The 72,089-nt window shown below is 39.7% G+C and overlaps 2 protein-coding genes across 3 annotated transcripts in view; both read right to left on the bottom strand.

Moving 5' to 3' along the window:
* baiap2l1b (BAR/IMD domain containing adaptor protein 2 like 1b) overlaps window positions 1-12,839 on the bottom strand; it is a 50,114-nt gene extending 37,275 nt beyond the window's left edge. Inside the window, exons 1-4 of one of the 2 annotated variants that reach the window (XM_042504256.1) lie at window positions 12,692-12,839; window positions 12,478-12,595; window positions 8,404-8,479; window positions 6,717-6,803 (exon numbers count right to left, since the gene is read on the bottom strand). In XM_042504256.1, the coding sequence (XP_042360190.1) occupies window positions 6,717-6,803; window positions 8,404-8,479; window positions 12,478-12,528 (214 nt within the window). In that variant the 5' untranslated portion in view covers window positions 12,529-12,595; window positions 12,692-12,839. Of the gene's footprint in view, window positions 1-6,716; window positions 6,804-8,403; window positions 8,480-12,477 lie in introns of both variants that reach the window. The other variant, XM_042504255.1, reaches the window with a different exon arrangement.
* Window positions 12,840-36,557: 23,718 nt separating this feature from the next.
* nptx2a (neuronal pentraxin 2a) lies at window positions 36,558-53,442 on the bottom strand. Its single transcript, XM_042505711.1, has 5 exons — window positions 52,993-53,442; window positions 48,803-49,049; window positions 41,626-41,870; window positions 38,100-38,279; window positions 36,558-36,812 (listed from the first exon to the last, which is right to left on the bottom strand). The coding sequence occupies exons 1-5, from the start codon at window positions 53,440-53,442 to the stop codon at window positions 36,585-36,587; spliced, it is 1,350 nt and encodes a 449-aa protein (XP_042361645.1). The 3' UTR covers window positions 36,558-36,584.
* Window positions 53,443-72,089: the final 18,647 nt, after the last annotated feature.

Below are 72,089 nucleotides of genomic sequence, written 5' to 3'. Positions count from 1 at the left end.
CGTTGCAACCCTAATATAGATATTTTTGAAAATGGATATGTTTCCCCTCCATTTTAAAAAACAATTCTGTCCACATTTGTTTTACAAAACATCTCAATCCACACAAAAACTCAAAAATAACCCCAAAAGCTTGCCAGCATTAGCAGTTATAAAAAGACCAATGCTGACAAACTGTTGGTCTGCCATCATTGTTGTTGTGTCTAGTGCATGCTCATTACAAAAAACAACAATGGGCATGTGCAAATTGAGGAGATGATGTCATCTTCTACCGAACGCTCCATTTTACACATCTACATGGATAAACAGTAATAAGAGTTTTGAAAAATCTGCACCTCAGACGGCATTTTAAAGAACCTTCATTTTAGTGACCTAAAACTCTGTTTGCTTTCGGATGAGAAATATGAAATATCAGTTTATAAGAAAATATCTGTATGTGTGTACACAGTGCCTCAGCCATGTCTTTATAAATGCAGTCTATGAACAATGTTGACTTGATTGCAAGAGATAACACATTTTAAAAAATTCAATTATGCTCCAATCCTGTAGCCATGAGCTCTTCGGCTACTGTGGAGCAGAGAGAAAGAAAAACAAAGTAAAAAATAAAGTCTTAGAGTGAAATGAACAGAGCTGAATATGTGCAAAATATAGAAAACAGAGAAAAAAAAACTCCCACTTTGAGCTGATTTTGTAAACAACATTTTGCTGGTAGCATGCAAAGCGGCCCACAGTTCTTCCACCGTTTTTGACTGTGGGCAAAATAATCCTGGCATGGGAGAGAGCCACCTGACACACCATGCAAACATGCTTGGATTATGTAAAGTGGGCCTGATGCCATTTGAACAGGCCAGGACCATCAAAGGACGGCATGCGTGTGTGCGTGTGTGTGTGTGTGTGTATGTGTGTCCATGAAGCGTCTGCAAAGCCCTCGTTGCTGTAAAAAGGACAAGATTGGATGAGATTCAATTCCCTGCGGATAACAAAATGCTGCACGGTCATGGTGTCTCACAGGCTGTTAAATACACTTCAGATTTTTTTGGCAACAGTTGTAAGGTCCCTGTCAAAAATTCTCTCTGAGGATACCAACAACATATTTTAGGTTCCAGCATCAGTAACACTTAGTTTCACCTCAAATACAGTTAAGATATAAACACTGAACACACCAAGGCCCAAACATCCCGCTGCTTAATTCTTGCTCCTGGTTTGACCAGAGAAGGAAATGAGTCAGATGCCTGAGTGCTTGAGTGAAAGAGCTGTTGACATTTGAACTCTGGCAGAGGAGGAGGAGGAGGAGGAGGAGGAAGAGGAGGAGGGAGACTAAAGGAATTAAAGGAAGAAGGGAGGAGGACGAGGTGCACCGGTCCTCCAATGCCTCTCAAGAGTATCTGGTTTCTGGTTGGCTACGCGTCACCGAAGCTCAGGTTTCTGATGCGGCAGCTTCACTACGTCCACAGAGACGAGATGCAGAGAGCTTTTTATTCTTTGTGAAACACCTCATGTTGCTAGGGAGAAATTCTGCTTCCTTAGAGTTCATATTGTTGTCTTGAAATCCTGCAAACATTTTTTGTCACACGGACATGTAGTGCAGAATCGGGTTATAATGCATTACAGGCGGGCATGTATTTAATCACCCTCTCCTCTACATAATCCCCCATAATGACTCAGACTAAACTGTCCGTCATAAGACCAGAGTGCCTCTGTCTGTCTCTGTCCGTCTCTCTCATACAGGGATTAGTGGGTTGCAGACTGCGTCCACAGGTGAAGGGTGAGTGTGACATCATGACTTCACTCTACATTCAAACTGTTTTGGGACCTATCTTTTCTATTTTTTCTATGTATGCTTTTTTTTTTAGATGAGACTGTATATTTAGTTATTTTGATTAAAACGAGTGATAAGTAGGTAAAAAAAAATACTTTTTTCATTATTTAAATGGACACTGATAACAATCAGCAGTTTGTTTGTGTCCATCCCCTCATTTCCTCTCCTTTTCCTACAACAGGATGTATATTCTTAGCTTTACTCGTCCCAGAGGGACCTGATTTACTGTAAACTGCTCTAAATGATGCACTTTTATAGCAGGAACACTAACAACTTTTGGGTGCATGTGAACATAAAAGGTACAGCACACATTGCAGGAACTGTCGGTTTGTAAACACTAGGGCGGTACCCAACTCAGATTTACGTCAGTTGAACACATTTAGGTGTTTACGAACATTCAACTATTTGTTCCTTTTTTCCATACTGATTTAGAGAATTTGAACAGGGTTCAGTGGGATGTGAGTGACACTCACGTAATACAGTGAACAAGCCAAATACACTAACAATGGACCAGAAATTTTTGCCAACATTAGATTTTACACAAAAGCACAAGACTGTGTGGTATTAATTTGCTGTGAGCTTAAAATTCATCACCTCTAAGCAGAAGGAAGAAGATAAAGTTATCTCAGAGCCTGACGGGGTAGCTGCCTTCATGTCTGCAGCTGCCTCTGCCGAAGAGCAGCATGAAAGTGAGGAGAGCTCAATTTGCAGCTTAATCTAGGGACCAAAACTAGGGCTGTGCCATATCATATCGCTCACGATAATACCGGTATTATTTTTCAAATAATAAAAAAATTCACATCGTGATAACAGCGATATTCAAACTAGTTCACATAATGACATCATACCATTACGCATGGCAACAACAAGCATGGTTGAGAGCAACTTTGCTATTAGTTACTGCTGTTCTCTAAAAAAGGGTTGATCTTTTATATTTATGCTGACACTAAAAACTGTAACACTTATTTTATACATCTATATGTTGCAATTGTATGTTCTTGTAATTAAAAATGAAACATATTTTATATTTTTCAGTATTGATTTCATGTCATGAAGAATATTGTGATCGCAAAAAAAATCCCTAAAGTATGGCGATATTATTTTTGGGCAATATCACCCACCCCTGAACAAAACAACCCCTAAAGTGCACTGCACACTGACTGACTGACTAAAAAAAACATTTGAAGGAATATCAGTCAACTGAGGGGCCACCAACTGATAGACTGAATCTCCGTCTTTCAGCTCTAGTAAACACAATACTCAACCTCTCCTCCCTACACTGACTGCATGTACACTGCAAGCTACTATTGTAGGAAAGGTACATTTGTTGCAATGGAAAAGCCGACACATTAGTTAACTAGCTAAGCTATCCACCTTTACCTGCCTGACAGAAAACAGCCAACTCTGAATCACTCTTCATCCTTTCCTTCAACGCTCTCCAGTTAAAGTGAAAGCCCACCCAACATCCACTCATTCTGTAACAAGCATCGTCCATTTGGTGTTTCACCTCCTTATATTTGCTTTCTTCCTCCTGGATGAGTGCGGCCACTACCTGACTGCTACCGACCTCATCTTTGCACTGTGCATAAGGCATCCTGAACATAGCAAAATAGGAAAAAAATGAAGAGAATACAGGCAGAGAGCACTTCTAGTGGGTCATAATGATATAATCATCAATAATGATGATTGAGAGGGATTACTTTTGACTGAGCCTTCACAGTGTGTTTAGGAAAAGCCTGCATAGTATATCTTTACATACAGATGTTATTTCCTTTAGCAATTTGGGTATTTTGGGGTAAAAATCCAACAGTGTCAAGCCTTTGTCATTCCCAAAATAAATGTAAAGGTGTCATGACATGCCTTTTTGTTATTTAGAGACTAAGGGTGGGGGAAAAAAAATCGATATTTATATCACAAATACAAATTAAACTTTTGGTAGCCTACAAGAATAATGTAATCAATAGCTTTTTCAGTCCACTGGATACATTTTGATGTAATAAAAATGACTGAAGTGAGGTGAACAGGCTGAAAACTTTATCTTATTAGATTCTATAGATGCTGAAATTTTTCTTTGGGGACATAGTCTGCAGTTGAAAAAGGTCACATATCACAGTATGTTGCATTATAATTTACTGTGAAACTTAGCATTTCTAACAAGTATAAATTTGCAATAATATCGTATTGTGATTTATGTTTTGTGATATTAACATATCAATAGGCCTCTATTGACTCCCACCCCAAAGGCTGAAAGCAAATCTGCATTATCTGTATTCTTATGAACCAAAGATGACAAACCCAAGTGTTTCTGCCATGTGATTATATTCATGTATTGGAGAAAATATGTCAGTCTATAGAATCTTAATATCAATTACCTGTAGATTTAGACAAAGCTGATTATTATACATTTAATAGTGGCTGAAAACACAAAATAATCCACTGAAACTTCCCAAGCTTATCCAGCAGAATAATTCATTTCTCAGTTGACCATCTTCTCATATGGTGCAAACACTCAAGTCCTTGCAACAAAAACAATGACTGCTTCCAACATGCTGAACAGATGGAGGAATGGAGAGCTGAGATCTGGATTTATAATCACACTGTTTTGCACAATAACAACGTGTCACCATTAGAATCCATAGCAGCTTAAATGTATTAAATCTAACCAGCCACAGATCTGCATTTAAAAGAAAATTACAAACTCTTATTATTCAAGTCTGCATGGGGTCAATGTTTAATTTTTTTGGGTGGAGTACCACTTTAAGAGTGCCAGAATATTGACACCAGAGCAACACCAGGTGGCACTTCCATTGTGCTGCTGAATTTAATTAGCAGTTTTGCAGCTAATCAGCAGGGGAGTTGAGAGACATACTGAGGTTATATCAAAGTGTGCCACTAGTGACAGTGAGTTAGGGGACCAGACATCTTTGGACTGCAAATGAGCTTATGGGAACCGAAGCCTGGGGAGTTGGTTAGAAACAAACAGAGAACCAAATAAACTTGAAGCCACAGTGTTTTTCTGAGCGCACCACACGCGCATCCATCACAAGCATCCGGCTGGTATTAATTAAAGAATAACTGCTGCTGTGCTCAAACTACAGTGCTTGTTTGTCACAGTGATAACAAAAAGGTACCATGTGATGAAAATTCAGCAGAAAATTAACTAAAGCACCACACCATGAATACACCTGCAAAAATGATTGCCGTACTTTGTAGATTACATTTAAAGGTCAAGTGTGTAGGATATAGGGGAATGTACTGGCAGAAATAGAATATATTATAATAAGTGGAGCCCAGCCGATATACTGGTCAGCCAATTTTATCAGCAAATATTGGCCCATTACAGATATATCTGTGTCGGCTTCTATATTGTCTGATATGCACAATATCAAAAGCTAAAACAGATTATGATGTAAAAAAATGCTTAGAGTAATTTAAAAATGATCAAATTCCCACAGTTAAGTTTATTTTTTCAGTGCACTGACGTCATTTTTGACAATTAAGTTCAATGTTAAACTGTGAACTATCATTGTCGTGAGTATTTGATAACTATATGTGAGGGATAACTGCATTTGTAAAATAATATAATATAATGTTGGCCAATATCTCAATATCAGAATTTTTTACTCCCGAATATTGGTTACTCCGCAATGTTGGTATCGGCATCAGCTCCAAAAATCCATCATCTGTCAGGCTTTAATTATAAGTATGTTTACTTCAGTGTATATACACATGAAAACAAGAATTGGGGGTCTTCCTCCATGGAGTCTGCGTTGTTGCACCGTTATGTTTCTACAGTAGCCCAGAACAGACAAACCAAAGACTGGCCATTTGCGTTTTTGCGTCAGGCACCGCAGTTGGCAGCCTCTCCGTGATAAGCCAAATAGCCTCTGAAAAACACAGACTTTTAACGTGAAACTTCTTTAATCCATAGTTTTAATGTTTTTAATCACTGGGTCCATTTGTTGGAGACGAAAAGACCTCCACTGATATTTCGGCTCCCGGTAAAAACCTCCTGAACGTCTGAGTCTTAAGTTATCAGAGAAAAAAAGATGAGCGCACTATAGCAGGTGCTGAGAAAGAGGCCCCTTTGAGGAGTCAAACAGCATCAGAAAAACACTGACTTTTAATAGTAAATTGCTTTATTCAGTGTTTTTATTATGGAGTCCATTTGTTTTGGAGAGGTAGAGACCTCCGAGTAAAAACCTCCTGAACAATAAACACTGAAGGCATCAGAACCAGGAGAAGTTTCGGCTGGTTGCAATCTGCAGTTCTCACTGCTACAAGACACTAAATCCTACACGCTGCTCCTTTACGGCTTTGCATGGATTTCCCATTGTATATCAAAAAATATATATTATTTATGGTGACTGAGTGTAGCCTGAGATGCTCACTACAGATTTTTCTGTCCAGGCAAAAGAAAAACTTTTTGGAAATGGACTGACTTGCATGAGTAACTAAAGCTGGCAGACTTTCAAAATAATGACTGGGGCTATTTATGTTACCTTGCTTTATATTACGTCTATTACTGTTTGCCTCATTGATTTTTTTGCTTCAATAAATGTGCAATTTGTGACTCTTGTTTATATTGATTGATTCTTTCATTTCTATTGATTGTGAGGAACTGCTATAAAAACACTACAATTAAAATTGCATTTATATAAAAGGTAAAATGAGAAACTGTTGATGTAGAAGAAATTATCCAGAAAAGCTTCATTAATTTCTTCAGCACATATAGATTAACTGCAGACATATACTGTATAAACGCATCCCTGGAAAAACAATAATGCTTCTGAGAATCAAGTGAGATAAACAACTGTGTCAGGAAAGTAGGAACTAGTGTCTCCACAGTCTGTAGAGTTTTTTGCAGAGAGCCAGAGGACAGGGCAACATGGAAACTTACCTAATTCTCTGGAGACAGGAGACACTGCAGCATTCTCCCCAATCTTAGACATTGCATCAAAATACAACTTTCCCGCCAGGATCATTGCTGGGAAAATGATAAAATTATCATTAATGTTTGTCAGAATAGCTCCCTAATGCTTGTTAAAAACCACTGAGCAATATTCTGTATAACAAGGTATTAAAATGTGGCCTGGTGTACCTGGACCCAAGCAAAGCCCTAAACTCTCCCAGCCACTATCAACCTTTTAGTTATAAGCATTTGTTTTTCTAAACTCTAAGTTACGGTGTATGTTTATTAAAAGGGACAGTTCACAACAAAATCAAAAACACAATTTTCTTCTTATATTTAGTGCGATTAATCACAGATTGTTTTGGTGTGAGTTGCCGAATGTTGGAGATATCGGCCGTAGAGATGTCTGCCTTCTCTCAAATATAATAGAGCAAGATGGCACTCAGGCTTGTGGTGCTCAATGCAACAAATAAAAACATTTGAAAAACTCAACAGCAATGTCAAGAATCATGACCCAATTACTCAAGATAATCCACAGACATTGTTGTCATCAGTTAAAAGTAGACACTATTTTCTTTTTACCAAACTACATCCGCCATCTCTGTCACCATGCAGAAAGAAACATGCATCTACTCAGAGACAAGTCGGGCTAGTGCTCATGAAAGCACAAGATGTAAACATTAAAGAGCTGTAACCATAGATTGTAAATAAAGATGGACGACGCGCCCCCACTTTCCCCCACAATGCTGAAATGAGGTAAAATATCCCGGATATGAGCATTGCCATCTTGCAAGTGTGATGTCATTGGGAGCGTCCAACCAATCGCAAGCAGCTGCATTGAATGCGAGTGCACGGATTGGCTGTCACGGCTGTCAATCTTGAAGGAAAAGCCTGCTTTTGCATAATTTAATAACTCATTAAAACCAAACTTATCATGAAAACAAACACTTGAACAAACATCAGGGTGATGAGAACTACCTTCAGTGACAGAGAACATCTTTGGGAAAAATTTATTTGACGTGTACTTCGACTTTTTAGTTCAGCCTATGACCGTTCACTAACATGGAGGGGCGGGTCTTACGACCTGTACTGCAGTCAGACACCAGGGGGCGATCGAGACTGAATAACCTCACTTTGGGGGAGCTGTCATGTCGTCCATCTTTATATACAGTCTACAGCTGTAACATTAGCCATCTCAGTGGTGCTAGGTGAACTAATAGAAGATGCATACTTCTTTCTGTGCTTTGATACTGCTGTTGGGTGTAGTTTGATAGAAGGAAAATAGTTCCCACATGAAACTGCTCACAACAGGATCTGTGGATGATTTTGAGTAACGTTACAGCACAGCTGAGGAGGAAGACATTAATGTTTACATCTTGTGCTGCCACGAGCACAAGCCAGTCATCCATGAGAAGATGCACACTAACTTTTGTACGGTGATATGGTTGGTGGGTATAGTTTGGTAGAAAGAAAATAGTTCCTACATAAAACTTTTTCCAAGAGCCATCTGTTACACTGGAGAGAAGGCAGACATCTCTAAAGCTGATATCACCAACAACTCACAACTCACATCAAACCAATCTAGATAGATTAATAGCTCTACAGTTAAGAGGAAAATATGTTTTTGATTTTAGAGTGAAGTGTTCCTTTAATGTAGTAAATAAAAAATGCTCACCAGCCACTGATTTCTCATAGTTCTTGCCCAGGTTGACCAGATTCCTGAGTCCTGGGTTGAACTGGTCCATCACACTCTGGGCGGGTGGAGACAGAAGGAGAGACATTGAGTCACAACTTCATTCAAGGTTTCAATTGTTGAAACAGTATTGACTCAACAGGTGGGTGACTGTCCACCTCACTGTTTGACATTAGACGTCCGGAAGAATGAAATATCTTTAGTCACAGTTCACACGCAGGCAGTCTTGATTTATCTGACGCATGATGTCACAGAAGACAAAAAAGTGTTTCATGGAAAATGACAAAGAGACTGAAGACTGAAACACAATACTGCAACACAAAAAAGAATGAGGAAGAATAAAAAGTACGAGAATAAAAGGAAACAAAACCACCTAAACAATGAAGACATTAGAAGAAAAGAAGATTTTTTTTCTAATACTATTTTGGGTTTTTACATAGCAGCGGGAGCGGAGTCTCCATTCTTAACATTCCTTGATCCATGTCACAAAGTGGCACTCACATTTGTAATCATGTCTTGGACTCTGAATTTATTTCTGATAATTTTACACGATTCATTTTCCGTGTCCTATCTTAACTTAGGCTCACACCCAAGATGAGAACGCAGGGACTGATTAAACTTTGGGAAAGCCACCTTAAGACACACATGGCAAACAGTGTTTCATGAGCCTAGCAGTGCTCCTCCTCCTCTGATTCAAACCTTTGTCAATAAGTGACACATAAGCTGCAGACACTACGAATCTGATGACTGTATTCATAAGAAATGACACCTTGGATACTCTCATTCCAGACTTCATAAAATATACACAAAAATCTTTGGGGGGCACAAAGAAAACACAGCTTGGCCCTAATTTGCTGCACTGCCACTCATGTAAACATACAGCTGCTGTTGATTATAGCAGAGAGCCAGAGGTGACGGCTGCCGAGGAGCTCACTGTATAATCTTACCGCACAGCACACACGGCCAGCTAAATTATTAAACCTGGAGTCTTTTTCCTGCATTTCATCACACCAAGGAGCTGTGGGGGCTGTCCCGGGAGGAGGCCGGCAGATAAAAGCTGTTCGAGACGGCTAAATGCTTGTGAGAAAAGGAATTAAGTCTCTCTTTTCTTGTTTTACCTCCAGCCTCTTTATATGGGTGATAGCACCTGTCACCTTCACTTACCCACCTGTGGAGTATACAGACTGAGGCGGCAACTAGTGATTATTTCCATCGATTATTTAATGCATAGGTGTAGATTTTGGGGGGAATGGGGGAGACCCAGTGGCACACGCCCCCCTCATATTTGAAACCTATAAATTTGTCATGCCCAATAAAATATGGAAGTAGCAGAGGACTTCTGTTTTGATGAAATTAAACATATCTCCACTATACATTGATGCAGAAAGGGCAGAAAATGGGGCAGAAAAATTCACCAAAATACAAAACGAAAACTGATGCTGAGTGAGAACGCCCAAACCTCATCTGTGCTCCCCCTTAATGTCGAAACAAAACACAGTCCCTTATTGTGTATGGCAAAGCATCTTATTTTCACATTTGAGAAGCATGAAACCAGCAAATGTTGGGCTTTTTTGCTTAAAATATTACTAAAACGATTATTGATGATCGAAATAGTAGCCAATTTTTCGTGGATTGACTAATCAATTAATAATTGCCACTCTAATACAGACCTGGCTACACACATAAGTTAAAACTCAGGGTGAGATTCAGGGCTCACATCCATGTATGTATAATTTAATAACTTATAACTTAACTAACTCATAACTTCTTCTGTGTGGCCAGCATGAACTCCAGGTCAGGATTCCTTTTAGTGTTTAATGTTTAGGAAGTTTTTACCGGGAGCCAAATTATTTGCAGAGGTCGCTTCATCCCTAAACAAACAGACTGGTAAAAACACTGAATAAAGCAGTTACACATTAAAATTTTGCTTGTCGCAGACTGGCTGCTAGCCCAGCACCTGCAAAAGTATGCTTTTTTTTTTTTCTGATAACTCAAAATCCAGACGGTCAGAAGGTTTTTACTGGCAGCCATATTATCTGCAGGGGTCTCTTCTTTAAATCAAACTGACCCGGTGATTTAAACCTTTAGAGACACTGAATAAAGCAGTTTTATGTTAAAAAAAAATTTGACACTGCTCATTGCGGAGGGGCTTCTGACTAAAGTGGCAGACGAGAAAACGCCAATCGCCTTATCTAGAACCAGTGTTTGGTTTGTACGTTCTGGGCTACTGTAGAAACTTGGCGGTGCAACATGGCGGACTCCGTGGGCGAGGACCCTCTCCCTATGTAGATATAAACAGCTTAGTCTAAGGTAACGAAAACACGATAATCCTCATTTTAAGGTGATTATAGACTAAAAAAAACAAACTTATTATACAATATTCCTTTTCTGCCAAAATACCCCCCAATATCCATCAGGCTGAACCTTTAACACCAATGACGTCAAACTGAAAATATGAAACACTATGAAACAACACTTTGCCTGCTATCAAACATTGCAGCACTTCATTTTCACAGCACCCACTTAACTTTAGAAAATAAACTTAAGTTAATAACAGGATGGCACAGATGCCAGAGTACACTAAAGAGCACTCCAAATGATGCTGATCAACCACGGCGGCACGTTAATGAGGAAATGGCACACCTAGGGTGGGACTATTTTCTTCAAACCTTTGATCCAAACTCACTGACAGTCAGTTAAAGCCTCTGCAGCACTCTGACTAAAATCTGTTGATAAACTGTTTCAGCACTGCAGTCAGTCTCTAATGATGCAGAGCTAAATCGAGACGCGTTTGTTCTAATAACTCAGCTCAGGGATCATTAAGAGCACAAGAAATTAAATGTGAAAAATAACTTGGTCACAGTATTGACACTTATTTAAGACACATACTATCTCATCATAATATATCTTAGCCTGCATTCAGCTACATTATCAGCCCTAAAAAACGAGGGTTAGCTGATTCTAGGTTGAGTTTACTCTTCTAATATGAACTATTAGTGAACGGTTTTATATATAACTCAGCCCAGGGACCATAAGGACATTAATGTTAAATGTTAAAAATAACCAGTTTAAAGCACTGACACTTATTCATGACAATATGCTACTTTATCATAATATATATTAACCACTTATTGGCTATATAATCAGAAAAGACTAAGAAGTTAAACTGATTCCAGGTAGAGTTTATCCTCCTAATGTGTATTAGTGAATAGTTTTGTATGTAACTCAGCCCAGTGACTCAGTGACAGCACGAGACATTAAAAGTTAAATGTTTAAAATGACTTGAAAACAGCTCTGACACTTAGTTACAACACATACTATGTTATCATAATATATATTAACTCCTGTTCAGCTATATTATTAACCAAAAATAAAGTTAACCTGATTCCAGGTTGAGTTTACCGTTCTAATCCACACTATTAGTGAAAAGTTTTATATTTAGCTCAAGCCAGGGATGATTAAAAGCCCAAGACATTACTGTTTAATGTCAAAAAAAGTATTGACAATTATTTAAGACAAATACAGTTTTATGATGATATATTTTAGCCTGTATTCGGCTACATTATCAGCCCCCAAAAAGAAGGTAGATTGATTCTAGGTTGAGTTTACACTTCTAGTCTGAACAAACAATGACCTTTTTTTAACATATAAATCAGCCCAGGGATCACTGAGAGCTCAAGATATTAAATGTTAAATATAAAACATGTTTAAAGTATTGACACTTACTTATAACACAATCTATATTATCATAATATATATTAGCCTGTATTCGGCTTTATTATCAGCCAAAAAATAACATGTTAAAGCAATTCTTGGCTGAGTTTAGCCGTCACTCCATCTCTGCTTGTATTATTAGTTTAATATTCAACTAGCGTGGCTAATTAAAAACACCTGTTAGACGGTCAGCTGCTAAACGTCACCGGAAAGTTGAAGCGCAGCGCGTGAAGCTGTCTCGGCAGTGCTCGCGTGGATGTATGGAGGTATTTTTCTCTCGTGTGTGTGTGTGTGTGTGTGTGTCGTGGTCGCACCTGTTGTTTCCACACTAACGTTACCCACCTTGTATGTACTTTCGGTGAGCTTGTTCACCTCCTCCGCGCTCCTCGACATGGTTAACTTCTCTTTTGGCGCCCGATAATGGAAAAAAAAAAACAAGAAAAAAACCACCGCCGCTAACCTGAAATAAAACAAAGGTCCAACAGGGAAAAGTGACCAAACCTACGGACACATGAAATTCCTCATAGCCAGCAGGAGCCGCAAGACGCACACATACCAGCAAAAAATGATAAAAACTGAGAGGAAGACAGAGATAAAAGTCCAGTGAGCGAGAGTCCGGCTGCTGCTGCTTCTCTGCGTGTGAGCACAAAAAAGCTGAGCTGTCAAACTTGTTGTAGGTGGTGAGTTGAGGAGGGGAGGAGGCCTGTGGAGGTAGGAAAAGGTGGACAGGTGTCAAGCCAACCGGAATAAAGGAATAAAAGAGTATCCGGTTGGCTACTTTCAAATTAAACCTTTGGTTCTCATGATTTTGACCGGAACATGTTGCAGAATAGTTTTTTTTCAGTGGTGGAAAAGTATTTAAATCAATAAATAAAAGTGGCGAAAGCACAGTATAGAAAAATATTCAAAATTTCACGTAAAAGTTAAAGAATATTATCAGGAAAATCTACTTTACCCCTTTGAAACCTGTACCTCAGTTTTCTTGTGCTGTTTTCATGCCTCCCATAAGCTATTTGACCCTTTAAATCCTGATCAAATTGGTTTGATTTGTTTCTAAAACTTAAAATTAAAAAACTATCCCAAACAACTGGGAACAATGTCCAGAAATCTACATGTATAATTATAATAACTATGTGCAAAATTATGCTATAGAACAATATAACAATAATAATAATGCCAATATTATTATTGCCAATAATAAAACCCCAATATATCAAATAAATACACTATTTTTCTTTCATTGCACTTTTTAGGTTATTTTCTCATCGTTTTTTAGGTCTACTTTTCTTTGGCTCATTTGCAAATTTTTTCTTGTAACTTAAAAAAATAATAATTTTGTTGTTATTTTTTCCAGCCATGTCTTCTTAAAATGCTTATTGCCTTTATCCCATGTTTTTGAAAAAATCAAACCAATATGTAACACATGAAGCGGTGGGTTTAGGGGTCCTTTGCCGGTAAATTTGAACATTGAAAACATTTTTTTTTTAACCAATTTCCGCCTTTTCTGCATTCATGTATGGTTAAAATGACTTAAATAAAATGAAAATAAAAACTCTCTCCTATTTTAATGTTTTTATTTTAAAATATTGAGGGGGACGTCCCCACACCTTGGGCTCTCAACATCTTGTTACGCTTTTATTTTGAAGGCCTTGTTCCAGTGTTGTTCTAAATGCTTCTCTCTGGCTCGACACTTCCTGTAAGCAGGTAGCAAAGGTGGACAGAGTAAATACTGAAGACGGGCGCTCCCTGGAGGCAACTAATCCATAATACAATGAAAAAACACATCACTGTACTGCACACACCTATATGTGCATTTGGATAAAGTTAAATATAAGATATGAGGAAAGCTGTAACTTTTTGTAGTGACTGATATGGACGCATTTTTTTCTCTTTTTTTGAAGCATCTTTCTTGTGATCCATCCATTTTCTTTCTTGTTTTTGTATTCTGGTTTAACCTAATGGAGAAGTGTGTTTATATAAGTTTGATTTCGTTTTCAGTGTTACAGATAACAGCTTTAAATAGCACAAATAGATTGTATTACTTAAAGTGTATTACTAAGATACTGTATCACAAAAATGCAGTGATAAATTTGAAAAAATTAAGATAGAGATTTGGATGCAGGATTCATTCCCATTTTAAGTTTCATCATGCAAAACAGCTGCTGAATTTCTAACACTGGAGGTAACAAGTGGGAGATCCTTTTTTTTAATGATACACAATGGTATTGAGGATGTTTCATGATTTACCACTAGATGTCCCCCATGGTCAGTTAAATTTCTCTCATGCTAAGAGAAGTTTCATAACATTTCAGATTAAAAAAAAAAAAAAACATATGTGCATAACATGCATGTATTTATGAGTGTAAATCCCTTATAAGTTTTTCTTTTAATTATGTTTCATTGTTTTCTTTTTCACTTTTATATTTCATGACAAGCTGACATGATCAGTAGGCTACTAACAAATAATTCAAAATCACATATAGGCTCCCCACTTTCTGCCCATTTTTTCTTGACGTCCTACAAATCAAACAAAGCGATGGCAAACATCACGAGCATCAATTGTGAGAGCAAATATGCAGAGCCTTTGCTTTGTAAATGTCATTTGATGGTAAGACTGTGGAAAGCTTCCCTGCAGCCATGGGGAGCTACAAAAGGAGCTGAATGTAAAATGAGATTGTGCCCTCAGGCTCTGAACACATACCACTGCTATCAGCCCTCAAAACGCTATAAGGTGACACGTACAACGTAATTAGTCTCCAAAGCTGCTGTGTGAGTGGTATTCTATTTTTTTCTCTCTTGCTGTTATCTCCTGCATCACGGCCGTCCTGACAACCTCCCACTGAGTTATGTTCCTGTAGGCAGGAATCAATACTTAAAGAATATAATGCTAAATAAAGAAATACGAGGGTCAATTATAACAAGTCACTCAGATTTCTGAAAGGCTGAAAAGTAACTTCAGGCTGCCACTAACTTTTTGTGTGCTCAAGGACAGACGTGTGGTAATAATAATGTTTCCTATGTAGTTTTAAGGAACGTCTTACATAAAGCACCCTATATTTCAAAGAAAAGATTAGATTTTGAAGCTTTAAAGGGCCACTTCAACCCAAAAACAAACAATACATGTGTTTCTTCTTACCTGTAGTCAACCCAGTCAACAGGAAAAAAAAAAGAAAGAAAAATTTTTTATTGTTTTTGTTTGAATTTGCAAACCATGGATATGTTACATTTGTGCATTATTTTATAGTGGATATGTTGACACTTATCAACAGTGCTGTAATGAAGGTGTGGATAAGTTTAGGCACAAAATTCATTTGGTTATAGCTGGGAAAAGATTGTGTTTGGCTTAAAACACTCATATTTGGGGGTGTAAAGGCAGCTGTTAAAAAAGGGATACATTGGGGGGAAAAACTCAGGTTTGGCAGCTGAAATAGCCCTGTGAAATGCTGCAATGTGATGGTAATAAACCCCAAGATTCAATGCCAGACACCAGTGGAAACGCAGTGAAGGGGCTCAGGAAAAAAAAACAATGTTAGTTTTGATCAGTGGTCTGCAGCATGGCAGGTGTCTCAGTAAGGTGATAAAAGTCAGCTTCTGTATTTATGGAATTTTTAGAAACATTGATATGATAAATATGAAACATGCAAATGTAACATATTTGTGGTTTCCAGAAACGTATAAGCAAGAGCCTCATGCTCATGACAGCATGAGATGTAAACATTAATGTTGTGCTGTTTAGCTAAGCTGTAATGTTAAATAATTCAGTGGTTTTAGGTAAACTAGCAGTAGATGCATGCTTTCATCTGCACAATGATTCAGCTGACTGGTGTAGTTTGGAAGACACAAAACAGTTCCTACATGAAACTGATCTGTGGTTTATCTTCAGTTACCAGCTCATGATTTCTGGAAAGAGACATTGCTGTTGAGTTTTTCAAATGTATGTTTTTTGGCACTTTGAGCACCACAAGCCGAGTGCCATCAAATTCCATTATATCAAAGATAGACATCTCTGTGGCTGATATCTCCAACACTCAGCAACTCACACCAAAACAATCTAGACTGATAAATAACACTAACAGTAAGAGGAAAAATATGTGGTTTTGATTTTGGGGTGAATTGTCCCTTTAAATGAAAACAACTGGATGACACATAAGGAGAGTGAAAGTTAGAATTTGCATAATAATAGGATTCTGATTTCAGATGAAAGGGCTCTTATTTTTTTAGAGCACACAAAATCTTCAAATTCAGTAGACTCTGCCTCAGTTAGTCAGCTGTCAGTAGTCGTATCCTGACCGAGACTCTTTTGGACTTTGGATATCTGCTTTAATCGAAGTTGAACACTTCCAATCCATTTGGAAAAATTGCATGGCAAAGTTGAACGCAGACACCGGAGTGCGCTGCTATGAAACAGACTTAAATAACATCCCAGTCTCCAGACATTGCCACTTTTACCTCATGAGTGATTGAGTAGACCAGTCAGCCAATCATGATGCCTGTCAAACTGTCAACTGCTGTGAAGAAAGTGATGTTTTTAGCACCAGCTGGGGGGCAAGAAGAAGAGAAGGAAGAAAGCAACATGTTGACGCACAAAATAAAGCACCGCACTGCATGTTACAATCCCTTTGAACAGCACAGTTTGTGTGAATTGATGAAATCTTATTGTGCCAAATCAATAAAATTACAAAGAAACGTTAAAACTAAAGGATGTGGATCTGCTGAGGTTCTGCATGTACTGTACTCACTGCCACTGTCGCACAAGCTCTCTGTGACCTCTCTCTCATTGTCTCTGTCGTGCATGTCTTCTCAAGGACAGCCACTGTGACGGAATAGATAAGTGCACCAAGGCATTCAAAAAAGACAGCCTGCTTATGCTGTGCCAGCAAGGCCACCTCCTTTTCAGGCATGCCATGTTTTTCCCGGCAGAGCTTCACAGAGGCGATGCAGTAGACAATGAAGACAGCTTAAGAATTTGGTTTTCGCCCTTGAAGATAGTACATGATTTTGTCGTTTACAACCTAGCAAGCAGTAGCTGTGTTAAAGAATAGTCTGCAAATATGTTATTAGGTTAAAGCTCAATCTATGAAAGTTTTTATTTATTTTTTCATTGACGTCAATGCTGTGCCTAAAATACTGCAAGGATGGAATAAGGAAGATAAAGATACAAAACTCCTCATTATACTTATCCATTTCAACCAACACTGTGTGCAAGAACGCTATTATTTCCTGTCTGAGCTGCAATTCTGGAGCTCATTACTTTCACCGAGCAAGATCATAAATCTAGTCTTAATCTATTGGGCAAACTGAAGGCCTAAAGCCAAACAACTAATTCTCGTATGCAACATTGTTTTCAAGTAACAGCTTGACCAGAAAGCTAAAAAAGCACAACTGGCTCTTGTTGTGCAAATCTGTGGTTTAATAGAACAACTGCATCATGAGTAAAGCGGATATCCAATGCCATGGTGCATTTAGCAGAAAAACAACATATATCCGAAAGCTTTAGTGATGCGCCAGCTTTAAAATATCCATTACATGAGCTGTCTTCTCCAGCGTCACAGTATTCATGGTACAAATCATCAGTAAACACCAGGCGCCCAGCTTTGACAGTCTCATCGTGATGGTTACAGAAACTGGGATTTTAGCAGCTTTCGGGGTTACACTGTAGCAAATTATCTCCAGAAACATTTTCCAAGTCAAGGCAGACATAAATCTCAGTCTAAAATAAAACTTGAATAGATGATGTGCTGGTGCCTGGAGGAGGCTGGAAGTACTTGAGTAGGAGAAAAACTTCCTATATGAAAAAAGATTTTTAAATGAATAGATTTAAGAGGGTCAAAAGTATTTCACCCTGATTCAAAACTTCATTTTTAAATGGATAGGTTGGATTTTTTGAAGTGGGGTTGTAAACGTGACCAGTGTTACGTCACCCATTGGTTTGTGGACTATTCTGTTGAAGCAAAATTGGCCCTTTGACCTCCGCCATCTTTTTTTTTTTTTGGATCCAGAAATGACCATTTTTGAATAAGACGGTGGAGCTGTGGGGGAGCGAGGCGTGGACCTTACTCTCGACAGACTGTAGCAACACCTTGCAGACAGCCTGTCACTCAAAACGGCCCCACCCCTTAATTATGTTAATGTAAATGGGTGAGATACCTTAAACTTCGCCCCCTTACAGTTGTTATAAGTGTTGAATTTAGCTATAGAGACCAAAACCATTGTTTTTTTGTACTGGGCTATAAACATGTTTATTTCTGCTATTAAGTTGATTTTAATATGGGTGTCTCTGGGCATTGACTGGCCAGCCTGTTCAAGAGACATCAAATACTGCTGTTTTGACAGTACTACAAAAGCCACCTTGTACATCCACATGACATGCCCCTGGATGGCGTCACTTGAGAAGATGGGCAGACTGAATGTTGCGAGTGCACGATACGCCACAAAACAGCGTCAGGTTGAAACATTGCTGGAGCACAGGGGCGCCTATAGAGCAGGTGAAAAGGGATGACAGATGGATCCAACAAACCCTGGACTTTCATGCAGGAGTTCCATTCATTTTTGTTTTTTTCTACACCTTTGCATGTGCCTCCTTCCCCTAATCCTCACCATCATTGCCCTTGTGGCCTAATCCTACCCATGTGTGGCAGCATGTGCATTTATTGACATCCCGGCGTTAGCTGTTGTGTGCTTTTGTTGCCTAAACAACCTCATGCTGCATCATCCCACCATGTGCTTGTGTAGACATCACAGTGGCGACATCCTGGAATGTAAATAGAAAACGCGGAAGAATACAACTAAACTACAAACAATCAATATCAGTTTAGAATACACTCAAACTGATACTGACTTTTTAAAAATACATTATGTTGCTGCCCCGTCCACAGCAACATTGCTCTTTCTGTAATACACTGACTATGAGTGAGCACCTCATACAATTTCACTTCAAAAGATCCAAACTGTCCCTTTAAGAGTGGTGCGGATAGACAAAATGTTCATTTTGTCATTCCTCAGTTGTCGAGGCATACTTCTTAACTCATTCTTATTCAAAAGTGATATGGACAAAGTTCTGGATTTTTTATTCTTATGAGGAGAAACTGCAGAGTCATCTTTTCAGGTATTCTTCAACATTATATTGAGGAGAGGCAGAGGCTGATTTGATATACAGCATGCCTACATAGAGCAAATAACTAACAGTTGCAAATCACACGTCACTTTTTTGCCATTTTATTTTCCACTCATGCCCAACACCACACTTGTTTAAAGGTGAGCTAGACATTAATAACTAATCATTCTCAGGGCTGAGAGCCAGTCTGTGTTGACCTTGTAAATGGGTGAAATAAATCACCTTATAGCAAGGAAAGTTTGAGGTGGAAGCAGTTTTACTGGACTTCTGAAATGACTGCATTTCTCAACACAGCACATGCAAACAGTCACCAGCGCACACATACATACACATACACACACACACACAAGTAAACAGACCCAAGCACACAAGGGTACACAGCAGTGAGTATTTGCTCCTGATGATATTGCGGTCAGCAGCGTGTGAAAATTTAATAACACAGTTGATGTCAGGCACCACATCTGACTGGATCAAGCGTGTCGGGTAGAGCTGAAGTCCCCTGCCATGTATGAGCTCGCCCCGCTTCACTGACACCACCAAACATTTAGAAACGGGAAACAGAGCAGCCATGATCCCTGTATCAACAATGATAGTTGGTCTTATTAACCGTCAGAGAGCTGTTTTATATGCTATCGTTAAAGGCCACTGCCAGAAGTTGATTTTTTCAACTGGAATCCGGACTTACGTGAGTGTCATCCTGTTCGTATCAGTAAATGTCACATAGAAAACGTACCCATTAGTGATGAATGATATTAAACAACATGATAACAAACAGGCCATGCAGTCATGACTGACGCAGCCCTATTTGTCACCTTCTGTTGACCTGCAGCTGCAGCAGCATTATGGGGCTAATCATTGTAATTTCTAAAATGCCACAGATCACAAATTAACTTCTTCACTTGGGAGAAACAAGTGGAGAACGAGCCTGAATGTAGCGCTGCCTGGAGCCTTTTGCAGGGTGTTGATTCACATTTAAATTTGCAAATAGTTGCTATTTTGAAACTCACCTCCATGCCTGTTGGCAGCAGGCATTAATACCAACATTGATCCCATAATTGTGTTTATGCAGAACTCCTTTTGGAATCCAGACATTTTTGATCACACCAAAGTCACATCTCAACACTGCAAAAGCTTGTAATGCGGCACTGAGACATCTCGCCCACGAATCTTGTCTGAATGAGACAAGAGCTGTCATTTTTTGCTACAAAGCTCCGCGCTCGGGGACCTTAACTCTGTGTGTTTGAAGGCTCTTTGCACACAAACACACGAACACGAGCACATGCACTAATTGCTGTCTATCATCACGATGCCTTCCCTAAATACTCAAGGTTTGTATCTGGGTTAATTACACCTTTTTAATCCTTCAGAATCTGTACATTACCGTCTGAATCTGCATTATGACAGACAAGAGGAGCTTTGCACTGTTTTTTTTTCATCAAATATATTGCATTTTTTTCTCTGCAGGCACAAGTCATATGGGAATAGGCAGTGTTTATAATTTATATGGGAACATGAGACAGTTTCCACCGCAAGCAACTCAGGCCTTTTTTAAAAAATATATATTAGCTAGATAGATGGATGGATGGATGGATAGATAGATAGATAGATAGATAGATAGATAGATAGATAGATAGATACATACATAGACAGATAGATAGATATAACTGCCTCTCATCGTCAGCTCAATTTTTAGGTGTTTATTCTGGTATTTTCGCTTCCTATGTGTAATAATAGTAATGTGGGAGGCGGAACTAACACTGCGCTAGTGGTCCGCCCGGAATTAATTAAACAAACACCTGGTGCCTGTCGCGCCAAAATACAGCAGAAAACGGGAATAGCGCCAACTAAGCTCAATAATAAACATGTAAGCAGATAAACCTAGAAGAGAGGAGACAAGGACAAGGACAAACAAGGAAGATTCAGCCCCTCTTAAGAGATAAGCAGCCTACAAGGTAAGTTTGACTGTCATTCACGTTTATTTAGTCAAAGGTTTGAAATAATTAAGAGGTTAATATTACAGTTGTGTTTGCCTGAATGTATTTGCTTGATGTATTTTGAGCAATTTTACAAGTTATGTGTGTGTGTGTAATCTTAAAATGCAGAAAAAAAAGTTTTCTGAGTGAATTAATAACTTGAAGGCAGGTTAATATGTATGCTAGTTTATACTGTGTGATATCCTGACTGCAGTATGGCTATCTATTGGCATTGATGGCATATATGGCATTAAGTGTTAACACAAGATTTTCATACACGCATTTCATATATTGCATTCTTTATTATTTTTCTCTCTTTAACTCAGTTCTCTCGGGTTGGTTTGGATGGATAAACCCAGTTTTTTTTTTTTATCATGACCTCCTGCCTATCCTTGGAGGAGGCTACAGGATAAATGGATAAATAGATGGATGATATTTATTGGTGTGAGTTGGTACAGCCAGTGCTGTTTTGGTCTTATGTAGTTTGTTTTATTGTGACTATAAAGGCATATCTGGGTGCAGCATTTGAGTCAAAGACACATTTAACCCATGTTCACAAGGAGGATAGGAAGAATACTACCAATTCCCTCCCCTGTTTGTTTTATCAATAAATTTAATATTAAACATGAATAAAGTGGCACATTCTGCCAAAAACAGCAGGGACCCACTGACTTTTAACAGTAATATGTCACTCAAATTAACATGTACCAACAATGAAATGAATCAAAATGCCTTCTAGAAATATGTTCATTTGTTATTGAACTGCTTTTGTAGTTATGTTGTTGGGGTAAAGTTATCACTGCCTGGATTATGCAGGCCCACTGGAAGTGCCCCGGGCTCTGAAGCCAGTTTTCGTAGTGGCCAAAAGGTGGTGTTGCAATTTCCAGGGTCTGTCACATGATGTCATTGGGCCCAAAAAGACTGTCTGTTTTGCTCCTGTGTAGGAGAGGTGGTGGGGCCTTTTTCATATCTGTGCCCAAGGGCCCATTGTCTCATAATCCCCCCATGCTGTGGTCCTTACTATAATGACATCATTGGTGTAGGGATGAAATAACCATGTGTCTTGGTGTGGTGTAACCACCACTGCTCGACTTTATGGTTCAGCAGCATCATCCTATGGACAGAATAAAGATTCTGAGACAGCAGAGTAATAAATTATTCTCTCCTTCATTATAAACAAAAGGTGTGTTTGTGTGCGTGTCTGTGCATTTTTCTATAGCTGATTAAACATGAATAGATAACTCACCCTTGAGTGGGTACATATTTACACAGCGCTCCTCAAAGGGCACCGGTTAGCACTGTGAAAGGCAGTGGAAATAATGCAATGTCCTCCAACCCTGTGAGCCTCACACCATGTGGCTCCTGTCCATAAATCCCATAGGAGGATGAGAGAAATGTCACAGGGATGTGATGGTTTATAGCATAAGCTTTATTTGGGAAAACTGGAAATGGGCTTTAAAGCAACAGATGCATAACAGAAATTAAAATACCACTTTGGACTCGCTGTGTCACAGCCATAAAACCACATCCAAAACAACTTTTTGTGCAAACTTCTTAAGTTCATAAACCACATGTCCATATCCATATCCAGCTGGATTATATCCGGAGCTGAAGGTGCTATTAGTGAGGAAAAGAATGGCTTTCGTTGTCTACAGCCTCAAGAGGAATGGCTTGTGTTGTACGAGCCTGCTATCAATTATGCAAAATTTACTGCTGTTAATGTGAACAACCTTGAAACTCTTGTGGAGCTTTTGGCACAACGAGTCACTCTAAACTCTTGTTGTGATCAATCACGGCCACTGTAACTCAGGTGAATGACGGCCTGCTTGGCACAAACCAGTGCCATCCTGCCTCTAAATCTCCTCCGCCTGCTCATATCGATAGCATTTCACTGCCTCCCCTCAGGAATATATTACAGCTTGATTATTTAATGGTTTCATCTGCTATTCATGATGCATCAAGATTTGAATTGGGGCAAATGTAACAAGGCTAAAACATAATCAAATTATGCAATTCTTCTCTGCTGATCCAGTATATTGCCTCATCGACCTGCTGTATGTGTCTTATTTTGCGATGCATGCTTGTTCGCAGGAAACTCTCATTAGCTGTACATCTGTGCAGGGCTAAAAGTTTAGTTTGAACAGTCCCAGCAATTCTGAAAATCCCAGAGTGACAAATATCTCAGAGCAGGAACACAAATCACCCACTAATCCAATCCATCCAACCACTAACAAGGTACGCTGTGTTAAAGCGGCATGAATGCATACACTATCACATGATAAACTGTCTAAAAAACGTAAGCATTTTTCAACCTGAACTCAATTTACTCAGTTTTTGAGTCTAAGTGACGAATGGGAACAACAATTTCTGAAACTGGTCCAGCAGAGGAGAAATGACTGTGACGTTGCGCTAACAACAACCGCATCCTAGTAATTGTTTTGAACTAGGGATGTCAACATCTACACGTGTAAACGGGTACACGGATAACGAATCATAACCGTTCAGAAAAATCCATAACCGTTTACACGTCATTTTTTCCTCTCCTCCTCCTCGTTCATTTCTCACCAATAGTATTTTTAGGGGTGATAATGTTGCCTGAAAGCTTAAGATAATAACATTAACTAACTATACACTTAAATGTTCCCACTAATGCAGTTATCCGCATACATAATAGATACACAGGTGGCAATGTTACGTTGATATTAAAAAAAAAAACCCAGCCACAGCCAGTGTCGCGTCACTTCAAGTTGACCCGGGGCCGCCTGGACAACAAGCAACAAGCGATGAACAAGCGGAGCTTAAAAAAATATATTGTACAAAAGTGAGCAATAGTTAAAACAATGATTAAAAAAGAAGGTTAAACCTTTTCCAGCTTTCACTTGTACGTTTTCTTGTCTGTCAAAATTGATGATTTTATTTTCAACTCATTTTACTTTCTGTCATAAGTAGGTCTAAGCCTTAAATGGTGAGATGGATTGCCTACTTTTTAAGTTCTGTTCGCTGAATAAACGTTTTTGTGCCATAACTAACTACTGGAATGGCTTTGATTTAATGAGATTAGGAGGTATTTGAATGGAGACAGAACCATCTAGTGGTTATATAGCGCAACTGCGATAGAAAAAGATCATAAATCGTGTAACCGGGTACACGTCGGTTAGAAGTCCCGTTTACACGTGTAGAAAAAATTGTAAACGTTGACACCCCTATTTTGAACTGTGATGATATGTGAAATTGGCAAACTTGTTTATTTAGTTATTATTTTCTGCCCTAAGGGGAACCTTTAAAGATGTACTTTGAATCACTGTGGTCAAACCTATCTGATGTTTCTACTGTGCTTACCTTATGTGCTGCATTGCTTTGCTGCCGAATGTGTTGCTAAGCAATGTACTGCTACATATTTTACCCACTTAAAAAAAAACTGTACAATATATATGGAATATTTTAACTACTTGACTTTACACACTACTTGCATACTTTGACTCTGAACACTATTGCCCCAAACATTAGCGGCCCGTTCTCCCAACAAACTCGTCAAATACCATCGATTTGTCATTAATTTTGTCCTAAGATACCAATGCCAAAAGACACCTTTCACAGTGGTATGATGCTGTGGCAGTTTGTTATCTATCTATCTATCTATCTATCTATCTATCTATATATATATATAAAGTGCAAGGGGCAATAGACGTGTCCAACAAACCCTGGAGCCCAACCATGGTGTTTTTTCCTAACCTTAAACATGTGCTTTTGCTGACATCCCAGCATTGGTTGCCACATGTGTTGTTGTCTAAACCTAACCATGCACTTTTGTTGATGTTTTGGCGTTGGTTACCACGTGCTTTTGTAGCCTAAACCTAACGGTGTCCTTTTGTTGTCATTTGGTCGTCGTAACGTAAACAGCACACGCAGGAGGATACCTAGAGCGTAATATGTAGACGCAAACGTCTACTGACAAAGTGGGGATATGTGACAGTTTAGGATGAAAATGTGTTGAGATTACGTTGCAGCCTATTATGCAGCTGCCTGTATAAACTTGACCGATTTCGTAAATTGTTGTCTCCATTAGTCATTTGACACAAGACGTGGGCAAATAGGCCCCAAAATACCAAAGTTTCCCTAATATCACACACAGAGACATGGCACATCTGCTTAAACTTCACCCGAAATCCTCTCAGCTACGTGGAGTCCACAGCAGGACGGACATATGGCTAACCTGATGATACTGACCTTGGCACTGAGGCTGTTGATCTCAGCCGCCTCGCTCTTATCGTATCATAACCATTCCTCTCACACTACTCTTAGACACACACATGCTCACTCTTCATGCTCTCAGTTACTCTGTTGATCCCGTTTCCCACCTCAGAGTCAAAACCTCAAACATCAAACCGTCGGTTTTCTAAAGACCATTCACTGAAACATGCTCGGCCATGTTTCCCCATCTGTCTCGCCAACCTGTAGCCTCTTGTCTGTCAGAGTAATAAAATAGAGTTGGTTTATCCAAAGCAGGATGGGCTTACTTTCAGCCAGTGGGAACAGGAAGTACATATTCAAAAATAGTATACTCTATAAATAGAGCCTGCATGGATTTATGTCCACAAATAAATGGTTTCATGTCCCTAGATCCCTTTTCCTGATGAAAGTCACATGACCTGCTAATGTTAGCAGAGTGCAGCGGCTTAATCACACTAGGAGGAGTGCGTGTGTGCGCACACATGCTCCGTGAGCTGGTTGAAGGGAGGGTGGGTTCATCTCTTGGGTAGGAAACGTTGGCTGGTGGTGATTTTGTTAGGAGCGGTGGAATGATCTAGATAATACATTTATCCGCAGTCCCTCTGGGGGAAGGCGAGCCACCGGCATCTGATTAGATTCCACAAAGATAAAAGGATCATGAAGAGTCACATGTCTAGTTTATTACTCGGTGACTTTGAGAGTCTATCCTATGAATCAACATCAGATAATAAAGTGATGACTTTCTATGTTTAATCTCCAGTCATGAAAGCACTGATTTGTTTATCGCAATTGCAATTTTTTATCCTGAGCAGCTGGGAATGAGGTGAGTTTCATTTTCACACCTGCTCAACTCAAATCATGCTCTTCATACATATATATATGTATTTATTTATTTTTTCTGTTGGTGGTTAGAGTATTGAGGGATGTGGCTTTGTGAATTAGACCAAAAGTTCCCATGTGAATGAAATACATTACATATTATCATATCAGTGAATTCAACTTGTGAACTTTTAGTCTAATTCACTTTTCTTATTACATACTTTAGAAAAAACCCAAATAATTCATCCTTTTGAGAAAGACTTATCTTTTTTTCTAAGGGTTAGTGAATAATAAACTTAATTTGTAAAGCACTTTTTATAACACAGCAGGGACACGACATGAATAGATGAGAAGATTGATGCCACTCTCATGTTTGCTCTGTTAAAATAGAAAATCTCAGGAACGAGTCCTAAAACATGGATGTGAGCTCGCTTTTAAGCACTCGTGGTTCTCTCATCTTGAAGTCAATGGGTTTTTGAATGGTATCTTGGTTAAATGCCTGAAACAAGGGCTGTGGTTAACACAAGCTTAAGAGACTTTCATGTTTTTTCTATGACATAAAAAAGTGTCAGTAGATACCCCACTCATGAACTTTGAGACTACAGAACATCATCCCATCGAGCCGCGCCAAACAAAACTCTACAGCCTTGTTGTGGAGGCAACTTGAACGCAGTGTAGTTTGTTCATAGCCTAATGATAACTTTTTACTTCTGGCATTTACATTAAGGCTTAAAAAAATCTAAGGGTTGTGTTCATTTGTGAAGATTATCTTGCTGAACATAATGTTAGTATCATAAATTTGTTTGCCACAGAGCTTATTTTCTACAATAATCCAAAATCCAATGGAAAAGTCATAAAGGACTTTTGACAAGAAAACAGGATGAGGCTTACTTCCATGTTCACAAACAAAAAAACTTCATCCCTGGAGCACTTTATGAAGCCAGCAGCTTAGCACAAAGACTGGAAACAACTGGCCTAGCTCTGTCTAAAGATATTAAAATTACACCTCACTAACTAACATGTTTTATCGCATTTGTTTAATTCATACAAAAAACAAATTGTAAAAACGATACATTATGGTTTTAGTTTCTAGACAGATGCAGTCACCTCCTGGAATCTTGTTGTCACAGTGTGGTTGCCAGGCAACCGGCAAAGATGCGGTATAGGTCAGTGTGCCAGGCCAAGATACAGTCTGCACACTGAACCCCATACAAGCACAATGTGTTATGATATTTTATGGTAAATAGTCACCTTGTTTACCTTTGGTAGATCTGGATTTCTCTGGACAGAACCAGGCTTGCTGTTTCCACTTGTTGCAGGGGTGTTGGACTTGAGTCACAAGACTTACTTAAAACAGATTTTTGTGGCAAGTTTTAGGACTTTAGACTTGTTTGACTAACAATATTATAGGTGTTGACTTCGGACTTGGATTTTATGACTTTAGACATAACTTTGACTTGAGACAGATGACTTGAAATCTTTAAATTAAATATTTGCATTTTTCTAGATATGGAGATGTTACATTATGTTTTTGGAACATGTTTGGGTGATTTGTAGCGCAATGCATGCAAACCTGGCAACCTGCTAGGACGCAGCAGACCAACAAATGCCAACGCACAAGGCAGCTCTCATGGAGGGAGTTATCTGTAGCTATGCTAACTTTATGTACACTGGTATACAGGGTAGACAATGGGGCAGTGAAATGTGCTGTTAAAATGGGGTTCAGACACTGATCATAAGCATAGACATTTTTTGACCAAATTCAAACTTAAGATGATGACGATGTTTGTCGAGATGCTTTGTGGCAAGTACCAAACACACACAAGCCTTTGATAACTAAACTACATTAACAAGCCTTTGAGCAACAATTCAACGGCGACTCTGCGATATTGTAGCGAGTCACTCGTAGTGTGAATACAGCATGGGACGACCGCGACACGCAACATGTTCTCCCGCCCAATAAATCATCATATATTGCCGCTTTGTCAGTGGACTTAAACGTCTGCATATTACATGCTAGGTATCCTCCTGTGTTACGTTATGAGAAGCTGCAACCACTGCTTGGATGTCAACAAAAGCAAATGGTCAGGTTTAGGCAACAAAAGCACATGGTTAGGCTGTACATTCATATTGGAAGAGACCACCGGCCTCCCAGGTAAAAGTCGGGGGTTTGTTGGATCCATTTACCACCTCTCCTGTCTGCCCTAGGGACTTGTTAGTGCTTCATATTACATTGTTACTGGCAGTGTTTCAAACTGGCGCCATTCAGCAGTATATCATACAGCAACAACAGGTGCCGTTCATTGTATTATAACACCACAAAAAGTTCAAACGTTGGCTAGAAAGCTAATGTTTGACAAGACGGACTTGCTTGACTTATAGCAGGGACTTGACTTGACTTGCTTTATTCTGACTATGGTAATTTGGCACTTTTTCGAGACTTGCATGTGTGTGACTTACTCCCACCTGTTGTCTGCAGTCTTTGTGCTAAGCTAACCTGCGGGGGGAAGTAGCTTCGTGTTTATCATAGAGTTAAGAGAGTGGCTTCTTATCCAACTTTAGGCAAAAATTCCTTACAAATACATGTGAAAAACACGATGGTACAACTCTTTATTTTGCAAAAGACAATACTGAAGGATCTTTAATTGCCTTGAAACTGAGACAAGAGGCTCACACATTTCCCTGTAAATGGAAAAGTAACAGGCAGATTTTCACTTAGTGTCTTTATTTGTTGCTGTGGAATACAGGTTTTTTGAAGAAAACAATAGAGCACATTCAGTGATGCACAATGAGAGATTTGTAGCTGCAGAGCTTCAATGCTTGTTGCAAAACGGATAGGAGAGGGCTGTTTTGAATTTGCAGTCTACACAGGTGCTACAGAGCATGATTTAAAGAGATTGTGGGAGAGATCTAAGCTCCCGTCCTTGCAGACAGAAAATTATATATTACAGCCTATCTTCCAGATTTATTATTAAAGTTTCTTCTGCAGAAATCCCTAGATATTGTTATAAATGTAAATGGCCTCTGTAAGAATACATTATATCATCCTTGGAAATGGAGAACAAAGTATGGCAGTGAATCCGTGGAGCTTTGTAATCTGTGCATGAAGAGGTGTCAGATTTACGATTTTCTAGTATGCTTGAAGATACTGTGTATTGCTTAACAGAATAAAGATGAATGAATATCTTCATCGAGCATCCACGGGCTCTTTGATCTTGAGAGAGGTGGCATTACAAACTGTCATACAGCAGCTGTTTCCTCTTCTGTGCTGATTAATTTGTTCATCCCTCCCTCACGTCATCCCTTTTTTTAAAAAAAATTCTCATTCCTCCCAAAACAACATTTTAGTTTGCTCCCCTGCCTGCCAAGCATCAATAAGTAAAACGGTGTGAAAAAGGTAGAGCACAGATGTTTAACCTCCGCTCCTGGAGGAAAAATGTGTGCTGTCAATCCCCCTAAAATGAGTGAATAATATATGTTAATAATAATAAACAATGTATTTTTAGAGAACATATTGTCTTGAATAATCAAAAAGGCGAAAAGTGAAAACTTGTGTGTCTAATTTAAAAGTGGCTGGCAGACAGAGCCAGAAATGGGAACAGAATATAACATTTTTGATGCATACTTTTATAAAGGCAGTGATACAGGCTGAAGGGGGTTTGTGGGTCTCACTAATAGTCTGTGACATCCAAGAAAACAGCAGTTTTCAAATGCCTCGGAGAGCTTCGCCTTCTGCACGGGCTTTTCTTCCATCAGTCTTTAATTACTAAGCCAAAGGACTTCTCTAGTCTCAATTCTGAAACTTGTTTTTCTCTCAGTCTTTACAGCGCTCCCTCTTTGGGGCTCCGTGGGGACTTCCGGAGAGAGGGTGCTGGGAGCAGAATGGCTCTTTAATTCTGCCTCCCTTCCCCACACCCATCTCCTCCACCCCCCCGCAGATCATTGCGTGTATCCAATGGCAATCCAATTGTGATTTGATTTTAATTATGGGCTTTTCACACACTTTAACCAACAACCTTAGGCAATGTTAGAAAAGCCAGAATATCTCAAGGACTCAAAGATGCGCACATGGACTTGAAAGAAAGCTTTAATAAAAGTGTGCCAGATAATTATTCACTGTCACTCGCTCCAGTCATGTGTAATGGATAAACGGACAAGCTGGCAATGCCACTGAATTGGTAATTTGTTTTTAGTGATGTACTGTTATCATTACATCTGCAGCAGCAGCTGCTGAGATCATTTTTTTTACAAAACCCTCCAGGAATTTGCCTGTTTGGAAACCTCCCTTTCAGACTCCACCGTAGTGGGAGAAAAACTCAATAACTGGAACAAATCTACTCTTCAGACCCAATATACCGACAAAGTGTTGCTTTCCGTCACACACCCACATATGGTGACACACAAACACACACACACTGTTTATCCTGCTGAATCATAGACTGTCAGAGACAGATGATATCTATAACACTCAAAGATGATGCTTTTCAGTTCAGTCCCCCTCTCGGTTAGGTTTCATTAGTTCCCTGCAACACCTTCTGAAAGATAATTTGTCTTATGCAGAATATTCAACAAACCTGAGGGAAGATTGCTGCAATTAAGGCAGGAGGTTTAATGTGACAGCAACAATCAGTTTGTCATAAACACCTGAATATTTTTTTGTTTGGTGCCACAAGCAGGCACACACCCTCCTCTTCCTCTGACACGCAGGCTTAGGTTTTTTTTCTTATTAATTATATGATGGAAGTTAAAGAGGTTTAGAGCTCAAACGGGGCTTGTGTCATGCCACACCAGTCACTAACTTGGGACTCACTAAAAACGTATTTTTCTCAGGATTAGTTCCTTACCTCTTTCATCACAGTTTGTGTGCCTAATGCGTGTTCTCGTTGTTACGTAATCTGGTTACTTTTTGGGATAAAACTGTAACCTGACAAGCCGTTTACTGACCTAATCTTTGCCTGAACCCCAAAATTAAACCTATAATAGAGCTCAAAACTAACTGTAACTTCAAACAGATTTTTTTTTCTTTTATCTTTTTTTTGCGGTGATCATCGATTTTTAAAAATACTCCTTGAACCACTGGCATGGCTGCAACCATGACCAGACTTCCACTTTTTAAAATAACTTTTGCCTGACCCCGTATAAATAATTAAACTGACCATCATAATCTTACACTGGAAAATATCTATATCTATGTAGTGCCAAAATATATTGACATTTGGATGGACTACATTATGTCAAGCAACCAAAATCTACACAGATGGGGGATCTATATTCTGAAATTAATTAAGTATCTGGCATGAATAGATGTCCAAACGGGCCAAAGGCAGACTGTCAGATTCAGTGTATATAAGCTGTAAGACCAACTGTACAAATTATAGGAGAGCATAGATGGTATATTCTGTATGCCTTTATGTATGATATCAAATAAATTGATCTCATATTGTATGCGTGTATTATTCGGTCAAGTTTGCCTTATTTTCCGAGCTCTAGAAATAAAACTAGCCCATATTTGACGCTAAGTCAGACTTCTAATTTTCATCAAACCAAAATAATTTAGGAATTTTGTTCTGCGTTCCTACACAGGTGCACACAGGTTATCATCAGAAAACTCATGAATGTGCACTCAGAGAACTGGCAGGTGGTCACGAAAGTGTGCCCTGTTGCATCCTACAAAAAAAAAAAAAGCAAAAACAACGCCCAACTGAGTGAAAAAATGTTTTTCTTGCTCAGAGTGTGGCCCACGGACAAATGGTGGCCCTCAGAAACATTTTGCATGGCCTCCTGAACGTGACATGAAATGCATGCTTTATATTTTAATCATTTGCGGTCCATTTCAGTACTTTCACTTTCAGTAGCTTACATTCATTACACTACTACAAGACTGCATAAAACGTCTTCCTCCAGTCAAGTTAGGAACAACAAATAGTAGGAAGCTAATAGTAACAACTAGTGGCACCATGAGTGTTACCCTCCATCATCAATGCTAGTGCTGTTAGCTAGCCAATTAGTGATTTCATCTTGCAACTGCACTTTTCCTGTGTGGCTCCTGATCATTTGCTGGCCTCCTAAATTGGGATTCAGTCATTAAAACTTTGAGCACTAACTCAGCAGCAGCTTGAGTGTGGAGCGTTTGTCTCCCCCCTCTGGCAGTGACACTGACATCAAACATTGTCAACGCGTGCTGATGACGTACGACTGCTGGTGAGCTCGCTGCATCTCCATCGCACCCCTGCAGTGCTCTCTTCAAAGGTTTTCCTGACTTAAATCCTTCTTCTTCTTCTTCTTTGGATTTTCCCAATTGCTTCGGCCAAAGTCCTAGCTGCTGCTCTGTTGCCATGGTCTCTCCCCCCATGGCTGCTCTCTTTAGCTTTGGCTGGTTGATGTAAAATGCATCAATTCTGGTGCGCCAGCACCGTAAAGCCTCTGGTATACCAGAAAATACCAGCATGCTCTGATCCCAACTCATGACATGCTTAGTCAGTGGCCTTACACATCCAAATATGCTGCGTTAGGTACCCTCCTGTCTCAGTTTTACCCAGGATTGTTGTTGTTCCACGCCGTTTCTTTTCTATGGTTGTCCTAATGAAAAGGATGTGTGGTGTCATAAATAATTTTGTGGTTTTCCACTTCCATAATTAGCTTCTCGTTGTCCGTGTTGTCGGTAGTGACCTCTGAAAACCTCTGACCTGTTGAACACAGGCGTCGTTCAGCTCATTGTGACGTTTTGTTGATGTAGTTAAGTGAAATACAATCAGACGTAAACACGGAGTGTTTTATTCTGAAAATTAACCGGATGTTTTAAGGTGTCGCTGTCTGATTTCCTGTCTGCTCTGTGTTAAATGCGGCTGAATTTATGCGAAGTGCTCTGGTGTCTGGCAAAAATAGGAGCCTTGCGCATCGGATCAGCAAGTGTCTGGACTCCCGGAGCTAAGACGGAGTCGATCCACAGCGCAGCTGTGTCAGTGGAAATAAACACAGACTAGAGTGTAATCTATTTGCTCCGTTTGCCGTGACGGAGCAGAGCCGGACCGCACACGGATCTGGTGGAAATTAGGGGTCAGACATCCAGGGACAGCGTGTCAGTTGATGCTCGTTACATGCATTGTCTTTTCATAATAAACTCCAGTTTTTGTACAGTTTCTGCTCATTAAATGCATACAGCCTTTTCAGAATACTGCGTCTCGTACTGCTGCTAAGGGTGCCTCTGTGTGTTGGTGTCCGCCGCTGAGGGCCATCGAGCAGGCGTCGTGAGTGAGAATGAGCTGGAAATACAGAGAATTTTCTCTGCTGGTGATGGGCTTAATCAGCATTCTGTGAAATTATTTCACAAGAGCTTGAATGTAACATCCTTCATTTATATGCAAAACTCTCCGGCTTTAAGGGCTGTCTAGTTGTAGCAAAAATGAAATTCAGAAATTCTTCAGATGTTTAATTTTATCTCTTTTTTTTTTTCTGGCGTCTGAGCGTAGAGATTTAATGAGTAACCTCATGCTGTATTGTCATAATATCTGCAGTTGCTTTTTGTTCTTTAGACTTCTGAGAAGAATCTACAGTACGTTTTACACAAACAAATGTATTTATCATTTATTTAAATGCAAACTGAAATGTTTTTCTTCAATAATTAATGTGTACTTTGAGAACATTGGGATGTGCAGTGAATGTTACAGTAGCAATGCAATGAAAATTAGAAGTACAGAATATGCTGGAAAAAAAAAACCCATCACACACACGCACACACATTTCACATTGTTGCTTGTCTATCGGAGGCCTCGGATTGTTATTCTATTAAAAAACAGGAGCCCCCGGTGTGCCACCAACACACTGGCAGTGGCATCAACACAAAGCATGGAGGAGAATGAAGATGGCTCACAGCGTCCTACATTGTAGCAGCTCCCATAATCCCCATGGGCAGATTTTTTCATTTCCACCTGGACATCTGCCAGTCCAAAGGATTTCTCCACTGCTGACAACATTACATTGCCCAGATGAGAGGACGTATCCTTGCATGTGTGTTACGGCTAGTCCTACAAGTGATACAGCTAAACCAACCAGACAAACATCTCTGTCAGACTCAGTGCGACCGGAAATGTCAAAATTAATGAGATATGCTCATCGCTATCAAAGATTAATTATTAAGAAACATCAGTGACCTTGACAGGGTAACACTCCACTCTGACTTCATCACTAATGCAGTGCGATGATATTTTAATCAAACACACTTCAACTGTTCAAACAGCTGCTCAGCTATTCCGTCGCGTTATTGAGTCGCTGCTTTAATCGCCACGCCTCTGGAATTTGTTCACTCTTTTATTGGGTGCAAAAGGACATTCAATCACATGTCAGAAAGGTGCAAAACTTAAACGGTTACCGCACATGAAGGTGACTTGAAAACAATGATAGCAAACACATTTTTTTTTCTTTTTCTTGTGTCCCTCATTGTCTGCGCTGCCACTGAGCTGTTAAAAGACGACAAACAAATCGCCCAACAAGCGAAAGCACATATGGTTCTCACAGAAAAGGCCATTCACCATATAAACAAAGCATTTTTATAAGTACTTCTACATTTTTTGGATTTTTTTTTTTGCATAATGTGCTGCTAATGGACAAAAATCATGAGCAGAAAAAGCAAGAGAAATACAGTTTCTACAGGAAAGACTTGTTTTACAATGAAACATTAACAAAGACATTCAAAAGAGGAACAATCACAGCGTGTTGGTGACATATCCAACAAGTGCACCCTCACTATTAGAACATTCTGTGCTGTCCAGGAACCAACTGCATTTTTTTTCTCTATTAAACTGCATTTTTTAAAATGTGAATAGAAGCTTTTTAATGGCTTTTTGTGCTAGTGTATTTTTGTACTTAGTGAGGAAATTCCACAAGAAGAAAAAAAACAAAGTTTTTGTGCCTCTTTTGCATCGTCTCCTTATGGGGCTGCAGCATTAGGCTTGATATCAATATTTTATTGACGAACAGCGAGACAAATGTCCACCACGACGTTAAGGACGAAGATAAATCAAGCTGCAAAAAGCGTCAATTTTGTTCACTAAGTGGTGCCAAAATCCATTGATTTCCTACATTCTGTTAAAAAAAGATATCACATCCTTGGATCAAACTTTTTGTTCAGTGAGAGGCAATGAAGACATTCATAATGTCCACGGAGTGCCGTTCTTGTTTGACATCCTTTCTACATCTTCAGATTTGATCGATTATGATGCGCTTAGCTTTGAGAAACAGCAGCGGACCGGTGGCTGCTCCCCGCCTCACTCATTCATGAACACAGATAATTACTACCCAGATGAGGAATTAAGGATCGTCCTTGAGGGTCAAGCCCAGTCCCTGCCCTCGCAGGGCACTCGGCAGGCGTCCACAGCTCTGTCGATACGCCAGTCCTGGGCAGCTGTCCGACATCGCTATTAACCTGAGCAGAGCCAGCCCATCCATAAAGCTGTTTGGGATATGGCAGCTGCTCAAGGGGCAGAGAGGTATTAAGCATAGATTTACAAGAATGAAAATGTCCTCCCTCCCTCATAATCTCTGGTCATTTTACACGCAAGACAAGCCATACGCGCAGGAACACACACACACAGACACACACACTCTCTTACATAACGCTGCCAGTAGCTGCGTCGGCTTGTTTGGACGCACTGCTCGCACAAGCCGTCTATTGACAGAAAGCATGCACTGTCACTTCTTTCATTCACTGCTGGGGCTCATGCATAATATTTAGACATTCTGCCATGTTTTCCAAAATAATCAACAGCGAGGGTTGTCCACTTTGAACTTGCGAGCATCCACCTCATTTCTCTGCGCTTTCTGGTTCAGCGCCTCATCTCTCTTCAAACAGTGAGGAATCTCGCAGCATGTAGCGCACTATCATGTAACTCAGGAATAGTGCTCCGCAGCACATCAAAGCCTGTTTGAGCTCACAATCACTACGAATACAGTGCAGCATTGTCAGTATAAGGAATGCACCCGAAAAGAGCTGTTTTCAAAGAGGAGTCAAATGAAAGCTGATCTACTGAAGAGAAAGCACAGAGTGACAGTAGGTCATATCATTACAGTGGACTGATGCAACGGCATATCTTCTTCAGATGAGAACACTAATTTGAAGTCTCCTGTAATGTCCTCGCATTGTGATGGACACATCAACAGGTGTTGAGTCTTGGAGACTGCGCAGTCATACCATATAAATATGTAAAAATGTTGCACTGGTACCCTTTTCTTATGGATTTGACTGAAGCAACAAACAGTCAGAATACTTGGCTCCTCGAATCCCTTCAGCGGTAATGAATCTCCTCACATCAGATCCTTTAGGAATCAAAAGCGCGATCTTCACAGATCTCCAGAGCGGCTTTACTCGCACCACCAAACACTTCCACATTCGCATCAATCCAAGGGACCACGTTGCCTGGCATGTATGCTGAGCAGTTGGCCAGACCCATGATGTCCACGGGCCGCAGTACTCGGTCCCACATGTTGAACTGGCTCAGCTCGCCCACAAAGGCCTGGGTGGCGTCGAAACGGCCTCCGACTATGTCCTTTACAGGAAAAACAGGAGATGAGAGTTTAACTTCTGAGGGAAATGTAAACAGACTTCAATTAAAATGAATCAATTCTCTTTGATTTTCATCAAACTGCCAAACAGCTGTGAATATTTTTCTGTGCACTGCCACTTTAAATATCTAAGTGTTGCGCAATCTCCAGCACGGTGCAATATGCAGCAATCTCACCTTGTGTGAAAGACAGCACTCCCCCGGCTTCACAGTAATGCAATATGAGCTAACAGCTCTCTGAGGATATTATTCAGACGTCACTGTACCTTTCTCAAGTATATACATGCTGCAGTCAAGAAGCCAACTGCCAGAATTGGCAAAGTATTCTGATCCTTTATTTAAGTAATAGTACTAATGCCACCCTGTGAAGATACTGTTAAGTAACAGTCCTGCATTGAAAATGGTAAGTATAATCAAGAAAATATACCTTTAAGTGTTAAAAATAAAAGTACCCTATGCAGAAACATTTTTAAAAACAAATAATACAACCAATAAACTCAAATTTATTTAAAAAAAAACTACGAAAAAAACCCACAAAATTGTATATAAAAATCATCCAGACCCTCAAAATTGTTTAAAAAATGACAAAAAATATAAAAAAAACTCAAAATTATTTTAAAAAAACTCAAATAAAAAACACCCAAAAAACTTGACAACCCAAAGCCCCAAAATTTATCAAAATAGTTGGCAAACAGTTTTCTGTCGATCAACTGATTGATTAATGAACATATTGTTGCAGCTGTACTTGTATAAACTGTTTAATAATTTAATAACAAAAATAAAAAAAAACATATTTTATAAACTGCCATTATGTTTTTATGCAAAAATCTTAATTTGTAAAGTAACTAAAGTGTAGTGAAGTAAAAAAAATACAACATTCCCCTCTGAAATGTAGTAAAAGCATTAAGTGGCATGAAAAGAAAATACTCAGGTAAAGTACAAGTACCTCAAATCAATACATAGTAAAGTACTTGTATGAATTTACTTAATTACATTCCACCAGTGCCCGCTAATGTAGCTCCCAAGGGTGTTAAGGTGCAGTTTAAAGGTAGACGAATGAGGTAATACTGAAAGGGCCGTGATAGCGTGAGAAGAGCCTCCCTGCCTTCCCTCTCCTGCTCCCTGCGCTGCACCTCCGGCATTGAACTCGGGGGGAGAATACACTCAGGGATCTTACCGACACAAGGAAGAACACACACACACACACACACACACACACATGCATGCGCACACACCTGTTCTTTACCACCTAAGCTTCCCTACTGCTCTCACCTGCTCCTGGCCCAGGATGATCACCCCTCCAGGTTTAATTGGGTGCCAGGGGGCCAGGTTGTCCCCGGTGCCTAGACGCTCGCCATCCTGGTAAGCCTCCCAGAAGCCGTCTCTGGTCGTCCAGGTGATGCAGATGTGGTGCCAGCGCCCATCGCTCACTGACAGAGGGAGCTGGGCTACCTGGTTTAGGGCGAAAGGTGAGCCAGCAAGGACGGTTAAAGAGCAGGGAAGATAGGCTGAGAGAGATTGGAGATTAATTGCAGCACGTTAGAAACAAGGACAGCAATTAGAAGGGTTAAGGCTTCAAAGAGACATCCCTCTGCAGAGAATTCTCCTGATGAGTCGGTGCGACATACAAAATTTAGATTACCTAGGTGACATCAAGGGATTGAGCATCCTTCAAAGCAGTCGGGTAGCTAACAGCAAAACAGTGTCCTCTTATGCTTTCGCGCTTTGTTCGTAGATCAAAGAAAAACAACTGGTTATTTTACCAACCTATGACATCATAGCCCTCTGAGGATACAGCACAACACATGAGATTATGAATGTGTAACTCATTAGGCTTTTTCTCAAGAGCCTACAGAATGACTTCATGCTCGTATCTGATTGCAGGATGTACACCTGGAGAGATGGAAAGAGCCACTGAAAATATTATAGAGTCAATTGACCTGGTAAAGAATACCAGGTGGCATCTTAATGCTACTGGGACTACAGTATACACAAGCTGTATTATTATAAAGTCTCATAGTCTGAGCCTCGCTGACTGTTAAAGGATTATGAAATGAAAAATTAATTCTTGTCAAATATTCTGCCATACTTCAAATGTGACAGCCGTGATGTTTAGTACACAAAGAGCTTAATATTAAAACACCCTGCCCACAGGGCATTCATTATGAATACATGACTCATTCATCTTCATTTGAATGACTACAAATGATCTCATTCTCAAAACATAAAAGGGGCAATTTTACAGTTAGAAGAAATTATTATTTTCCTATAAGCCTTTTCAGAGTTAGACTGTTTAATTTGTCATAGCAGGAAAAGCACAGGCAGGTGTAACTTTGGTTTTGTATGCCAACATGTACAATATCTGGTGCCTGAATGTCATGCAGATTTGGAAAGTACATCTATGAATCTCCTGCTGTAAAATGTCAAAATGTCTGCTGTGTTTTACTCCTGTTTCAAGGGATGTTTTCCTTATTCAGCTCCAAAAAGCTGTAAATAACTGCCAATAAATGTAAAATGTTTTAGAAGGTTAAATCTGCTTTTAGCCGAAAGAGTAAATGGTGTTGTAAAAAATGGTGTAACAGAAAAGCACATTGACCACCTGAATGCTGAATGTTAAGAAAATTCTGTATAATCCAAAATACTTCGCTCCGAGAGGCAAGGTTCCTCTCCTAGGTCAAAGATATTAACTCCTATAAGATACTATCTCATGTATGCGATGTACTTTTAGAGTGATAAGGCTATGGAAGTCCTGAGAAACAAGGTGATTTTATTTTTGGCAGCGGTAGCCAATACCTAAGTTTATCTCCTGCATACAAGATATAGCATTCATACTAAATCAAATTCAAAGCTTAATTAGGGTTGTTTTGAGAATAAGAAGTCTATGGAAGCCCTGAGAAGTAAGTCGATTTTGTTTTTATTCTATTTATTTTTTTTTTGTTTTTTGGGCAATGGTGGCCAAGTTTATTTCCTATATAAAGAAATTATCTCCTACATGCAAGATATTATCCTAGACATGTGAGAAACCATAAGGCTTGATAGGGGCTTTTGTATATGGTAGCCCTGCTTTTTTTTTAGGGCAATGCTGGCCAAAACCTATGATTATTACAAGACGTACAAGATATCTCATACATATGAGCAAAACTTGAGGCTTCATTGAGCTGGTTTGAGAGTGGGAAGGCCATGGAAGCAAGGTTAAAAAAACAGGGTGGGCAATGTTGGCCAAAAACTAAGTTCATCTCCTACATACAAGACAGTGTTGGCCAAAGTTTAAAATAAATAATCACCTTGCCTTTAGTTTGAAAACCCTCCTCCAGATAACAGCAGATTTATACAGTAAGCATCAGATTACACATGCACACTTGCCAAAAGAACTTAGTTTTAATGTTGTACAAGACCAGCTGAATCCATTACAGATTAAACTCCTGGCAGCCGCATTTGACTGGAAAACAGATACGCCACAAGCATGTTTTGCTTGATTTGAATGTTAGAGAAAAAAAATCACGAGATATTGACAATCTCTCTGAATAAAGAGACTGACTATGATGAAGATCTTTTTTTTTTTAATTAATAGTTAAGACTCCCTCTCTGCATAGCCACCCACAAATACAAAATACAGACAACGTTGCACTTTTTAATACTGTCGAGGAGGCAGCTTTCTACTTCCCTCTCAGTATGCAGCCAAATGAACGGCATAAACAATGTGCCCCAGTGGACCCTGTTATCACTGCGAACAAGTTCAACACATGGATGTGCTGCTGCACATACGGTAATCATATTCACTAGTCTTGTCTCACTCTCCTCCATCTTGCTCTCTTTTGCTTTCTCGCTCGGTTACATTAAAACTTCCTTTTTTTCTTGCATCTTCTGATCTTTCACCCCCCCCCCCCCCCCTCTCCTCAGCACTCATGTCGCCTCCAAAGCTCTGCAGCTTTTCTATTTCCTACCCCTCTTTTTTTCTCCCATACTCTCATCCCTTTCTCCCACCATCTTTCTCTCATCTGTCTGACTTGAACACATGTATAATGCATGGTGAAGGGAAAGCTGTGAGGAGACCTGCCTGTGCCAATAACGCCCAACGTAAACAAGGCAGTGGGGTGAAAAAAAAAAAAAAATCCTCTCCATTGTGGGAACCTTTAACAAAAAAATCTCCCAAAATCCAACACAGCATTGCTGCAGAAGCAGCTATACCACAAGGAAACTCCGTTATCACAGCGTCAACATGACAATTACATTTTTTTTCCCTCTCAAGGCTAAACACCATCAAATATTCATGTATGTTTCTAACACTTTTTCCATGGTGTTAATTGAAATCCCATTTGTTGGCTGAACTTTCACAGTATGTGACTGTGTACCAACACTATAGCGTCTCCAGAGAGTAAAGAAGACGGGGCCTTCAAATGAGCACACATGGCAGCATAAAGTTCTCTAATGAATTTCTGTTATTCTTGGGTGTGTGTTGAATGTGGGTCAATGATATGAAATGTTTATAAGGTGCAGAATTAAATATTCAGTGCTGATGGTCAGTGAATCTCCTCTCAGCTGATTGCGCACACATGTGCATACAGTAGCTAACTGCCTGTTTCACACCTCAGAGCGGGCCCACATGCGTTCTTTGCATTTAATTAGTGTCATTGCTGATCTACTTTTACGACCATCGTTACAGCGCTGCCAGGCGAGTAATGAATGAAGCTGAGCTTCTGAATACATCTTCAGAAAATCAGGGCAGAGTGGAAACATCATTGGTCTCCTTTCCATCAAAAAATACTATAAAGAAATAGTTTGCGATTATGGACCTTACCTTATCATTAACTAGCAGCTCAATGGGGTTGTTCCCCCATTCGATGAGGACTATCTCATTGGCTTGGCCCGGCACGCCGTAAGAGAACGGAGTTCCGATGCCGGGACTGGCGCTGGACTTGAGCCACATGCACACGGTGAAGGCGTACATCTCTGGGAGACTCTTCTTTATGCGTCCATACAGGTAGTTAGTGCGGAGAGGGAGGGACACCTTGAAATCCTCAGGTGACTTGAAGGCGTTGTTACCTGTTGATGGACAATGGTTACATGTGGTTATATGTTTAAAGTTAACTTTGGCGCCGAGTCTTCTTCTACTGATGATGCTGAAGACTGTAACAGGAAGTGTCTGCAGATATTGACACCAATAAAGATGTAAAAGGGCGATTAAATTTGACACGAGAAAGACAAGACTGAAGATGGAGATCACATGACACATGCACACAGACAAAAATGTAAGCTCCTTAGCACTTCTTTGGCGCTTTGTGGTGCTACACAGCACCGCTGCCACACAAAGAACTTTTTAGGCCCCTGTATGGTTCTTTAGAGGTTCTTGACTAGTTCTTTCCCCAGTAAACTAAAGTGAACTAAGTTGGAGAACCAGTAGACAACCTTTCAATTTTCAAGGTTTTCCAGTGTGTCTGATTTAGGGGCACCTGGGGGCAGAAAGGGTATCCAGTATTCATAACTATGTTTACATTGATTTACGATCTCTTGAAAATAAGAATGGTTTTGTTTTTTGTTACCTTAGAAAGAGTTGTTTCTATCCACACATGAAGAGGATACTCCTGCATGGAGTCCGATAAGTTGTTTCTATTGTAGCTCTGAATGGGCAAATCAAATCTGCCTCTTGTGAGGGTCATTTTCATTTTCGCGTTTTTTGCCACTGTGGTTCTCATGTACGCTTGGCACATAGTTCTGCAGCCTCACCATCCTCACCACTAGATAAATCATACAGACTGAGCTGTTTAGCCTCTCTACTGTTCTTTTTTCATCTTAGTTTCATTTAATTTAGAAGGTAAAGAATACAAATATTGAAATACCCTGTAATTCCAGAGTATAACACATTAAAGCAGTGGTTCTTAACCTTTTCACCCCCCTGCACGCAGAAAAATTCCAAGTTTGAAACGGTAAAATATTGTGTTTCTCACTAAGTATTAAGTACAGGATTCTGAATCTTTTAAGCCAATTTTTCATAAGAAATTATTAACAGTCACTCATTTTATAAGTACAAGTTTAATTTAGAAATATGCTGACTCATTTATTAAATTATTATCTGACATCATTCATGGGCCTCCAGGCTCAAAAATTAAAAAAATAATATAATGCTATAAGTCCCTCTATGACTGCGAAAGAACCACTATTGGGTTCTTTTTTGCACCATTTTCCTGTGCAATGTAAACATATAAAGCAAATTAAATAGGGTGATGGTAAAGATCGACCAGCTGCTTCTCACATCAGCGAGAAAACTGATTTTTTTTAACTGCATGCTGGTTTATGTGAGAAATTCTGTCAACTGGTCTACCATCTGCGAGATAAAAAAACAATATGCCAAACGTGGTCCCAGGACACACCAAGACTGGAGTCAGCCAAACTTCTGCAAGACTTTGTTCTGGCACAGCACTGATTTCAGCTAAATGCTGACATATTCACAATGCCAGCATGTCGATGTTTAGCAGGTATAATGTTTAATGCTCACCATCTTAGTTGCTAATAGGCCAAAACACAAAGTACAGTTTACAGTTGATGGGAATGTCAATAGTTTTGCAGGTATAGAGTGCCCCAGTAATGAGTCCTAAACCCAGAAACCTGTTGGCATTTCAGCACCTCCGGTTCCCTCAAGTCAATGGTTTTTATAATGGGTTTTTGGTTAGAAGCCCAAAATAAGGTCTGTGGTTAACACAAGCTAAAGAGCCTTTCATGTTGTGTTTGATGACATAAAATACATTGGTAAATACCCGACTTGTGAACTTTTAGGCTTTTATGTATAAAGGAAGTTGTTAACAAGTGGCTAAATGAAACTACAGATTGTCATCACATTGAGCCGCTCCGAACACGGCTTTACAGCTTTGTTGTGGTGACGATGTTAAATCATGTGACCATGATGTAGTTTGTTTGTAGCCTAACAGTAGCTTTTTGGTTCTGGTGATTGCATTTAGGCTCCTGAAAGTGGTGAAGATTTTCTTACTGAACAAAATGTGTATGAATTATAAACATTTGTTTGCCACAGAGTATATTTTCTGCAAAAAGTCCAATTGAAAATCCCATAAACCATTGCATTTTTTCCTCTGGGGAACTTGAGTATCTCTAGCTGATGCCATATTGATCCATTCAATAGATAGTTAGATAGACAGATAGTTCAATGTGGATCAAAAATGGTGGACTGACTAATGAATGGGCAGACAGATAGTGCCATTCCTGGAGTCAAACTGCTAGCATTGCTAAAAATTCAAAACTTTCTATGATTATTATTTTCTGGCTTCCATTTTAGTACTTCAGTTTAGTCTCATACTGGGTCAGTTGAGGCCAAATGCATCACAGCTTATGAATGATGTGGCTGTTGGTCAGTTAAGGAAAGATTACAAGAGTTGTAATATTCAAAAGACACTGAATAAAAGAAAAGAACAAGAAATGGAGTAAACATGGATCATGCATGATTAAGAAAGACAGACTGACAGAGAGAGAGAGGACCGTACTGAATATTTAAAGAGAAAATGATAATAAAGCAAGAGGAAAGGAGTTGTGAAAACCACACACACACACACACACACACACACACACACACACACACACACACACACACTCTACTTTGCAGTGGGTTTGCACCAAGGAAACATGTTGCATATTTCAAAGAGATTGAACCACAGTTTTATCTGTGATGAGGAGAGCATTTAAGGCTTAGCTACTGTTTAAACCACCATTTTTCTGTCTATATAATCCAACTGTAACTGAATAAAACGTTCACAAAATGGCCAGGCTTTGTCCATACAGTACCCGTCGAAACACTTCGACCCTCAAAGAAGAGAAACAAAGAATATCAGAAGTGCAGCATCAAGTGGGAGCTCTTGAGATCTTAAGGGCATATTGATTGTTAGTGCAAACATGTTCTCATCCCAAGTTGTCACATATTGCAGCTTTGTCAGTGGATGTAATAACGAACACCAGGACATCAAATAAAAGCATAAAAAAAAGGAATCCAGTCGTTTACAGATGTGTCTTTCATAATGTTAGTCAATGGGAAAAAGTCTTTTTGGGCTACATTGACCTATTGCTAAGCCGCCCTCGAACTCCACGAGCCAGTCACATTTTGTGCAGCTATACAATGCATTTGGACATACTGCTCATAAACCTTCATGAAAAGCATCACAAACTTGATTTTCCTGTGGTTTTATTTAAATGTATGCAGTTATAACTTAAAGAAATGGTCAAACAATGTGCATGGGGTAAATGCAACATTTATACAAGGTGTCCTGAGAGGCTGAAGTGTACTTTTATCCCGTTCTCTATGTAACAGTGATTAAATAGTATGTAATTCCACTTGCTATAACTGCCATGATATGATGTTTATTTTTTTTGATTTGTTGGCACAATCACGCTATTAGAGATAGTTGATGTATGGCTGTGTTTAAATGTTGCCAATTAACGGGGACGTGCCCGAGGTGACTTACAGAGCGCAGCACTATGTACAAATATTGTGTCTTAATGCCTGTATGTCCACTGTATGGACATTATGTGCACTGTCATTTAGGGAAATGTTCATGAGGAGAGTTACGAGTGGGTCGCTGTGCTTTTTAAGTGCTAAAATATTCAAACAACACCACAATGCACTTGCTAAGCTAGGGAGTTAGCCTCTATGCTAAATAAACCTGTTATTTACTCAGAGTCTGTGTGTGACTGACGAATATATCCTGTTTCTGTTCAGAAATAAATGGCGGCTTTACGAAGAGAGCTTCCTGTTCATCATTTTCAACACAACGTGGAGTCGAAGGAGTTATTTGGACCAGCCAGCCGCGGTGAAGTGCAACAGAGTGTGGCTACACCTAAACCTCACATTAGTGTCTCCTTTGGATTAATCGGATCGTGTGGCAGCTCAAAGAAAAGAAGAAAAGCAAACAAGGATGTCTACGTTTGTTTTAAGGTAAGGCAACATGGTGTTAGGAACATTTGCTGAAAAGTGACAAGTATATATGACTTCATATTAAATCGGAAACATCGTGTATAGCGTCACCTTGCAGCAAACTTTGCTCGTGACGTTAGCTTAAGTTAACTAATAGCTGCTAACGTTATGGCCAACTTCAGCTTCGTAGCTGATCACGTCATCTATTTAACGTTGTCTTAGTATTTTTGTTCTTTGACGATCAGACATCATTGTTAACTTTAGTAAAAAGTTGTAGTTAAAGTCCACCATACTGAAAACCATTAACTTAGCTGTAACGTTACAGAGAAAGCAAAGGCTGGCTAATGCTAACACCAAGGAGACCCTTTTAATGGCTTCTGTGTGAAATAAGGAGCTTTTGTCCCCAAAAGCTCTGTAAAGCATCTTTGGATATGTCTTTGACACTGACAAACACCATTGTTAGTTTAGATAGTGTGTCGATTGTTTGTCTAAGCGAGCAAAGGAGGCGAGTCTCAGAGATAGGTCAGTTCCATCACTTGACCGTGGATGTATTATGGGAAGTCTGGAAACAGCCATGGGGGCGGGGCGCCATTAATTCCTATGAGCGCTGCTCATTGGCACGTAAAGCAAAAAAAAATCTCTTTTCCTGAGTGTAGAATCAGTGTTGAATACCTGGATCTACTGCGCACTAGAGACTGAAGGCAGTTGAGCGCCGCCAAGTGTGCTCAAGCGGGTAACTTCTGCCAGCAGAGCGGCTGACTTTCGGTTTAGCACTTCACTTGCTTGGATGGCGGTCTAAAAAATTTAATCTTGTGGCTCTTTTAGACTTTCCAAATGTAATCAACACTGGATGGCTTAAATCTTAATAGTGAAATGAAGTGTCTCATGGGGGTTTGACACTCACAAAAAATGATTTACTGATTTACAGATGTCTCTTTCCCAATGTAAGTCAACAGGGAAAAGTGTTTAGGGGCCAGTGGGCATCACGTGATCAACCCAGATGGTGTAATTCCAATTTTGGCCCCTATGTAACATTTTTATCAGAGCCTTTTGCACTTCCTTGGGGCTTTCACATAACAGAAGTTGTACTTACATGGTTTGGCCACGATATCAAAGTGGCTTAAAAGCCCGGTGCACTTCCTGAGGGCTTGTAATGTAACTTAAGAAATTAATGCTTTTGTTTCCAGATAAAACCTAGTCCCAAATAGCTAGCTAATAGCTAAATGCCACTTATACTCTAGCATTACTAGAGGAAGCAAATTTGGCAGAGGTCGTGCAAGATCCGTTCCGAACAGGCACATTTTGAACAGGCATTGCACTTGTAAATAAAAAATGTGTCTCTGCCACTACCTGTGAGCTCCTCATTCATACTGCGTCTCTACAAGCTCAAACTTCTCAGGATCACGGGGTGCTGGAGCTTCTCCCTGTATTCTACACTGTAATCCCAGAGCAGGGAGACAACCATAGCATACAAATTCATTGTATGGCTCACGCCAGTAGAAAAAGATTCACATTTCCAGCTGACAAAACAACACCACAAAGCATCGAACATCACTGTAGAACTGAATCAACACTTTTCTGGCACCGTCTTGATGTAAATTGTAGTTAATAAGGCTCACAAAAGTAGTATTTATCATTGGGCTATTGTATTGGCTCATTGCACTATACAGGTGGGTGTGCTTTCATGCCCACCTCCTTTAACCCTTTGAAACCTGGATCAATAGATCAGTTTTCTTGTGCTGCATTCAGATGTCTTTCACAAACAAACTGATTTGGTTTCTTTTGAAAACATGGAAAAAAGATAGTGAGCGACTTGGCAAGAAATGTCCTGCAAATTGAAGAAAAAAGAAAGAAAAAACGTAAAAGGTGACAAGAAAATGACATGAACAAGAAGAGTGAATTACTAGAAAATTAAAAATGAACCAAAAAAAAATAAAAAATAAATAAAAAAGGAAAAGTATCCGGAACTGATTATTAGGGCTGTCAGTGCTAACACGTTAAATGAATTAATATTATTAAATAAAGAGATTTTCATCTTTAAAAGGCTATACCTGAGTTTTAAAGCTAAAGCACTGATACTGATATTATGTGAAACTAGAAGACCGGAGTTTTCCAGTGTCACCACCAATGTCATGTTTCCCTCTCAGGAAGGGGGCTAAATAATGCCCAAAGTTGGGATCCTTTTTGGCAATGGAAAGACAGCATGGCCATTTTACAGGGGTCCCTTGAACTCTGACCTTTAAGATATCTGAATGAAAATGGGTTTTATGTGTACCCAAGAGTCTCCCCTTTGCAGACATGCCCACTTAATGCTATTCCCATGCAGCTTTTTGCCATTAATCATGATTAACTATTAAAATTCTGCGATTAATCCTTATTTTAAGAATGAATTGTTTGACAACCCTACTTATTATTGTAATAATTATAATTATATATGTATTTCATTATTTATTTGAGCTTTTTTTCAGGTAATTGCATTTTTTTAAATGGATTTTTCTACTTTTTTGGTGTGTTAATTCTCCAGATATTTTACTAATTTCATGCAAATTTTTGGGGTAATTTTATTTTAAGTTCAATGTTTAGAAATCAGACCAATTTGCTCAGGTTTCAAGGGGTTAAATGTGAGCAATTAACTTTGGTTAAAAACCTCTATCCTCCAACAGCCACTGACTGAATCGACTTGTCTCCGGGGACATCGGCCTGAAGGAAATGTCCAGTGAACGGTGAGATAATCTTCTGAAATAATTTTCCTTTCAGCAAAGATATGCTGTGTTATTCTGACGTCTACCATCAAAGTGATACCCCGGAGTGAGGACATCTCTCCAATATTTCTTAAACTAATTAAACATTCAGTGTTGCTTTCCAAGCCTTATTTTTCAAGACTAGGAGCTACTCCGAGAATGGCTCTGAGAAAAAAAACAGCTATGTTGTGAGGTTTTTACTTGCATCATCAGAAATTTGCACAGGGATTGACTAATTAGTGCTAAATCTGGCAGACAAAAACAAAAAAAAAGTCTGGCCTTAAATCTGGCCAACAATTCACAGCACCCATTGTATCGCTTACTTTTCTCCAGCTCGGTGATCCTCTCCAGGAGGGAATTCAGAGCGCTTTCAGTGCGTTGGCGGTGGGCCGCTGTTTCATTGTAGAGCTGGCTCTTCTCCTCCTCCAGCTCGGCCACCTTCCGGAGGAGCTGGGTCTCCAGCTCCCCCAGACGCTGCCGCAACAGCTCCCGCAGCTCTGGTGGCAGGGGAGTCAGGGCCGAGACGCCTCCTGCTGACACATTTGTGCTGGGGAGACGCAAACTCTGCTGCTGGGAGGCCGAGTGGGACAGGATGCAGGGAATAGCAGCAGAAAAGAGGATGAAAGGATGGAGGATACATAGATAGATAGACAGATAATGTGTGGGGGGAGAGGGAAGTGACGAACGATGACACAGACATTTAATCCAGTTAATCTGGTGTACTCAAACAAGCGTTCAGTCTCCAGAAAGACCTGGATTTGCAGTACTGATTTTATACACTCTAGGCCTGGTATGGTTTTTAGCACCATTGGATTTTGATCAGTGGTGTAATGTAACAAAATCAGTACTCACGTAGTTTTTAAGAATATTTATACTTTACCTGAGTATTTATATTTCTGTCAGCTTTCACTTCTTCTCTACTACATTCAGTGGTGTGTCCAGACTTTTTTTTTTTTTTTTAACTGGGGAGGCCCATTTGGGCACTGATTTATTCAGGGGTAGCATTAAGTACGAGTGCTGCTGCAGGTGCACGCGACGGCATAGCTTTAATTTACCATTTTTGTCTCCACTACTCATACCTAATTTAATTACGAACATTTCAGTGTCTTATATTCCTGTTTATAGTTTAGTTTAAAAGATAAATACACCTACCGATCATAACACAACAGGGTAACACCACACAAGTGTAAAATAAAGCCTCCTTACTTTATTAAAGTAACTGTTCCTAAAAAAGTGAATAGTACAGTAGCAAGTATAGAGAGCCAACAGAATTAAAATAAATAAACCTGTGTGAACAAACTAAACAGCTGTATTAAATATATTTGTATTTAGGCTTGACATTACTCTTGCACATTACTGCCTCTCAGGTTTAAGACCTAACTGCACCCATAAAAGTAAATGTACTTTAGGCCACTCCCTAGACACGCCCCTGACTACATGCCAATTAAAACGTTTACTTTTACTCTGCCAAATTTCCCCAAAGAATCTTAGTCACTTGATACAAAATAGGGAAGGAACTGATGACGTACGGACTAATGTAGGAATGAGAGGGAAGAAAAAAATAGATTCTGTTCTCTAAATCCTTTAAATTATGAAAAAAAGACCTGGTTTATCTTAAAATGTGATGTACACTCTGTCTTAAGATGGTATATGTTACGAAGAAATTAACTTAATACTCTGCTCGCCCTTTTTTCTAAATTACAAACATTTACTTATACTTTTAGTTTCAATGTTTAAGTGCATTTAATATCATGAAATTACATTTACGTACAGCTTTAAGGTACTTCATCCGCCACAATTTTTGTTAGAGCAATATCAAAATGAAGACAGCATGTCCCTGCAGCGGACTTTGATTGGTGACCTGCCAAACACCCATGGCTGGGCCGGGTATTTAAGGTAGGCGCCACATGTGACGTCTCAGTTTACACCAGGCGCAATGGCAGATGGTTTTCAAAAAACGGGGACAACAACTGCACGAGCCCACGCTCACAGTCGGTGCTTTGACCGTGCAGAAAAATGCCCTCAGATGATCTGTTCTATCAGCTTGTGTTCAGGCTGTCCTGCTGCCTGGGATCCACACACTTTGTAACCCACTCACAGAGTTTGATTACTCTTCCCTGACACAATGGAAACATCTGAACTGCTCAAATGAGCGATTCTTTATTAATCTGCTGCTACAGGCTGAAACCAGCAGTCCTTATATGCAACTGTTGAGATATGCAGATGTGATTAGTGAGAAAGATCCTGCTCCAGGGAGCCATATGCTACACTGTAAAATCTAACAAGTTGATCTTGTTCTGTGGCTCAGAGGTAAAGCGGGTCATCCTCTCATTGTGATGTTAGCGGTTCAATCCCCGGCTACTTCAGTCAACATGTCGAAGTAAGGTACTGAACCCCAAATTGCTCCTGATGACTGTTCCATCAGTGTGTGAGTGTGTGTGAATGGTCAAAGAAGTGAGTCGCAGATGGCACCTTGTGTGGTAGCCTTGGCCACCGTTGTATGAATGTGTGTGTGAATGGGTGAATGTGACTCGTAGTATAAAAAGCACTTTGAGTGGTCAAAAATGACTAGAAAAGAGCTACACTAGTGCATTTCCATAAATTTTAAAATAATCCTGGATACAGATTGCCCTGAAAAAGGAAAGTAAATATAACTACAAATCTTAATTTATGTTTCCACTATATCAGAGTGTTCAGCTTAATTGAAATGTAGCTACATTTACCTAATTTTTTGAAGTTGTTGCAACTTAAAAATGACAAGTGAAATTACCTTGTTGTTGGTATTAGCAACTCCAGTAAAGCAAGTTAGTCTAATTTTACTTGATCATGTCAAAGAGGAATTGGCCAATGATGAAGTTAGGAGATCTGTAAGTTTGCTTTTCTGAACATGTTTAAGAAATAAAAGTATGATATATAGATATATATATAGCATAACTTGGTCTACTGAAGTTGCTAAAATGCAGAAAGATTGATTTAATTAAACTTGTCATTTTTAAGTTGCAACAGCTTCACAATATTCTGTAAATATAACTACATTTAAAGCCTTCAGAGATAACCTCTTTGTTTAAACGTTTATTCTGAATTGAATGTTGGTTGCACAATGTAACGGCTACAGAACAATGAAAGAAACTGTGGCAAAATTGGTTTGCTATTAGTGTAGCTTTCAGTTCTGCCTGCCTCTGTACGATCTCCCGGGAAAAATTAAGGATGGATTTATGGCACAAAAGGAAGTGCGTCAGCCATCACAAAACAAGATCAGGAAGAGGACTGTGCTGCTTGTTTTATAGGTCGATCTGTTCATGACATTACTGTTACAGTTAATGAGGGGAATCTGAAAAGTTGAAAACTTACTGCTTTCCACTTTAAGTAAGTAACAATTAGATACAAAGTAAACATCAGTAGATTAAAAGTCATATTTAGGCTACTTACATTTCTCAAAGCAATCAGTTTCTTCGATTTTTTAAAAGTAAATTCAACTTGTCAGATTTTACAGTGTATCAGCAACACCACTCTTGCAATAATCATGATGTTAATGCAGATGCAGATCGATAAAAAAGTGATTAAAATGCAATATAATATGTATCCTCTTAGCTGCAGTATATTCTTGATTTGATCAGAGTATTAAAGCTTCCAATCAAGGAGAGAGGGGAGATTGGGGGAAGGGAGATGGCTCGGCAATGCAGCACATTGTATAAATAACCTTGAATTTAAATAAACAGCATTGTGATTGTTTATTGCATCAGGGCTGTCAGATGATGAAAAATGCTCTACACAGTTAATATGACATAAGAGATAAAGCCAGGGTTTACAACAACCCTCCTGCTCTATGCAAAGCGCTTCACTATAGGTGACCTCGATATCAGTTGTGATCTCTGAGCCTTGTGGTGTGAATGCACACAGCAGAAGAAAGGTCTCCTGGGACTGAAAAAGGGGGGCTGTGTTGAGATAAAGCTCCCAGGGCAACGGGAATATGAACACCATTTAGCATGTAATGCAGGTGAAATCTGCGGGAATTAATTTCATCAGCTGCTGTGAATTACTCGTCACATGACTGCAAATAAAACATTATGTGGCGCGCGCACACACACAGTAGTCATAAATTATTCAGGGTTGCGTTGCAAATCCCTGCACCACATGCGTGATTACACCTTTGACAAGATTTTTTGTTGCTCATATCTTATTGATGACTCTTCTGCAGCGGGTTTCGCCATCAGAGTTATCTTTTAATGATTAAAAACGTATTGATATGACATGCCTATTACGTGACCCTTTGATCTCACGATCCCCCATGAGAGGTCTCCTGCAGCGCGGAGTATTATCAGACGTGTGTGCAATGCTTTATTACTGGTGAAAGGGCTTAAGGATGTTGCTGAGGCGCGCGTGGCTCTGATAACAGCAACATACACTGCAGATGGCTTTGTTGATCATTAACAGAAGTAATTAATAATGTTGGTTCGGAAAACAAAAGTGATTTTCTGGCACTTTTACGCACGAGCTGCTTGTGTCATCTTACCTCCAAGTTCTCCAGCCGTCCCTTGAGACTCTGCATGGTCTTGCCCAGCTGGTCTATGGTCTCGCCGGGGTCCCGGGGCAGGTCTCCCATGGTGTTCTTCCCGTACTCCTTCCGTCTGGAGCCCTGACCCCGGGACTTGCCCTGCGGCGACTCGTCGGCTGCCGCTTCGCAGCGCGCCAGTTTGGAGTTGAGCTCCTTGATGGTCCCCTGCTGGCTCACGATGGTCTCCTTCTGCTGCAGGATGGTCTCCCGTAGCTGGATGATCGTGTTGCGCAGCTCGTCCTCTACGGGGCTGCTGCTCTGGACGCGGTTCCCCGTGGGACCGTAACCGCAGCCCGGCTCTGCGCCCGGGGGGATGGCGTTACAAACGAAGCGGCTACCTGTAGCATCCTGGCTTCGCACCGTGCGTCCACTGACCAGGTACAAAAGTCCAACTACTAAAGTCAGCATCCCGACTGTTTGACGCGCCAAATCCACGTATTAAAGAAAAACAAAGGCTCCTAAATTACTGAGCGGAAAATAATCAAATTAACTTATTTCAACACGTTAATTCAAGTGGTTGCGTACATTTTTCTATACCTCCGAAGTGCCACGAAAAGACCAAACTTAGTTTATAATACAACCATGGCCAAAAATAAATCACAATCCGCAGTGAAAAATTATAAAATCATACATCCACTACCCACATGGTCGCTCCTGTTTGAAAAACACACCAACAAATCTGAATTCTTACTTTCAGCAACTCGGCAGATTAAAATCAGGATTTGATAGCTCCTTAACTGGAAAAAAAAGTTGTACTGATAAAAGAAAATCCACAAAAGGTTGCAGAGAAGTGAGTTGAGCCTGTCTTTCCTCTCCGGTTGGTTGGATTGTCAGTGAGTGGTGCTGAAAAGACAGCGACGCTGCTCAGCCAGATTATTATGGCGAGGTGCGCACTGGCGCTTCCGCTCATCATCTGTGCGCTCCGGTTATTCAGCTTCAGCCTACGTCATCACTCAATCCCAGTGGATCCAAGTCATGCAATGGCTCTGTCTCATTGACTTTTTATGACCTGTTTAAATATGCTGAGGCTTAAAGGTGTCAAACAAGAGGCACATCAAGAGTTCGCTCTCTAAAAGAGTTTGCAGTTGTTGCCTTTGTTAGCAGCCTCCTAATGACTGGAGGCTCTGTTTGGCGTTTCTAATGATGTGAAAAGGCATCAAACAAACAAAGATTTAACAGTGTGATATTCAGAGTAATGACTGATAACTTAACATCTGTCCTGCATTAGGGGATTGTTGCCCTCTCTGTGCCCCTCAGAGTCTGAATTTGGTTGAATTACGTGTATTTTTTCTCTCTTCCCATAAGGCACATTTGGTCTAAGGTCAAACTTTAAGGATTAGTAAATCCAATTGAAGTCCACAGTTCAAATGGGAAGTCTGATGTTGTGACTTGAATTAAAACCGGCTCCCTATTGCCTTCTCCCATTCACACACACACACACACACACACACACACACACACACACACACACACACTGATTTGCGCATGAGAAAAGGACATTTATTTTCCATACAGCTTTGTGACTTCTTATACTTGACTTTTGAGATGACAGTGTTTGTGCCTCATCTTTGATGGAATATGACTTTGGGTCATGCTGCTGTACAAATTCGTGTATTCAAGTTAAAGACACATTTTAGACTGGTGACGGACGAACATGTCTTGCTGTAAAAATATGACGGTTGATGTTGAATGGCACCAAGGTCGTGCTGAAAGCAGTTGCAGGTTGGCTCCTTTTTGGTGAAAAAGTTAATGCTGATAAAAAAACATAAAATAGATGTGTCAAGCATATGGCCCGCACGCCCGAACTGGTCCATGAAGAGTCCAATCCAGCACACTGGATGATTTTGCACACATAATATGGATTAATTTGTGAGTGTCCAAATTGATGGATAGCTGTCTGTCAATGTTGAGCCATGGGTCCGCAACAGTCGACCTAGATTTTGTAATGTGTCTTGCACCCTTGGCAATAGTCTGCCTTTGTTGGCTTTTGTTTTGGTCGATTCAGCATGTTGAATCAGTGTCGGAGACCATGGAGACCGTCGGAGACCGCTGGAGTCTGCCGGAGCCCGTTGAATGTAAAATGCTGTCTGAGAGGCTTTTCCATCCTGACAAGATAACAGTTCTCTGAAAAAAACAAACAAGATATATTAAATATTGTGTTAATATTGTCAATCAGCTTTAGTAAAAAAATAATCTGTATCAGACTTCTACCTTAAACAACATGAGTGGAGCTCTGTTGCTAAGGCACTACCAAAACTTTTGATTTGTAAACAGTCTGTAAGGCAGGAAATAACAGAACCTTCTTCGTTAATAGCTTCCACTTTAGTTGGTGTGGTGGTGCCATTAACACAGGAATGGAAATGTATGGAGATATGCAGCTGTAATGACAGTGTGTAATGGACTGACTGAATGTGGAAAAACAGGCATATTGTTAGAAGAGCATTTATTTTTCTAAAGACGTCTCAGGCTTTTCATCATCTGTTTTGTAAATGGATGACCATTTTCACAGTGTACTTACATTTTTAAAAGTTATGAAATTGTTTCATGATCATGTGACATTAGGTCATTGGGCCCCCACCCCCTCATTTACACAGGAGCAAGACACACAGACTTTGTGGTGGTTTTGCATGTCTTTGTAGTTTTTATGCATCTTTTTGTAATTTTTGTGTCTCCTTGTGATGTGTCTCTTTGAATGATTTTTTTTGTCTTTTAGTAGTCATTTGGGTCACTTTATAGTCAATATGTGTCTTACAGAGACAATTTTGAGGCCTTTTTGTTAATCTTTGGGTCTCTGAGGTAATTACATGTCTTATTGAGATAATTTTGTGTATCTTTGAGGCAAGTTTGTGTCATTTTTTGGTCATTTTGTTTCTCCTTGTAGTTGTCGTAAGGATCTTTTTGAGGTAATTTTGCATCACTGTGAGGTAATTTTGTGTCTTATGAGATAATATTGTGTCTCTGAGGTAATTCTGTGTGTTTTTTGGTCATTTTGTGACTTTTTACAGTTGTTTTGTGGCTCTTTGTGGCTGTTTTTCCCCATTTTTGTGGTTACTTTGTGTGTGTGTCTTTTACAGTTGCCATGCATTTCTTCAGGGTCTTTTTCTGTCTTTTTGCGGTCACTGTGAGTCTCTTCCTAGTCAGTAAGTGTTAGTTTGATTGATTTGCAGCAGAAGGCCAGGGGCGCTCCTGACACTTTGTTGACTGTATGTGCCCCATGATCTAAAATGAGTTTGACACCCCTGTTATAAAGCATATAACAGGGGTGTCATATATTTATGTCTCTTAAGTTTTATTTAGTGCCCTTTGCATTATGGAGGCCCCTCTTTGGCCCAGGTGGCTCTCATTTAGTGCCTTTCGTTCTCTCTTTTGTGTATATGTTAGTTTTGAAACTGCTGTTGTCAAGCCAGCCAGTAACAGATTTTCCTTCCATCAGGCTGATAGGCCACATTAGGCTGCTGATGTGAGGATGCAGGGCTGCTGTAATTATTTTATTTGTTCATTGTCGATAATAAAGCCAGCAAAGGTTTACTGGAAATCTTGTTCATGTTTTATTGCGGCTTAAATTGTGTGTTTGTGGCAAAGTATAGTACTTGTGACCTGGGGTCGATAGTAATCAGAATAATCTGTGGTGTTTGCTTTTATCTGGCTTAGATAACAGTTTTAAAAAATGGCCTCTTAAATTTATGGTTCTGCCTGTTTCAGTTTCTCAAAGTATCAGTTCAAGTCCAAGTGGGACAAATGTATCCATCCAAAGAGGGAGGCACGGTATGTATAAACTTCACAATGTGACAAACAGTTTCTAATATTCGAATTGCATTCCTCCTGACACAAATCTCACCCCGAAACCCTGTTTTATGTGGGAACATGTCAAACCTTCGAAGAAAACTATGATCTCAAAGCCTTTTCAGGATACGATCCCTTCTCGAAATAACCCAAAGACAGCGAACAATATTTGGAAAAAGAGAGAATTCTTTTCTGCAGCCAAGTACACAGCAGTGCTATGCTGTTGCATGTGTAACGTGATTTGATGTTATTGGTTCTATATATTTAGAAATATGCAGGCAAAAGCAAGAATTAGCCTCTTTCACAATGATAGACAGTGAAGAGTATCACAGCAGCTTTTGTTTGGAGCTCCCTTCATGTTTTTGTCAAACTAAGACAACGGAGCAGGCGTGTGTCAGGTACTTGCAAAGAATTGTAGAATATGGAAAAACTTCAAAGCCAGACGTCGGCTCAGTTCGGATTACGAATCGCGCTCAGCTTGGCTGTTATCAAGCACAGAGGCATCTTTTTTTCCATAACTGCCTCATCAATCTTTATTTCCTCAAGATGCTTCCTTTAAAAACTAAAGCGGTGGGACGGTGATAGCTCATGCGGGATGCTCTCCTAATGTGGTGTGCAGTATTAGCAGGCTGCCCATCACAGCCGTCATCTCCTATCGGCTGGCAGAGCCTGAGAGCTAAATGTCAGCCGGCATTAATGCACACTCAGCGTACAATGGGCACACAGTGGTGGGACTGACAGGAAACGGTCGGTGAAGTCACTGCTAAGGAAGGCAGTTTTTAATATGACAGGTCCCCTGGGATAAGGGACAGACAATCACCATAGCAACCTTATCTCCTCCCTGATCCCCCCCTACCTCCCCCAACACCCACCTCGGTGAGCGAGGAGCTTGGAAAGGTGAAGTGGGAGTACTGAAGACTGAGCAAAGATGACAACTTTTACTTCAAAGTTGATGGGATAAAGTTATTTCCCTTTCATGTTGCAACTGGTGAGCGCTGGGGTGAAGTAACTTTTCTTTTTTTAAGCGCCTTCGGCGAGGGTTAAGAAGTCAGCAGGGACTGAACTTCTATCCTAAGTTGAGTTTCCCATCTACATTAATACGTTTTAGAGTTACACGTTTCACTTTACAACAGGCATCAGAATTTTGTCCGTACAAACAGGCACTGATTTACAGAGCAGAAACACTGCTGTGGGCTGTGAGGAAAATGTAACAGAAACACTGAAATAAATACCACCTTTCCTCAAATGTTTGGGTATGTTGAGACTGTTTCATAAGTACAGCTGCTTTTGTATTGACTGGCTCTGCACTATGTTTTTAGGTTTGTGTTTTGCTGTTGTGCATTGTGTTGCAAGCAAAAATATTAGCAACTCCTCTCAATATGATGCAATCCAATATAACAAAACCACAAATTCAGCCTCAAAATGAGCAGAATTGTATAAAAACTCATTGACAAAAACAGCATTTTCCAGGTTATACAATGTTTTTTTTAAAGGGTAACTTGGGTATTTTTCAACCTGGACCCTATTTTCCCTGTTGATTTTGTGTGTAAGTGATTAGTAGCGACAACAATTTTTGAAAGTGGTCCAGTAATGAGTTTGAGTGATACAGTGCCAAAAAGGCTGCAGTGTATCTACTCAGGGTATTTGTGCCACATCAATATATGTTCACTAAAGGTGTTTGTTATTGCCACTGACAGGGTCAGATTATTATTCCAAGTGTCCGACAACATTGTGGACTGAGGTAGACCTTTTTGTTTAACAGTAAGATCCTTTTTGTGGAACCAAAATAGCCCTGAAAAAGCCATCAGAATGTGAATGTGATGTTTTTTACTACAACTTACCATGTGCCTCTTCCACTAAACCTAACAATCTGTGCTAGCATGTGTGTAGTGGGGGTTACATGTGGTGTTGTGCAGCGTCATCCCACCATGTGCATTTGTTGGCATCAAGTTAGAGTCATCCCAGAATGTAAACACCAGATGCAGAAGAAAACCAAATGCGTAATATGTAGCTGTGGAAGTCCACTGACAAAGCAGCAACATGTGACAAGTCGAGATGAGAATGTGTTGGGCTATGGATTGCAGCATTCTCACTCAACACTGAACCAATTTCAGAAAGTGTGTCACTTAGACACAGAAACATAGGAAAATAGGTTGAAAAATACTGAAGACACCCTTTAAGTTTAAGACAGCTGAGTCAAATTACTCAATAAATACACAGCTAGTGATAATGATATGTACATTTATACAAGAGCACACAGTTTTTCAAGGTTCTCGGTGATGCAATGCCACCATTCAGACCTTAGCAGATCGCTGACGACTTTCTAACGAGCATGTTTCACTATCTGCATCATTCTTTGTACACCCTCCTACTCACCATTGTGGTTTTTTACTACTTCGGAGTTGTACCTATTGTGGATGCTGAACACTCACAGCCTTCTGAATGGAGCCACGCTCACCTCGCATGAGTCCCATGGCCGTTTAATCACCCAGCTAGTCACAGCATGCAAAACAGAGGGCATCTCTTCTTGTGTTCTCATCATCCCTCCATGTGTGCCACCTGCTGCCGGCTACCTGCTCATCAGCATGAGCTGTCAGTGGCCCGAACAAACTCCCACACGAGGACAAGCACACACCCCATTTTTACACATGGCCACATGCAACGCACATTAAACACATGCATTTGAAAGCAGGAAAGATGGATACAAAAGACATGGACACACATAATAAATGTGAAATCTGTGAGTCAGATTTTGTATCACGCACTTCAGTCACGTTTCTGGACAATGTGTATGCATGCGCTCGCTCACACAAAACAAGAGGACAAAATATCAAACAAAATCATGACACATGCACACTCGCCTAGACTAACTCACTTTCCCAAATGTATTAAAACATGTGAAACTGGAAACAAATTTGAAAAGTGTCAGACATGCTTTTATTCAGTATCCTAAAATCTGAGCCAAAAGCTTCATCATAACAGCGTGTAATGATGTCGCTTTTCAGGAGTTGAATTTTTGTAGCAGTGAAGGACATTATGATGTATGTTCTTGTTTACAAAAGATTATCAAATCTGCAGCTTATGATATTTTGTCTAAGAATGTGTAGGATGTCTGCAGTGAATGCACCATCTAAATATTGAGTATATTCATTACGATCTGAAGTCATCTCACTCAGAATAATGAATAGTGCTCAGAAATACAACTTTACAAATGGAGAGAAAACTCAAGGTCCTGTGTTGCAGCATATTTTATATAGAGTATAAAGGTAAATTGGCATCATACAGCATCAAGAAGCATAAAGCCAGGGGCGGATTATGAGACTGTGGGCCCCTGAGCATAGATATGCAGAAGACCCCACCACCTCTCCTACACAGGAGCAGCTTTGCCTCATTTTGTTTTTGTTTTGCATCTCTTTGTAGCTGTTCTGCATATCTCTGTAGTTTTGCGTCTCTATGACGTTTTTTTGTCTTTCGTGGTTGTTTTGCCCCTTTTTATTGCTGTAAATCTCTTTGTGGTCATTTTGTGTCTCTTAGTAGTGATTTGGAGTCTCTTTGTAGTTGCTTGGCATCTCTTTTGTGTGTCTTAAAAGTCTTTTGTCTCAATGAGGTTGTTTTGCCCATTAGCGTAGTTGCCAGTCTCCTTCTGGTTGTTTTTCCCCTTTTTGTTGTCGAAGGGATTCACTTTGTGTCTCTTTGCAGCTGTTTCGCATTTCTTTGTGTTATTTTGTGTTTCTTTAAAGTCATCTTTTTTCTCTTTGTAGTTATTTTGGCCATTTGCATAAACATTGTGAGTGTGTCTCTTTGCATCTCTGTGGTTATATTGTGTCGCTATGTGGTTGTTTTGGCTCTTTCTGTTGACCTTGTGAGTCTCTTTGTGTCTCTTTGCAGTTGTTTTTTTATGTCTTTGTGGCAGTTTTTGTATATTTTGTAGTCATTTTGAGTATCTTTGTCTCTTTGGGTTTTTTGTCTATTTGCATAGTGCATTGTGGGTCACTTTGAGTCTTTACAGCTGTTTTGTGGGCCTAAGTAGTCATTTTGAGTCACTTTGTGGTAATTTTGTGTCTCACTGTGGTTGTTTTTCCTCTTTTGGTTGTCGTTGTGACTCTCTGTATTAATTTTGGGGTTCTTTGTGATTGCTTTGCATCTCTGTGTGTCTATTTTGAGTCTCTTCGTAGTTGGTTACACGTCTCTTCGAGTGATTTTTTGCAGATTATGAAACTTTTGGCCCCTGGGCCTGTGCCCTGTAGGGCTGTTTAGTAATCCATCCATGCATAAAACATAGTGTAAATGTGGTCATAAACCGAGGAAAAACAACCAATTTTGACATTAGAGGAATAAATATTCAGAAACATGGCAGACATCTGAGTGGTGTTGTACTTGCATTCGACATACTTTTCTTGCTGTAATATATTCAACGCACCCTTTGCAATTAAGCGGCCTATTTAAACTGTTTTGGTACACTCTACCGCTACTCTTAGTATTTCATAAGCCTGCCAACAGTAACGTCGCTTCGGGTTGACTTTGTGGGACAATAATCATGTTTGCGACGCACTCCCTGCTGCTGCCGCAGCTATTCAGCATCTCTTTCCGTCCCTCATATCAGCTGTCAGCCTCCAACGCCACTTCAAGCCAGAAGAATATCGTGAGCTGATGCTCTGGCTTTGTTCATCCGTTATTTGTGAGCTTGGCAATATGCTGCTGGCTGTTTTATTGGTCTGCTTGTAGGCGAAGTCTTGGCATCTGCTGGCTGCTAATCTCTGCCCTTATGCTGATGCTCTCTACCTACAGTGAATGTTTTGGTATTAATTGTGACTTCATTACTCATAGTGTCTGAGTACTGTGCATTGTCTTCTTGTAAACACACATTTGCTACACTGTGCATTTAATCAAGTAGGACCCACTGTACCTAAAGGGACAGTTCACCTCAGAATCAAAATCACATATTTTCCCTCCTTTCTGTAGTGCTGTTTATCAGTCTGGATTGTTATGGTGTGAGTTGCTGAGTGCTGGAGGTATCAGCTGTAGAGATGTCTACTTTTTCTGAATATAATGAAACTAGATGGCACTTGACTTGTGGTGCTCAAAGTAGAACAATTTTCTCTCTACCGAACTGTATCACCGCACAGAAGTAAGCGTGCATCTACTCATGGATAAGAGGCTTGTGATCATGACAGCGCAAGATATAAACTTTAATGGCGTCCTCCGTGCTGAGCTGTAACATTAGCGAGCTTAATGGTGTCGTGTGAGCTAGCAATAGATGCACACCTCCCTCTGCACGGTGATACGATTAGCGGGTGTAATTCTGTACATGAAATTGCCCACAACAAGGTCTGTGGATATCTTGAGTAACTGGGTCATGATTTCTGTAAAAAGGCATTGCAATTGAGTTTTTTAAAAACGTATTTTTTGGCGCTTTGGGCACCACAGGCCAAGTGCCATCTAGTTCCATTATATTGGAGAGAAGACAGACATCTCTATGGCCAATATATCCAACACCTAATAGCACTACGGGTAAGAGTAAAATATCCTTTGTTATATATTTTTGGGGTGAACTTTAACTTTAAGTACAGTTTTGAGGTACTTGAGCTTTTTCAAGATACAGTTTGTGTGCTTGTGATTTTTACTTAACTACATTAAATTAACAGCCACAGTTATGATTTAATTTAGATGCAAATCTGATATGAGAAACTTTAAAAATATTATGCATTTTTTATAATTTAAGGCCCTGGACACCCACACAGGTGCTTTTAGTTATGTGGCTGATTAGAACTGTTGATATCAGAGTTGTGCGAAGCTGCAAATGTAGTCTATGTGAGGTTACTATGTGGAGACAAGGATGGTAAAGTTGTACATTGTCCAGTAGTACTAACAGGAGAGCCCCAGAAGTCAAGTATATTGTAACTTTTTAACTCATTGCTGAAGATAATAAGTGCATTTTCTGATCTGATCTGATATCATGAAAAATACATTGATCCAGGTTTGATTGCTGCAAGGAAGTGCATTACAATCCACTGGAAATCTGCACCCTTACTAGACTGGTTAATTGAATTGTCATGCTACAGACCATTAGATAAAATCTGTTATAGCATACAATGTAAGAGTCAGGTCTTTTTACAAATATGTCAACTGCATGTAGATTTCATGGCAAGAAGGGCAGCTTTAGGTACTGTTGGTTGATTATATGTGTTGTAATGCATTTGTTTTTGTGACCATGTATGTAAATGTTTAGATTTCTAGTGCAAATTGTGATGGCACAACTTCCTTATTTTCAATGTCAGTCAAATAATGTAAATTGTTTGTTTGCCTTTTTTCAAAAAAGTGTTTGCTTTGTCTCTTATAAATAGCAGTTAAATTCTTCTTCTTATTATTATTATTATTATATTAATCTCTCATGCCACAGGGTATAGGGTGGTTGTGGAGGGTAGGCTTGAGTGGGTAGAGGAAAGTGGGCATAATTGTCATTTGTCTATTTCTGTAAAACCAAACACACACACAAAAAAAGATTTAGGCACAGAAACTACTTGGTAAGGATTAGGAAAAAATTGTGATTTGGGTTTAAATAACTATTTTGTTAAGTAGTACAACCAATATAACCACTTGATTAGGTTTAGAAAATGATTGCGGTCATGGTTAAAGAAACCAGCACTGAAATGGAAACAGTTGTCTCTTTGTGAAAGTCGGAACATTTGATTGACCCATCCAGCCACCTGAACCACCGCCATTTGTGGACTTTCACATATAACGTAACATCACACCACTTCCTTTTTCCACATCTGACTGATGCATCCTTTTTTCTTAGGATCATAAATAGTCTCAGGTGATCTATTTCAGCTACTAGCTTATATTTTCCATGTGTCGGTGAGATGCACATAGTGTATAAAGTGCTTACTGAAACGTATATTCACCTTATAGTCTACTTAACAGGGGAATGGCCACAAAGTGATTCGTGCGTCCAGCCCACACATTGTGGATTCCACATAATGTCTGGCATCAGTTTTTGAGGGAGTGTTTATTGTCACTCCCCAATGTCCTCTAAGACTTGACTTGTAAGGTTTTGCATCACAAACATGCAGCCAACTCATAATAAGCCTTTTGAAACGAATCATCAGAGGAGGATACAGCATAAAACAAACAGTAATCTTTGCCCCCTCTGATTGCAGTGCTGTGAGTGAATTTAGGTAATTATTTCTCCACATGTGCATCATTAATGGCCTTTTATGCAGCTATCACGCTGGATGTAGGACAGCTGTGTTCCAAAAAAAAAAAAAAAGAAGCTCTGATTGACTTTGTTCAAAAGCCTGCCAATTCCTTTGATGTGGAGAGTGGCATTGAGCAGAGGCAGTCAAGAGAATCACGCAGTTCAAATTGAAAAGAACTTAATCTCCTTGTCTTGGTAATGTTATCAGAGTCTTCAAGTGCTCACCTTGAAAGAAGTGGGTGGAAACATGGGAAGGGAAGGTTGTTGAAGGCGTGTTGGTTTCTCTTGAGCTCTGCAATGACTTCAGCCTTGACCATCGTGTCATGAGGTAACGAAGGCTTACTTTCTCACTCAGAATTTTGCTTTTTGTTTTTTCGCAACCATTTAATGCTCATACAAAACTCTGCTGCAGTGTTTTGTTGACTCACCCGTTGTTAGGTAAAACTATTAAAAACACCTCAAGGTTTGCAGTTATATTTAACAGATTAACTCTAAGGAGCTCACTCCACTCTTTGCTCGGAGCAATATGCTACATTGCTCTCAAGGCTGGGAGCATTGCATCATGTGGAAAGGCGATAAGGTCTAATTCACAGTCTGTGGCCTTACGCGCAGCTCTTAATGACTTGTCTGTAAATGAAAACAAACAGGGTGGCTCACAGGTTGCCATTATGTAATTCACATGCTGCCATAGGGATCGAACGCCCACAAACACATGGTACCCCATCGGCGCCTAGCCATAATGAGTAAGTGTTTGTGTGTGTGTGTGCGCATGTGTATTTGTGTGTGCCTGCTTTGCTGTTTAAGTTCTTAGAGATAAATGCAAAACAATCCAAAAGAAAATCAATTAAATAGCTCGCTGTGATTGAAATGCTCAGAATGCAGTAAGTCCTCCAGTGACCCTTCTCTCCATACCTCAGTTGTTGAGAGTAATATAAAAAACACTCAGCTCTTGCAGACAGGCCCCTTAGCACAACAATGGATATTATTAACTGCAGAGAGAGTTTTTATCTCTTTCTGTATTTTAATAACTGGCCAGTGTTTGGAGGGCTATACGAGGAATGCGCTGCACGGCCCCAGGAGAACCGCTGGCCTTGTCTTTCAAACAAACTCCCACTTTTAATTTAGAGACTGAAAATCAATTAACCCCAAAAGTAAGAGCACATTTTCCCAAGAGTATTCAAGGAAGATTTTTGCAAGATGATGCAGTACGCCTCACTTAAAGGTGGTATAGGTAGTGTTTGACTTGTTTATGTGTTTCTGGTGTGCAGTGGTGCCCGCAGAAGTTTTTCAAAGGGTTGGCCAGACAGTCCACTGAAAATGGTGGGGTCGTACACTAAAACAAAAAAAAAAAAACATAACTGAATGTCAGGGATTCGATTATGCTGTTGAAGTATATAGAATAGTTGGAAACTACATCAATATGGAGAGTTAAGGAATTGTGTAGCATTATACTTTGCTTTCCTATTTTAAAGAGTATCCTTTTCCATAAAAAAAAACCCAAATATACAGCTTTATTAAAGTAGTTCATTAATTCTAAGCAGTTGTATCAGGGTTGGCCATGACCCCCCCCCCCCCCCCCCCCCCCCGTGGGGCCCCCCCCCTGTGGGTGTATCTTGTTTATTACCTCACATGAATGTAATAGCATCATATTTGGCTTGAAGATTATTTATTGCAGACTGACTCTAACATCAATCTTAGATAAATATTGAGCAGTGAAGCTGCCTTCAGGACAGCTTCGATTTACTCTGAATGAAATGTTGAGCCTTGAAGAAACACAAATAACTATTGCATTAAAATGCTGGTTTAATGTCCATGAAGACTGGTCTGTTATACTGGCAGATTTAATTATGTCCCATTAATCTTTATTTAGGCAGATGTTGACATCTTTTGTGAAGTTGCTGGCCATTGAAACTAAATGTTGAATCTCATGTTTTTTGAAGGTCAAGTAGTCATATACAGTAATGAACTTGATTTCTGATCATGTAATCACACAGTGAAGAAATCGCCTTAATGACATGAATATTAGACAAACCTGATTACAGAATTAGATGTAAAGATAAAACAAAAAATTCTCCCATTAACACACATTTGTGTGGTTTGAACAGATGACACGTTTCTGCAGTTGAATTCATTTCTGTAAAACACATTTCACAACCTTTCAGAAACTGGCCTTCCTTTAAGAGATGACTAACTCGAAAAGACATATAAATGTTGGACTTGAAGAAACTCACAACAACAGGTAAAAAAAACAGCCCATAATGCAACACTCTCTATAACAGACACTCTCTCAACTCAAAAAGTCTATCTGATGTTATGAATAACAGATAATAATAAAAGTCTTACATTTGGGCCAAAATCGCCATTTTAGAATGGTGTCTTAGCTGTGCAGCATTATTTTTTTTTACGTTCACGCATGGTCACAACCCATACACACTAAAAAAAGAAGAAAGGATCGAAAAGGGTTTAAACCAAATAAATGAAAAAAAACAACAACTTGATCTCATACTTACTGGTCATATTTTGACGCTCTGGCAAAAACCTTTTGCATTTCTTGACGCAGAGGGGGTCAACAGATCTCGACAAGGAAGAGTTTGGCGCTAAGTCAGGGGTGGTTGGGTTTAGACAACAAAACTGGGGGGTTAGGGTCAGGAAAAGATGTGGATGACGTTAATTATGTCCGTCGAACCACCTGACTAACAAGCATAGATTGTGACTCACATGACTTACAATTGACTTGATAAAAAATAACTTTTAGTTTCACACAGAACACAAAAACCCGTCTCCTGGGACAGAGTTCAAGTTTTCAAACTCAAGTTTATTGTCATGACAAAAAAACTACAATGAAATGCTTGTACTCAGTGGCACTCTCTGATGCACAAAGGGTATACATTCCCAGACAACAAAAAAGAAACAGTACCCTCAATATACAGTACATACAGTCTACAAGCAACAACGTGCAGTGCATATGGAAGCATCAACCTAACTGCCTGAGAAAATATGCTGTTTCTGAGGCTGGTGGTGTGAGATTTGATGCTCCCATTTTTCGATAGAAGGACAGAAAACAGAGCATGAGCAGGATGACTGGTGTCCTTAATGATGTTTTGGGCTTCACTTTTGCGAGTGGTGTCAGTGTCATGAAGTTGGGGTAGTTTTGTGCCAGTGATTTTTTTCTGCTGTCTTTACAGTCCTTTGTAGCCATCTGCAGTCCTGAGCAGTCAAGTTGCCAAAACACACAGTAATACAGCCTGTTAGAGCACTCTTAATTGGTATAGCGATAAAAGTTCACAAGAGTTTTGGTGCTCATACCAAACCTCTTGAGACACTTCAGAAAATGCAGTCTCTGCTGTGCCTCCTTGAGGATGCAGTTGGTGTTAATAAACCACGTGAAGCTGTCTGACATGTGTATGCTAAGATATTTTAAACAATCAACAACAGATGACCCGCTGTAATTTCGTCCGAGGTTGTTACCATGGCACCATATGGTTGGGTCTGTCTCTTCTCTCCTATAGGCTCTCTCATCACTGTTAATTATTACACCAACTGCTGTGGTGTCATCTGCAAGTTTTATGATGTTGTTATTGTCATATTTGGCAACACAGTGGTGAGTAAACAAACTATTCAATATGGGACTGAGACAGCAGCCCTGAGGTTCACCGGTTCTTAAAATTAATGTAGTTGAGTGAGTTTAACCTGTTCTGACATTCTGGGGCCTGTGTGTGTTTGGTGGACCGATCCGCCCAGGTGGACTTTCAGGCTCTGCATACCATGTCTGTTTCTATGAAAGTCTAGTAAGTATGCTGATTGGTTTACATTGGACTTGGTTGACACCCTGGGAGTGAAACCAGGCTAAAAAAAGAAATATCGATATATCTGATTAGTAATTGATCGGTCTTTTACGACACATTCTCCAAACTCGTCAAACACCATTGCTTGGTCGGAGTCCAAACATGTCAATCTATGACCCTGTGGTCCTGCATCAGTTTTGGACGCTCAGGGATGGTGTGTCAATCTACACCTGTTACTGCATTGTGTCTTTTCCAAAATAAACTTCATAAATGAAAGTTTTTCAAAGAAAATGTACAGTTTCTGCTTGTTAGATGTATACAGTGTCTTTCCAAATGACCTACAGCATAGGCAAACCTTTGTCTTTAGTTTTACTTCCTTAGGTTTAGGCAACAAAAGCACGTGGTTAAAAACATCATAGTTTGGCCTAAAATAAGTAAGTTTTGTATGTGTACATGTGTATGTAATCACTGTTAAGTATGCTTATGTTCAAAAAAAGGAAAAGAGCATATTACAATGCAATTGCATATATATATAAGTACATAAGTACATGCTCAAATCAAACATTTTAAAGCTAAAATAAGTAGGTTTCTTAATGATGTTATGTGACATGTGACATCTGTCACTAGCTTAGTATGCTACACATATTAGCACACTACTTGGTCATTGAAATAACTCAATTGACTTTTGATTTTGCATGGGAAATGAACAGCAGTCTCAGAGGTGAAAGTCTAGAGTTTGTTTGACCATTTACCTCCCCTCTTGGACTTTCTTACTCTTTATACTGTGGTAGTTGCTCTGAGCATCAAAAAATGATGCTGCTCAGTGCCTAATACTGCCACCAAAGGTCGCCTCAGTGCATAGGTATCTGACGCAGAGGGCCACTGAACCAGCACCTTTGACAAGTTTGGAGTGACACCAGGTTGCCTATTTCTTGCCCCCATTCTGAATAGAAATCTGAGCATTTTCATTAATGATGTACTTTGAAATGTTAAAATGGTGTTCTACACTATTTGTCACACAGTTCAAACAACAAATGTATGTCTAAAAGTCAATATTGATACAAAAAAAGCCCAAACTTTCTACAATAATATTGCTTTATCGCCATGTAAGACACATGGATTTTTATTCTAGTATTTCCTATAATTTCTATCAAATGCAAAGAAACTTTTAATAGCTGGTTTGAGGCTATAATTTCACAATCTCCTAAGATACTGGTTCTAGTTCTGTCCAGTGAAGCCTAGCAATGTTCATATCAAACTTTTAATGGTTTGGATAAGTCACGGAGTCATATTAAATTCATTGTCTGCTCTGATTTTTCTGATGAGTTGAGAGGCATGCTCCAGCATTTCTAAAATTTATATGTACTATGTCGTTGCTAAAGAACATGTAGAAAAATGTGGCTTTCATTTATAATTGGTACAGTCTTGGAAAAAGTATGATGAGCCTAACACTAAAATCAGAATTAAATGAATCACACGTGTTGTAAATTCAAACCTACCTCTAATACATGCCTTTTATTTTCACGTGTATATGTGGGTGAATTTAGAAAAGATCGATATTGCATGCATTATTAGTGAGTTCACTTCACAAGTTAATATTCTTTTATAAAGATTTCAGGAAGGTATGGCGTAAGAGAGTCTCAACACAGCTCTAGATTGAGTGTAATCCATGAGGAAATGGAGGTAATATAAAGGCAATAACCAGTGCAGTGGACGTTTATTGACAATGGTACTGAAGTCTGGGGTGATTCCTATTTAACATTCTCAGTTGAGTTCTGGGACCCACCCCAAATAACTGACCGCTCAACGTGATCTCAAAAGGTCTGCTGCTGTCTCATAATATCATAACTGCGGGTGCTTTCTGCCAACTGTGGCTCTTTTTGATTAGAAGCAGGCCACAGGAGACAGAGCGCGCCAAGGTCCAGCTGCAGCGGGTCGCGGATGGGCTTGGGATTCAGAGGAAGGGGGGCAGACCTGGCAGCGTCCACACTCAGGGGACGCTGGAGATTGAGACGGGGCCTTCTGGATGCTTAAGGTTGCCAGATGTTGTCTGGAGCAAGTGTAAAGCCTCACGGCCCAGCAGGCACTAGCCTTTGTCATGGCATCCATTGGGCTTCATTTGCTGGACTCTTAGCTGCCTGAGGTTATGGGGGTTGTGTTTGCTCACCACAGGGCTGAATAACTTTTGGGATGTTTATTTGTCTATTTACTGCTCAGACATACAGAGCAGTTACCAGACATGCATACTGAATCAGTCTCCCGCTTCTAATCTTGCTCAGTGCAAACCCACAAAATACTGAAAGTACACAACATTAAGACTATGCCAGACTTCTCTAACTTTGCTCGATGACAAATGATGTAAGTCTTGCCACACAGCTCCGGAGTCACAGGAGGGTGTAAGCGCCACGTCATGTCAAACAGTCTGTGATCTTAGCTCACAGTTCTCACATACCAAGTAAAAGGTCAAGATCTTACCGCAAAATATCATTGTGTAACCATAGTAACATTGTCAGAAAAGTTTGCAGAGTGTGATTTATAGTTGTAGAGTCACCACAATAAAACTTCTTTTTTTCTACAGCAGCATCATTCAGCAGTTTTTTGGCGCATACTGTATTGAGAGCTAAATCCATGGAGGAGTTATGTGTAGCTTTGTGTGATGTGAGTGGAATTTCAGTGTCTTTGTTGTTTGTCACTGTATTTTTTTCTTTCTCTACCACCTCCTCCCTTCTAGCGTATCTGGAAGCATACTATCTGATTTGGCCCTTTTTTCATTGGTGTGTGTGTGTAGATGTGCCTTATGTGTGCAGTTTGGGTGTCATGATGTGTCATTTCTAACCCGGAGGGGAGAGGGGAGAGAGGGAGAGGAGGTTGTTTGTGGTTTATATGGTCCCTGGTCATTGGCAAAAAATCTGTTTCATTATTTCACTATTTATGGTTGCTTGGAGAGCTTTGTTTTTGGGCTGGTTGAGGGTGTTTGCTGGTATGCAACAGTCAGCTGTCAAACTGGTGGTGCCTGGAGGGTCAACATAATGTTACAGGAGAGGGCAGCCTGCCTGAAATCAGACAGAATTGTCAACTTGTTAGACTTCGTTTCCAACTTCTGTCTGACACTGTGATTTGTCCAACCTCTGTAGGGAGGTAGATTAAATTTCTCTAACCAGTTACTAGAGACCGATGTATCCACCTAAATCTATTGTAAATCATTGCACGTTATGTCACGTGACATGTCATGTTGTTGTGTACTTAACTCAAAGTTAAGCATGTAAATTTACATAGATTAGGGTCAGGAAAGCAATCGTGTTTGGGCGTCATCCCATTACATACTTAACCTTTTGAAACCTGGAGCGACATCACTTTTCTTGTGCTGCTTTCAGATGCCTTTTACAAATATTTAAACCTTTGAACCCTGAGCAAATTGGTGAAAAACATAGGAAAAAAGATAATGAGCAACGTAGAAAGAAATGTTCAACACATTGCAAGAAACAAGCAGATTTAGAAAAATATTTTGAAAATGCAAAAGAAGCATGTCCCGGGCAAAAGAAAAAAGAAAGGGAAATTATATTATTTTATTAAATAAATTATGTATATTAATATGATAAATATTTCTAATGATCACAATTACATATTTAAAATTATGTTATAGAATTAATATTATTTTTCATTTTATTTTGTTTTGTTTATTTATTTTTTTTAATGTAATTTTCAGGTAATTTTCTTGAACTTTTTGCTTTTTTCTTCTTTCAATGTTAACTTCTTCCCATGTTTTTGACAGAAATCAAGCCAAATGGCACAGGTTTTAAAGGTTAACTCAAAGATACACACCTAACATAAAGTTATGTAGTTTACTTTTAGAAATGTGAAGTTAGGTTTCCACATGCAAAGTTACGTAGGTTAGGTGCAGGAAAACAATCATTGTTAGGTTTCATCTTGTTGCAACCTTGACTCAGAGTTAAACACCTAACCTCAAGTTACACAGGTTTAGGAGAGTAAAGTCCACTCTAACCAATCCTTAGGCAGGTGGATTTTGTTTCTCTAACCAATAGAGTCCAGTGTATCTACCTGAAGCTCATTTCCCTTTAAGTCCACACAGATGGTCAGACATACTAGCATAGTTGTTTGGGCAACAGTCTCAATAGCAGTGTCTGTCTTGTCTAAAGCACCCCTCCTTGTTGTGGGTATTCTTTATTGGTTCTGGCTCACCGCTTGACAATAGCTTGACATTGTCTTAGTCCAACACATGGCTCTGATTGGCTATTTGGGTCTCTCCACAGGACTGATTGGTTGTTTTT

Source organism: Plectropomus leopardus, chromosome 17 (assembly GCF_008729295.1).
Source record: "Plectropomus leopardus isolate mb chromosome 17, YSFRI_Pleo_2.0, whole genome shotgun sequence".
Lineage (NCBI taxonomy): Eukaryota > Metazoa > Chordata > Actinopteri > Perciformes > Serranidae > Plectropomus > Plectropomus leopardus.
This window is presented reverse-complemented; position numbering and strand designations above follow the sequence as displayed.

What these genes read in the sequence shown, in the direction of transcription:
- nptx2a (XM_042505711.1), bottom strand. Translation starts at nt 53,442, where the DNA reads ATGCTGACTTTAGTAGTTGGACTTTTGTACCTGGTCAGTGGACGCACG. An exon ending in AGCTGCTAGTTAATGATAAG is followed by an intron (nt 38,280 to 41,625) that starts GTAAGGTCCATA and finishes GCCCTAAACCAG; the next exon opens with GTAGCCCAGCTCCCTCTGTC. An exon ending in TCATCCTGGGCCAGGAGCAG is followed by an intron (nt 36,813 to 38,099) that starts GTGAGAGCAGTA and finishes TTTCCTGTAAAG; the next exon opens with GACATAGTCGGAGGCCGTTT.